At 39.8% G+C, this 72,089-nt stretch overlaps 2 protein-coding genes, 1 long non-coding RNA gene and 1 other non-coding gene across 16 annotated transcripts in view; 2 read left to right on the plus strand and 2 right to left on the minus strand.

Annotated features, from left to right (window-relative positions):
• LOC136218219 (uncharacterized) overlaps positions 1 to 10,357 on the plus strand; it is a 13,345-nt gene extending 2,988 nt beyond the window's left edge. For 2 of the 12 annotated variants that reach the window (XM_066004984.1, XM_066004985.1), the window contains 6 exons: positions 1 to 7,813; positions 8,056 to 8,131; positions 8,853 to 8,924; positions 9,532 to 9,602; positions 9,698 to 9,729; positions 9,824 to 10,094. The exon at positions 1 to 7,813 is cut by the window's left edge and continues 955 nt beyond it. In XM_066004984.1, the coding sequence (XP_065861056.1) occupies positions 61 to 1,860 (1,800 nt within the window). In that variant the 5' untranslated portion in view covers positions 1 to 60 and the 3' untranslated portion in view covers positions 1,861 to 7,813; positions 8,056 to 8,131; positions 8,853 to 8,924; ... (1 more) ...; positions 9,698 to 9,729; positions 9,824 to 10,094. Of the gene's footprint in view, positions 7,834 to 8,055; positions 8,132 to 8,852; positions 8,925 to 8,991; positions 9,115 to 9,531; positions 9,603 to 9,697; positions 10,095 to 10,309 lie in introns of those variants that run through there. The other 10 variants (XM_066004987.1, XM_066004988.1, XM_066004990.1 and 7 more) reach the window with 10 other exon arrangements.
• Positions 10,358 to 15,026: 4,669 nt separating this feature from the next.
• LOC136221074 (small nucleolar RNA R71) lies at positions 15,027 to 15,133 on the plus strand. The gene has a single exon (XR_010684865.1). It is a non-coding gene; the product is annotated as a small nucleolar RNA R71 (small nucleolar RNA).
• Positions 15,134 to 30,806: 15,673 nt separating this feature from the next.
• On the minus strand, positions 30,807 to 45,604 carry LOC136218221 (uncharacterized). Of its 2 annotated transcripts, XR_010683685.1 has the most exons (6): positions 45,431 to 45,604; positions 36,103 to 36,228; positions 35,800 to 35,890; positions 35,597 to 35,654; positions 35,222 to 35,332; positions 30,807 to 30,970 (listed from the first exon to the last, which is right to left on the minus strand). It is a non-coding gene; the product is annotated as an uncharacterized lncRNA (long non-coding RNA). The 2 variants fall into 2 exon arrangements; XR_010683686.1 differs by lacking the exon at positions 30,807 to 30,970 and having other exon boundaries at positions 35,012 to 35,332.
• A 10,124-nt stretch (positions 45,605 to 55,728) lies between these two features.
• LOC136216985 (ammonium transporter 2 member 5-like) lies at positions 55,729 to 57,412 on the minus strand. The gene is made up of 3 exons (XM_066003540.1): positions 56,816 to 57,412; positions 56,457 to 56,742; positions 55,729 to 56,383 (listed from the first exon to the last, which is right to left on the minus strand). Exons 1-3 carry the CDS (start codon positions 57,410 to 57,412, stop codon positions 55,839 to 55,841), a joined length of 1,428 nt encoding a protein of 475 aa, XP_065859612.1. The 3' UTR covers positions 55,729 to 55,838.
• Positions 57,413 to 72,089: the final 14,677 nt, after the last annotated feature.

Consider the following 72,089-nt stretch of genomic DNA (forward strand, 5'->3'; position numbering starts at 1 on the left):
AAATACTATGGGGATCCAAATTCTGACCCTGAGGTGCATGTCAGGAACTATAGAGAGTTAATGGATGTTGCAGGAGCAAGCGAGAGCATAATTTGTCGATTGTTCTCGACCACTTTGGGTGGAGCAGCATCCGACTGGTTCCGATCTCTACCCACCGAATCCATTCACAACTGGGCTCAGTACAGTCGTGATTTCTATGCAAAGTTTGTAGGTTGTAAAGCAGCGGACGTGACGGACAGACAGCTAAAAGAGATCAAACAGAGAAATTACACGTCGCTGAGGGAATTTGTCGTGGCATTTAATGATATCCTGGTGCGGTTGCAGAATCCAGATATCGTGAGCATTCGCAACATAATGGCAGATGGAACCACAGACTGGAGCATGCGGGAGGAAATCATTCGCAATAAGCCACGTACGGTGGCCGAACTAATGAAAATAGCAAAGGAATTCATGGAGGTGGATGATGTTAACAGGGAGCATAGAGCTCAAACCAGGCGAGAGAGAGATGCGGCTAGATCCACTTCAGACAATCGGCGCCATCAAAATCAAACCCAATCCAAGGGTAATTTTGTCCGAAAAAGTGATCGCTCCTTTCAAGGAGGGGGATATCAAACACCATTGAACACGACTCGCCATGAGGTGTTACTTTGGATTGAAAAGAACCCCTTAAAGAAAGATGTGCAGTTTCCCAAGGCGAAAGGTCGAACCAGTTTGGGGCGGTATCCTAATAAATACTGCAGGTTCCACAGATTGAATGGTCATGATATGAATGATTGCTACGAATTGAAAAGGGAAATCGAAAAGCTGATCGAGAGAGGCAAGCTAAGTCAATTTGTTAGAAAAGAAGCGACTAATGACAAAACAATAGTCCCACATGAAACAGAAGCAAGACCAGAAAAGAAGCAGAAAAAGGGAGTGATTAACGTAATAGCTGGCGGAATCTATGAGCCCTCAACAAAAAGATCTCGCCGTGAACAGCGAAAAAGCAACACAAATAGGGGGGATGCCCTCAATTATCCATTTGCGCGAATCATGGAGCCGCATGCGGATGCGTTGGTGATCACGGTGGCCATTGAAGGATGGGACATCAAGCGGGTCCTTGTAGATACAGGCAGTTCTTGCAACGTTGTTACTCGAACTGCATTCAACCAGTTGGGGATTCATGATGAGCGAGTAGAACATACTTTCATGGATGTAATTGGTTTTGGAGGTCAATCATCTCAAACCAGTGGACAGGTTGTGCTAGAGACAGAAATGGGCGATAAGAACCTAAAGTGGAGAGGGGATCTGGAATTTGCAATTGTGGATCTTCCGTTGGCCTATAATATAATTCTGGGGCGTCCGTTTCTATCAGAAACGGAGTCGCTCATTTCGATGAAGCATTTGACATTGCACCTGCCAACGCATCAAGGGCGAGTGGTTGTTGAGGGTGATCAGCTTACATCTCAACAAGCTTATACAATATCGCTTGAAAAAAAGCCCGATGAAGAAGATAAAGTTGACGAGAAGTTGCCAGCCGAGGCGTTGGGAGAAACAGAGTTATTCGCCATTTCAGATGACAAGAAAGTAAGGATAGCAGCAGAACTATCAGAAGAAATGAAGAAGGCCATTACCGACGTGTTGATCCAATGCGAGTCGGCATTCGCCGCACTAGATGAAGTGTTGAAGGGGATAAGCCCAGAAATAGCAACACATCGACTGAATGTGGATAAAAGTGCAACCTCGGTGCGGCAGAAAAAGAGGGGGCATGCGCCAGAACGACAGAAGGCGATTGAAAAAGCAGTAGCAGATTTGCTAAAATCAGATGCAATCCCGAGAGGTCACCTATCCAGAATGGCTAGCCAATGTAGTATTGGTTAAAAAGCCAAATGGAACATACAGAATGTGTGTAGACTTCAAAGATTTGAATAAAGCCTGTCCGAAGGATATGTACCCGCTACCTAACATTGATATATTGGTAGATGGGACTGCGGGATTTGAAGCTTTGTCATTCACTGATGTGAAATCCAGTTACCACCAAATACCAATGGAGAAAGCGGATGAGATCAAGACGTCATTCATAACTCATCAGGCGACTTATTACTTCAAGGTGATGCCCTTTGGACTGAAAAATGCGGGAGCAACATATCAGCGGATGATGAACAAGATATTTTCAGACAAATCAGGTGAGAACTTCTCGATTTATGTAGATGACATGATCATTAAAAGCAAAAAAATGCAAGATCATCCGCAGGATATTAAAGAAATTCTGGAAGTACTGATCAAATATGGCCTCAAATTAAACCCGGAGAAATGCACGTTTGGAGCGAGAGCAGGAAAATTCCTGGGTTTTATTGTTAGTGGCAAGGGAGTTGAGGCGAATCCTGAGAAGGTTAAGGCGGTGATGGAGATGAAGACTCCAAGGAGCATAAGAGAAGTACAACGACTCAATGGGCGGTTGGTGGCATTAGGGCGATTCATATCATGCTCTGCTAGAAGATGTCTACCTTTCTACAATGCCATAAAAAAATCTAAGTCCTTCGAGTGGACTCCGGATTGTCAAGAAGCATTCGAGGGGATAAAGCGATTACTATGTTATCCGCCCTTGATGAGCAGGCCAGTGGATGGAGAAGATTTATTTATTTATGTATCCGTTACCAGCACGGCGATATGCACCGTAATGGTGCGAGAAGAAGAAGGGCAACAGTATCCGGTGTACTATGTGAGTAAAGTCTTAAAGGATGCAGAACTTCGATATTCGAGGTTAGATAAAATGGCTCTCGCAGTGATAACCACGACGGCTAGGTTAAAGCCATACTTCCAGGCGCATACTATTATTGTGAGAACTGACATTCCAATGCGAAAGGTATTGCAGAAACCTGACGCATCCGGAAGATTAATGGAATGGTCAATTCGCTTGGGAGAATTCGACATTCGTTATGAAGGAAGACCAGCTTTAAAAAGTCAAGTACCTGCCGATTTCGTGAATGAGTTCACGTGGGATGAAAACGAATGTCCAAAAGTACAAAAAGAAGAGTGGAGTATGTTCACAGATGGAGCATTATTCGTAAATGGGGCTGGACTGGGAGTTGTTATCAAAGGTCCGGACGTTATTCGCCTGTACTATGCAGCAAAGTTAAGATTCAAAACTACTAACAATGCTGCAGAATATGAGGCAATGATATGCGGATTGAAATTGATTAACGAGCTTATGCCAGAAAGAGTGGTAATCTACAGCGACTCTAAGCTTATGATAAATCAGATCACAAAGAATTATCTGGTGAAGCAGGAAGATCTGGTTAAATATCATCAGGTTGTTAGTAGATTGACACTGGAGTTAACACATAAAGGAATCGTCTAGGAGATGGTGCATGTTCCAAGGGGCCAGAATAAGAAGGCTGACGAGTTGGCAAAAGCGGCAGCAAGTAGGGACCCATGGAGCCAAAAAGCATGTAATTTGGAAATAAGGTCGTCACCAGCATTCGAAGCCGACCAGATTATGGTTATCGAAGAGCTAGAAGATGATGAAGATTGGCGGATGCCCATTCGCCAATATCTGGAAAATGGAGATTTGCCGGTTGATAAAAGTTTGGCCAGAAAGCTAATTGGGCAATCAGCGAGATACTCAATTCGAGATGGGACTTTGTACCGGAAATCGTATACATGCCCATGGCTGAAATGTATTAGCCACAACGAATGAGATTACGTGCTGAGAGAACTCCATATAGGAATTTGTGGTGCACATGAGGCATCCGCAGCATTGGCAAGAAAAGTCAAGTTGATGGGATATTATTGGCCAAAGGTGGTGGAGGATTCCCAGAAAATGGTAGCGGAATGTCGCAGCTGTCAAATCCATGCGAATGAAAAGCATGTCCCTGGAGCCGAACAAGTCACTATAATGACGGCGTGGCCATTCGCGACGTGGGGGATCGATATAGTAGGCCCATTCCCAGAAGCAACAAGGAAAAGGAAGTACTTGGTAGTCGCGGTGGACCACTTCAGCAAATGGGTAGAAGCAAAGGCAGTAACCGCTCAAACGCCTGAGCGAATGATCGAGTTCTTACGAGAGAACATTATCATGCGGTTTGGAATCCCGCAAATGCTCATAACCGATAATGGTACCCAGTTCAACTATGTCAAATTCAAAGCATATTGCGAAAGCATGGGGATCAAGAATCATTTTTCCTCCATAAATCATCCCCAATCGAATGGTATGACAGAGGTTACCAACAGAGCCATGATTCAGGGCATCAAGAAGCGACTCGGTGATAAGAAAACGGGTTGGGTGGATGAGATACCGCATATGTTATGGGCATACAGAACTTCGGTGAAAGCAGCGACAGGCGAAACACCCTTCTCGCTGGTTTATGGGGCCGAAGCAGTTCTTCCTGTTGAAGTCAAGTCACCTACAGACAGGGTGATTTATTACTGCGCCACCCAAAATCCTATCAATGTTAAGGATGCATTGGATTCTGTTGAGGAGCGAAGAGAAAAATCTTACATGCGAATGGCAGTATACCGCAATAGAATCAAAAAGTATCATGACAGAAGGGTGCGAAAGGTGATAATCAACGAGAAAGACTTGGTCTTGAAAAAGGCGGACAAAATACAATCCAGAGAAGGCAAAGGAAAATTGGGTGTCAATTGGGTTGGGCCTTACAGGGTATCCAAGAAATTGGGACCGCCAACCTTTGAAATAGAAGAAATGAGCGGGAAAAAGCTCCCGCGCACCTGGAATCTAGAGAACTTGCGCCAATACAAACAGGATGAGTAGTTAAGGGAAATGACGAGTACTCTTTTTCCTTTTATGAGTTTTTTCCCACTTGGTTTTCTGATAAAAGGTTTTAATGAGGATTTGATCCCACACAGTTTATGTATCCATGTAACGTGAAGTTTTTTTATTTTTAGCAAAATAAAGATATTCAACGGTTACAATTATTTAATATGCAACAGCTGAATGCATGTCCTTCTCAGCTGATAATAGAAACACATAAATGTGTTGCCTACAAAAAGAAAGGCAGATGCATGATTACGCATGCATGATTACGCATCATTGGAAAGACATTGGAACTCTGCCAGTCAAGGAGAAGTACCTCATCCATGTCAGCATCTTCCGCCTCCAACTTGTCCCATTTTTCAGCTAAATCCTTTTCAGGAATGGAAACTTTGGGGCGAATGAGTACGCGCTCTGGATGCTCATGTTCATAGGTCGCATGGATCCGCTCTCCATACCAGTAGATGCGGGAGCTATCTTCAGCTACGATCTCCTTCGCCTTCCTTTTTTGCATCTCCAAAGCTTCGTTGGCCGAATTCAGATTATCAACGGCCTTCTGAAGCTCATTGGACTTAGCCTGGAGTAATTTAAGAGCTTCCTCCCTCTCGCTGACAGCTTTCTGACAGGCATCCTCGAGAAACTTTACCTTGCCTTGGACATCATCAAGGAGCGACTTCTGAGTTGCCAATTCAGTACCAAGGTTTTCCAGCTCTCTCGCCCTTTCAGCATCCCTACAGAGGGCACCCTCCGCAAAATTGATAATCTGCACATGGGGCGACACATGAATGGAAGAGCAAAAGGAGGCGTATAGTTGAAAGATAGAACGTGAGTCAAAAGCAGTATACCTCTATAGCACGCTTCTCAATTCCTTCCATAGCAGTTGGAAGCGGCACCTTTTCGCGGATGCGAGAGGCAGATGGGAGTCGTCCAAGGACATTGCCTATAGAAGAAACAATGTCCTTACAGGAAAAGCTCACAGCCTTACCGAAGGTTCTAGTCCACTATCCGCTCATATCGGGGATCGACTGCGAATGCGTAAGGAAAAGAGTCAGGAGAATACGATGTGGCGGAAAATAAAGAAACCGAGAAACGTGAAAATAAAGAAAACGAGAAAAGAAGGCAAATTATAATACCTCATGGAAGGAAGCGTGGTACTTTTCCTTTGATGGCGAGGATACGGGCGTACCACCAACAGGCAAGACCGCAGAAGTGTTTTTCTTCTTAGGGCGGGAAGACTCTACATCCGCATTGTTCTTCCGTTTCCGATTTAATGTAAGGTCCTCAGAAACGGGGTCCGGCGGCACGGAAACAAGGGAAGTACAAGTCGCCTCGACAGAAGGAGACGCCCCCACAAATGGATTCGCCCCTGCGGAAGAGGTTGCTTCCGCCAGCCGTTTCTTCCTCCTCGCCAAAGCTTTCGCCTTTCGATCTGCAGCGAGTTGGGATAAAGGGTCACCCCTGCAAAGGGTTAAAAGAATTCATCAAAAGGGAAATAAACTAACAATACCTTGTACGAAAACGCGATAAGGGATATAGACAACATGATCTCCCTCGCGATAGGCAATCGCCACTCGGCTCCTTAACATATGGAATGCCTGATCATACGTCCGTATGAAAGGGGGAGTGTTCTTCAAGAATTTTATAATGGCGGATTCTTCCTTGCTCGGATAACCAAAGTTCAAACTCTTTACATTAGGTCGACCTCAGTGGCGAAGAAAATTTGGATTCTCTTCATTAAACTTGATGAAGAAATAAGACTTATCCCACTCGCGGATTTTGTTCGACTTCTCATCAAAGCCGTAGTAACCGCTCTGTCGGATGAAGGTAAAATACTCCCCCGAACTTTTGAAGTGGTGAAGCTTGGAGAAGATCTTGAGCGAGAAGGAGACCTCCAGACAATCCGCCAAAAATTTATCCAGGGTCAAGTCGGCCCATCCATTGGGATGCAGTTGTCCAGGTGCGATTCCATAACCATCAAGGATGGAAGCAATCTCATCCGCCAGCGGATACGTGAAACCGCAGATAATTTGGGCGACAAAAATGGTAAAATACCCCTTTGAGAAGTCGCCGGGACCTCTATTTTCCCCGGGAATGCTTGTTTCCAGGCCTTGAAGCCAGGGGTACTGCTCCCGCAAGTCGTCAATCGTCTCGCGGCAAACTAAGCTTCCCGACCTATCCTTCTTCGGTAATAAGCGGGGAGTTGGGATAGGTGGTGGAATCAACTTCCTAGGGTCGAAACCTAGGCCCTCATCAGTCGTATTCGCCAGATGGAGAAACTCGACGGGATGAGAATCAGACCTAGGAGAGCTAGTTGAAACTTCATCGATCATCTCATCAACCTCATGGGGCACCTCGCGATTGTAATTTTCGTCGAAGGGTGTGAAATCAAGTTCAGGGTTCGACATATCGGTAAGGGAAACGAACAGAAATAAAATGGTTGAAGGAGTTACAGGAAGAGAAACTTACATGTGAGAAAAAGCGCAGGGAAGAACGAAGACAAGAGGGTTGATGCTGGAGAAGAAATGACAGAAAACAAAAGAGCTACTGGTTAAAACCCCCAAATTTCAAATACCCAGACGAATGTGAAGAGTTGCTTGGACATATGAAAAGACCCTAAAAGGGCTCTTACCAAACCAGGGGGGAGGCATGTGATGATTCGCGAAGCCAACTGGGCCGAATCCAAAACACGGGCCCAACCCACGATAACTTAAGCCCATGGTTCGAGTTGAATGAGCTCCTAATAAAGGAAAGCCCGGAATCCTAATAAATACACTAAAACCACCCATTCAGAGAAACGGTTATAAGGGACCACGTACCTAACTACGTGGGGGACGTGGCACAGGAGGAGTAACCGCCGAAGGCGGTTACCTAAAGGTGCTTATAAAAGAAATAAGGAAGCTAGGAGAGAGGTAGTTTTTTCACATCTTTTCCTATATACACGACTATCGATTTACTAAATTCCATATAAAACTGACTTGATCGTCAGAGAGTTTTTCCGGAGATCATGTCTCCGGTTTTGTTTTGCAGGTTATTACTACGAGAATCATCCAATCAAATTCGGCAAGTTATCAAACTTATATGTAATTTTTCCTATTTTATATATAAAAAAGTCACAAATGATTTTAAAATTTATAAATATAAATTGTATTTTTTAATTTTTGCAAGTTTTCTCCATGTTTTCTTACAAATATGGTTTGTCTATTTTCGTTTCCATGCGACATAACTAGCAGGTAATTTTTGATATGGATATCCAAATTTTATCACATCCATAGTTGATGAGTACGTTATATTTTTTTATGTAGCTCTCTGTCACTATTGGGATCATGATTGCTTATCTGCTTGGACTTTTTGTTCAATGGAGAATACTAGCAGTTTTAGGTAATAATTTGGAAATCTCTCTTATGGCCCCCACTGTTTTTTTTAATTGTCTAGTTTCTTTTCTTTTCTGGTGTATGTTTTTCTTTTGATTGCCAGAATTGTATTAACAAATGAGCTTGTGCACTCAACCTTAGGTGGTCAGAGATGAAAACTAGAATTGCTATATGATGATAAATCTTTTGCTTTGCTAAGTTTAAATCTTTTGCTTTGCTTAGATTGGTTTACCTTTTATTGGTCATTTCTGCTAATTGCTTTGTCTGATTCCATTTTCATGTTAATAAGATTTATTTTAGGAAATTTAATGATGCAGAGGAAACATTGACGAAGGCATTGAATAAAGCAGAGCAACTTTTTGGTGGGTTACAGAAATCATAACTTTTGAAAGATGAAATTGGAACAAAGGTCAAATTCAGATGATTGTGCCTGAGTGCACCTACTAGACTTAAATTCAGAAGCTGCACATTGTTTTTAGGATTCTAAAATGAAAATAGGATGTTTTAATCTCAACGCCTCGTTGCTCTGTTTTGAAGAATTTAGAAATATCACATATGGAGGAGACTTTAGTTTATCAGAATATAAGTTCATTAACTTAGGATTTGGTTTTACTTTAGTCTTTAGATTTAGAATTGTTATTATGAATTATGTTATGATTATAGAAGAGTTAGTAGTTAATTTGAAATTTTCATGCATTTTATGGTAATGATTATGGATAATTGGACAGGTTGAAGCTTACAAACCAAATGATTCAGCCTGCCATGGTAGATTTGGGATTACTCCAATAACAGCTCCAGTTGTAAGATACTTTTATGGTTGATTTTATGATCATATAGATGGGTCTAATTTTGATCATGTGTTTATAGTTTGGAGCATGAGGCATGCCTATGTTTATCTTTGTTATGGTCTGCATACAATGCTGAATGTTGTTGCAGACAAGGTGGGAGTTGGGGCTGCTATTTTGATTCGATCTTGTGCTCCCATTACTGGTATATTTAAGTATCATTCATTAACAACTGCTTGCCATTGTGTTTGTGTTTGTGATTTGGCTGTAAAAGTTTTGCCTTCCATAGAGTGATGAATGTCGTTAGCCTTCATCCTTGTCTCGAAGGAAAAGAACACCCTGCCTTTCAGTGAATTTTATATATTATGGAGTCAACAATTAATTCATTACTTTGACATGTAATAATTTAAGCATGCATCCGGATATGGAAATATTGGATGAAATTGGGAGTGCAAATCATAAGTCAAATAAACTTACTAGTAGAGTAGGACATGGCATGATATTACCCAAAAGCCACACTATCTGGTCAAATAAACTTGTTGAAGATAAAGTATCAGCTGCTAAGCTGGAGTTGTGGTGGTCATTAATTTGATATCTCAATCTCATCTTAGCTTAATTACAGGGTTAAATACCATTCAGCAACGAAGAGGTTAGAAAACTGAGAAGCCTGTTCTTCTTGCTGGTCCTGGAAAGGTCAGTCAGTATGCAATTAAAGTCTATGTGCTATAATAAGTTCATTTACTTACATGTAATGTATTAATTTCAGATTATCCTCTTTGATTGATCAGGTTGGACATGCATTGGGGATTTCAAAAGAATGGTCTAATCATCCTCTTTATTCTTCTAGTAAATTTTTCATCTGGTATTAAGAAAATGTTTAATTGGTTGGTGGTGTTGATAAACTATATGGTCAGGTGGTTTAGAGATGTTGGATGGACCAAACCCAGAAAATATAATAGTTGGGCCACATGTTGGCATCGAATACGCTTTACCGGAAGAGTAAACTTGCTAAGCAACCATGGAGCAAAATCTCACTTTCTCTTCACCAATTACTTTTCAAACATAAGCTTTTAGTATGCAACAAAATATGCCTATCCTTATTCAGCTATTTGCAACAAGGCCTCAAATACTGTTACATCCAATATATTTTTGTATGCTTACTTCGATAAAAGGGTTATCTTTAAAGACTCTATGCATTTGGTTCCAAATATCACTCGTACTTTTAGCAATCACTCATAATTTCTGTGCATTTGGTTCCAAATATTAGCTCTCTGCAATCACTCATAATCACTAATTATTTCTCTTTATCGCTGTTTGGTAGATTATGATTTTTGTACATATCTCTGTATCAGTCTATCAGTCTCTTGTATTTAGTTGTAACTTTTTATTTTGTGCTTCAGACTCTTTGAGCACGCTTCCACCAAAGTCTTGTACAATTAACAAAACCATTTGCATTTCAACCTTGGATGAATTCAGAGGAAAACATTGGCAATCTTCTGATGGTATGTCCCTGGTTAATCTCTAGTTACTTCATGTGCTTGTCTGCTTATTTGATTTTCGATGAAGAGTTTTTATTTGACTATGTCCTTGAAAAAAAAAGATCATTACATTGTGCACTGCTATTAATTTATTAGTTGGTTCAACATTCATTACAGTTTCCCTATTTCAACGAAAAACATTTTGCCTACAATTACGTCAGATTATTGTGGTAATATTTATGCTTGATTATAGTTCAATATTAGAGCTCCATTCAATCCAAAAAATATATATATATTTTTAAAAAATATCAATATTTTGCGTCGCGCATCAGGAAGGAGCGATACAAAGTGTACCAGATTAATCAGGGAGCTTGTGTCGCGCACCCTTGGAGCGCGTCACAAGAATTATCATATGTTGTGTCGTGCACTCTAGAAGCGCGTCACAAGAGTTATCGATCTATTGTATCGCGCGCTTGATAAGTGCGACGCAACAGATGAGTAGCTTGTGTCGCTCTCAAGAGCGATGCAAAGTTCTTGTGTCGCACCCCTGTTGTGTCGCACAAAAGTGCGACACAACAACATGAAAAAGTGCGACACAGTAAGCATTTCTGTACTAGTGGTACGGCGTTGATACGCGGTGGCGTACTCCATATTTTTTCATAAGTGTTTCAAAACTCTTGTTTATAAAATGAGTACCGCCATCACTAACGATAACTCTTGGATAACCAAATCTACAAAATATATCGTCAAGAAAATTAACGACAACTTTAGAATCGTTTGTCGGGGTTGCAATTGCTTCAACCCACTTTGAAACATAATCAACGACAACTAATATGTAAGTTTTACCATTGGAAGGGGGAAAAGGTCCCATGAAATCTATTCCCCACATATCGAAGACTTCAACTTCTAATATGGTCGTGAGGGGCATCTCATCTTTCCTTCCTAGATTTCCTGTTCTTTGGCACTTATCACAACGAGTAATAAATGAACGGACGTCTTTAAACATCGTAGGCCAAAAAAAACCGCTTTCAAATATTCTAGCTGTTGTCTTGTTAACTCCATTATGTCCTCCATAAGAGCTAGAATGGCATTCCGATATTATGGATTTGTATTCATTTTCACCAACGCATCTCCTAATTATCCCGTCACCACAAGTTTTGAACAAAAAAGGATCTTCCCAAAAATATTGTTTAATATCGAAGAAAAATTTCTTCTTTTGTTGGAAATCTAATCCTTCCGGAACAATATTGGCTGCAAGATAATTAGCAATATCTGCATACCAAGGTGACATGGCACTTTTTATTTGATAGAGGTGTTCATCAGGGAAATCATCTCGTATACCGATAGTTTCACCTATAGGACCGTTTTCATCTTCAAGTCTCGATAGATGATCGGAGACAAGATTTTCTACTCCCTTTTTGTCTTTTATTTCTATATCAAATTCTTGTAACAATAAAACCCATCTAATTAGACGTGGTTTTGTATCCTTTTTAGCAAATAAATATCTTAATGCTGCATGATCAGTATAAATAATAACTTTTGAACTTAATAAATATGACCTAAACTTGTCACATGCAAAAACTACGACTAACATTTCTTTTTCTGTTGTGGTGTAGTTTAATTGTGCACCAGATAGTGTGTGACTTGCATAATAAATGACATGAAGTTTCTTATCTTTCCTTTGACCTAGAACACATCCGACAGCTAAATCACTTGCATCACACATAATTTCAAATGGTAAATCCCAATCGGGTTTAGCAATAACAGGTGCACTGACTAAAGCTGTTTTCAATGTTTCGAAAGCTTTAACGCATTCTTTATTGAAATCAAAGGTTGAATCTTTCATGAGTAAATTAGTAAGTGGTTTGGAAATTACAGAAAAATTCTTAATAAATCTTCTGTAAAAACCAGCATGTCCTAAAAATGATCTCACTCCCTTAACAGTAGTTGGAGGGGGTAATTTCTCTATTACTGAGGTTTTTGCTCTATCTACTTCTAATCCTTTATAGATATTTTGTGACCTAAAACAATTCCTTCGTCAACCATGAAATGACATTTTTCCCAATTTAATACCAAATTTGTTTCTTCACACCTAGACAAAACTTTATCCAAATTTTCTAGGCACGAATCAAAAGAATCTCCATAAACTGAAAAATCGTCCATAAAAACTTCCATGATATCTTCAATGAAATCATTAAAAATCGTAGTCATACAACGTTGAAATGTTGCAGGTGCGTTACATAGACCAAAGGGCATTCTCCTATATGCAAATGTTTCGTAAGGACATGTGAAGGTTGTTTTATCTTGGTCATCCGGGTAAATGTATATTTGAAAGAATCCGGAGTAACCATCAAGAAAATAGTAGAAAGCATGACCAGTTATCCTTTCGATCATTTGATCAATGAAAGGAAGAGGAAAATGATCTTTCCGAGTTGCTTTATTTAAATTTCTATAATCTATACAAACCCTCCAACCAGTGGTGGTTCGCGTAGGTATTAATTCACCTTCTTCATTCCTTACAACAGTTATGCCTCCCTTTTTAGGTACACAATGGATTGGACTAACCCATTCACTATCCGAGATAGGGTAGATAATTCCATTGTCCAGAAGTTTAGTAATCTCATTTTTTACTATTTCTTTCATATTCGGATTTAGGCGTCTTTGCATATCCGCTTTAGGTGGCTTATCTTCTTCTAAGTGAATTCTGTGCATTACAATGCTCGGATTAATACCTTTTAAGTCTGAAATTTGCCAACCCATACTTCCTATCCTATTTCTAACAACTTCTTTCAATTTCTCTTCTTGGACTTGTGTTAATTTGTTAGAGATAATAATAGGTAGAGAATCGCCTTCGCCTAAGAAAGCGTACCTCAAATGACTTGGTAATTCTTTAAGTTCTAATTTAGGTGGAACTATAGTTGAAGGCGGAACTGGTCCATCTTCTCGAATCAAAGGTTCTGGGTCCTTATCTTCTAGTTCCTCACTCATTATAGGTTCTATTATTTCTTCTTTTTGAATAATGTCATTTACACATTCTTCAATTAAATCAAGTTTCATACAAGCGAAATCCTCCATAGGATATTTCATCGCTTGGTTCATATCAAACTCAATCTTATCATCTCCTATTCGTAAAACTACTTTCCCTTCTGACACATCAACTAGAGCACGTCCCGTGTTCATGAACGGTCTACCAAAGATTAACGGACAATTTACATCATAAGCAAAATCTAAAATAACGAAATCGGTAGGAAAAATAAATTTGTCAACTTTAACTAAAACATCCTCAATTATACCGTATGGCCTTTTAGTGGTTTGGTCTGCTAATTGCAAAACCATATTGGTACGTTTGATGTCTTCTTCTAAGCCTAACTTATTAAAAATAGATAATGGCATCAAGTTAATGCTTGCTCCTAAATCACAGAGACAACTGGGAAATTCAATATCTTCCAATTTACACGGAATGGTAAAACATCCGGGATCTTTGAGTTTTGTGGGCAAATTGCTTGATACAATCGAACTACAATCTTCAGTTAGCGAAATGGATGAAATTCCTTCCCAACTGATTTTCTTTGAAATTAAATCTTTGAGGAATTTACCATAATTGGGAATTTGCGTAATCGCATCCATAAACGTTAAATTAATATGCAAATTCTTAAGTTTGTCTAAAAATGTTAAAAGTTGTTTATCATAGTCTTTATTGCGGACTTTGTGTGGAAAAGGTGGTTTGGGTACAAAAGTTTTTGTACTAGAGTCAATCGGTGCATATTTTTGTTTTAATGTATCTTCTTTGGGCTTCGGTAAATCAGTTCCAGGTAAGGTCGAATTTCCGGGCATTTCAGGGCCTAAGTAATTTTTTCCTGAACGAAGAGTGATAGCCTTAACATGCTCTTTCGGATTTTCTTCCGTATGGCTTGGAAGACTTCCCTCTTTGCGGGATGGAATTGATTTAGCGAGTTGTCCAATTTGAATCTCCAAATTATGGATGCTGGATGATTGGTTTTTAATAAGCTGATCGAATTTATTCTCGATCTGTTTAAAACCATCGTCGTGATTACTTATTTTTCCGCTCATAGCATTAATAAATTTGTCGATTTTAGAAGATAAAGTGCTAATCATATCTCTTGATTGATTTTGATAATTAGTAGTACGATTTTGATTAGCATTAGCATTATTATTATCTCTCCAGTTAAAGTTAGGATGATTTCTCCATCCAGGATTATATGTATTGGAATAAGGGTTATTATTTTGGTTTTGCCTTTGGACAAAATTTACCTGTTCAATTTCACTCATACCTTCGTAATCCACATCTGTTTGGATTGGTTGACCATTAGGATCACACGGTGCCATAAACCTATCAATTTTGTGCGATAAGGCAGAAAATTGGGTTTGCAACATCGCTACTGGATCAAGATTCATTATACCTTTAACTGATGAAGTAGTTGAGGATGATGGTTTCGCTGATGGTACGTGTCCACGTTCCGCGGGCCACATACTGCTGTTGATTGCCATTTCCTCCAAAAGTTCTCTTGCTTGGGCAGATGTTTTCTTCATGAATAATCCTCCAGACATAGCGTCCAATGAACCTCTAGTTGTAGGATTTAGTCCATTATAAAATGTTTGCATTAAAAGTTCAGCGGGCAATTGGTGGTGTGGGCATAAACGTTGAAGTTCTTTAAAACGTTCCCAAGCCTCATAAAGAGTTTCATTATCATTTTGAGAAAAAGATGTTAACTCTTTAATGACTCTTACGGTTTTTGCTAAAGGAAAATTTTTTTGATAAAAATGCTTGGGCTAATTGCTCCCAAGTCTCAATTGATGCGGCTGGCATAGAAGTTAACCATTCTTTGGCTCGATCCTTCAAAGTAAAAGGAAAAGGTGAAGATTGATTGCTTCTGCAGTCACATTTGGTATTTTAAAAGTGTCACAAATTTCTAAGAAATTTGTCAAATGGGTATTAGGATTTTCGTTAGGTAACCCGTAAAATGTTACGTTATTTTGCAACATATTAAGCAACGCAGGCTTAATTTCAAATTGGTTTGCATTAATTTGGGGTCTAACTATACTGTTTGTTACACCGGCCACTCCTGGCCTAGCGTAATCCATAAGTGTGGCCATAACTTCTGGCTCGGTAATTTTAGTTTTTATTGGGGTTTTGTTTTTGTTTTTCTTTTCTTTCTTGTTCTTTTTAAGAGTTCTTTCCATTTCTGGGTCAATAGGATCTGGTGACGTGCCTGAACTTCGAGAACTGCGCATGAACTTGAAATTTCGCACGAACCGAAACTACCTACAAAACAGAACTTGAAAAATAAATATGTTAGTAATTGAAAATAAATAAAATGTAAAAGTTTGAATAAGTATGAATAAACCTAGATTCGTAATAAAACACGAAAAATTTAAAATTTTGTCAAAATTTTTGGCATTCCCCGGCAACGGCGCCAAAAACTTGTTGAGCGATTTCCGCAAGTGCACGGTATACGCTTGTAGTAATAAAAGATATTGATCCCACAGGGAATGTTTTTTAACAAAACTTATTTTGAATCGGTTAAATTTACTTTTAGGTTTATAATATGGGAAAATCGTTTAATCGGTTTTGGTTTTGAAATTGCTAGAATAAGAATTAGATTAGAATATGAAGATGTTAGAAAGTATCTGATTAAAAATGAATTTGCAAAACATGAACGTTTTAGTACTTTAGAAAAGTAAACAAGTATATTTGTTTGCATTAAGCAAAGAAAACAACTTTAAACTTTGTACGAATTATAAAAATGAAATAAATGACGGAACCTCTAATTAATTGGCTTTGAACGCGACAAAACCCTTTCGGGATAGTTGCCCTTAATCAAATTAAAACTCTTTCGAGATAATAATTTGCCTAAGTGTTCAACAAAGTTTCCTTGTAAATATTTTGGATTAAATACGTTTTAATGAAAACACCAGCAATCACTTTAGTGGATTGGTTACCATAAGTGCTGCATAAAAATCTATCGAATAGAACGGACTTTATTAGATGAAATATAAATTGATACAAGTTTACAGAGAACATGGAGCATTGAATTCTTCGACGGCGTGCAAGTGAACGGGTTGTCAATCCTTTCCTTGGGTTTCGTTAGAGTTTGTCAGGCTCAGGGGCGAATCCTCTACTCAATCTTCTCGTTGAATCTTCGTAATAGAGACTGGGTCGGTCTACTACCAGAATGAAAACTAAACTGGAACAATGTCTAAACGTTACTGAGTTTGTTATTATTTAGTAAACAATGTGTGTACATCATATTGCTTTTGAACAGAATCTAAATCTAACTTCTGAATCACTTGACTCGGAATTTCTGCATAAATTCTACACTAATCTCTTTCTTCTACACATAACATTATGTTTCAACTCTCCATCAACTCTTTATTTATAGATGTTGAAGAGTCTTGATTGAAGTGTCGTGTCCGTTGTGAAGGATCGTGTCTGCTGCGAAAGGACGTCTTTATCCACCCGAACGAACGTATTTCGTCAAAAACGAAAGTGTGTAACTATGCTTCTAAAATCTCATGCTCGTACCGAGAATATTAAATTCTCTACCGAGAATGGGGGAGCAACAATTTGTACTTCGGATGAAGGGAAGGAGGGGCTGAGGGACGCGTGTCACGACCGTGAATATTGGGGCCGCGGTCGCGGCACGGAGCATTTTTCACCTCTTCGGCTCTCGTTCGTGTCCTCGACTTGGCGTTATTAATTTTCGTCGTCTTTGACTCCTTTTGTAGGGCTTTTCTTCTATTTTTGAGCTCTTTTTACTCCTATTTGGATTTTACCAAATATTTATGTACCTTGTAAGAAAGAAACATATTCGAGAGTAAAAAGCTTCCTAAACAGTTATAAATAGTATAAATTCGTAGCAATATTGATGTATTTAACGATGATATTTTAGGTATATTTTGGGCTTAACGGGGAGCATTTGCTGTGTGCTCAGTTTCTTCTTCGTCAACCAACGCAGTGTTGATTGGTTCAAGGTGCTCATCATCAGCTGTTTCTTTAGTGTCATCCTGACCACTTTCTTCTTTTTCAGACTCATCATCCAGTTCTTCTTCCTCAAACTGTTCCTCCAGTTCTTCCTCGACAAACTGACCACCCAGTTGGTCTTGTTCTTCCTGATCATCTAACTGTTGCTCAGCGTCAACGTCTTGACTTTGTACATAGTGTGAGTTAGGAGGAACGACGACATCAGTTGGTAGTGCATCGATAGGTCTTAACTCAAAATTGAGCTTCTTCTTCTTCCTTAATGGTTGCTCATCATCCTCTCTTTCTTCTATCTCAGGCTCAGCCTGCCTAGGTCTTTTCTCAGCTGACCTAGATCCACCCTGTCCTTGTTGAATCTGAGGCTTAGTTCCTCCACATACAAATTTAACCTTCTTTGGGGCAGAAGCAGCAGCTTTAGAGGTGCTCTGGACAGCCTTCCTCTTTCTTTTAGTTCTTCCCTTTCGAGTCACCGCCCCCTCAGCGTTCTGGACAGCTTCCCCTTTTCCTTTCTTCGGCATAATAGGTTGATCATATGCCAAACCGAATAGGGCACCAGCTGTAATCTCGGTTCCCCAAGTGTGGATTTCTGCAACCATGTCCACATTGTGATCCTTGAGGATTCGGGTGATGAAGGAGCCTAACCTAAGGGTTCCTGTACTTCGTAGAAACCCACCGATTATGAAGACATGCATGTTTATCGGTGTGTAAGTCAGCATGTGCCATATAAAACACTGCTCAAAATTGGTTGCTGAGTTGGTGCAGTTGATTTTAGGGAAAAGGAAATTGGTTAGTATGTAATGGGCCATCTTTTGATGCTGACCCATGGAGGTACTTGAGATCTCACCTACATGACCAGCAGGTTTACAGAAGGTGTGAACGTAGTCAGTTTTATCTTGGTCACCTGATTTACGAAGTATAGCTCCTTCGTTTTTCAGTTTGAACAGTGAGGCAAGATATGCAGGGTTGATGAAGATGTCCTTCCCTCGAACATGAGAGGCCAGGTAGTTCCGGTCATCATCGGCGATCTTTAGGTTGGCATAGAATTCTCTTACCAACTCAGGGTAAGTAGCATCACGAACTGAGAACAGCTCGGTCCAACCAATATTCTTGATCCACTCACAAAAGGGTTGCTCGGCGTCCACGAATCCCCTTGAAAACCATCGTGAGTGATCAATCTTCCAACCCTTCACACTCTCGAAAACCTGAGAGTAGGTGCGTTCCACAACTTTCTTGCCCTTGTCCTTTTGCTGTTGTTTTCCCTTCGAAGAGGTGGCTTGGACAGCTTGAGCTTTCTTGCTCGGTGTTGTGACCTTGGCGTGGTCACGCTGGGTAGGAGATTTGGGGTTTGCATCGGAGCGATTATTGGGTAAACCAGCACCGGAGATATTTAGAGAACCATTCGTCATATTCTCAGAGAAGTTTTGGGAAGTTTGGGAATTTTTAGAGAGAGAGTATGAATGCCAAAGATTTCTAAGCGTAAAGAAATAAAAGTGAGAATTCATCCACTATTTATAGAGATGTTGAGTTAATCCAAGGTGTTGGGTTGTCCGTTTTACCTCGAGATTCTCAATCGACAAAGATTCTGGCATTTATGACACCTACGGCGCGTGTATTTTCTAATTTAAGCGCATACATCATCCTAGGTGGCTATTTAATTCGCGTGCTTTGCATTAAAGTTTGCAATGGATTTTTACTCAGTGTTAAGGATCTCAAACATTTAAGATTCTGAGTAGACAATTGTTACGCAAAGGAATAATTCTTATGCTTAGTTGCTCAGCTTAAGATAAACACTCACTATGTAAATCTACTCAGCATGTGATAGTAATTGATTTAGCATAAATCATTCAGCATTGTAATTCACTCAGCATGCATACTATACTTGGAATTTATTGAAGAGGATTAAACATACCAATGGCTTCTCTAAGTATGTTGAATTGCTCACGAGCCAGTGGCTTTGTGAAGATATCAGCAAGCTGCTCATCCGTTGGGACATAGGTCAGCTTGATCTCTCCTTTGAGTACGTGATCTCTAATGAAGTGATGTCTTATACTGACATGCTTCATCCTGCTGTGTTGGATTGGGTTCTTTGATAAGTCAATGGCACTTTTGTTGTCACATTTGACTTCAATTGTTTTAGTCCGAACGCCAAAATCTTCAAGCTGTTGCTTAATCCATAGGACTTGAGCAACACAGCTTCCAACAGCAACGTACCCAGCTTCAGTGGTTGACAGGGCTACTAACGCCTGCTTCTTGCTGAACCAGGACACAAGACAGCTCCCAAGGAAGTGGCATCCTCCTGAGGTGCTTTTTCATTCAAGCTTGTCTCGTCCGTAGTCAACGTCAGTGTATCCAATGAGTGTGAAGTCATGAGTATTGGGATACCACAAACCTGCATTCACTGAGCCTTGCAAATATCTAAGGATTCTTTTTACAGCTATGTAATGAGATTCCTTAGGGTTAGATTGATATCTAGCGCAATAACATACCGAGAACTGAATGTCCGGCCTACTAGCAGTTAAGTAAAGTAGAGAACCAATCATACCTCGGTACAATCTGCTGTCTACTGACTTACCATTCTCATCAGCGCAGAGGACAGTGTGAGTGCCCATTGGGGTAGATATTGACTTACAATTCTCAAGTTCATACTTTTTCAATATCTCCTTAGCATACTTAGTTTGACTGATGAAGATGCCATTTTTCCCTTGTTTGATTTGAAGTCCAAGGAAGAAATTGAGTTCTCCCATCATTGACATTTCAAACTCAGTCTGCATCTGCTTACTAAATTCCTTGCACATTGACTCGTTAGTGGCACCAAAAATAATGTCATCAACATATATTTGAGCCAGCAGGGTATCTTTACCCTTCCTCTTAATGAATAAGGTTGTATCAGCTTTACCTCTGACATAATTTCTAGTCAGCAGGAAACTGGTCAGCCTCTCATACTAAGCACGTGGTGCTTGCTTGAGGCCATACAGAGCCTTTTTGAGCTTATAAACGTGGTTTGGGAATTTAGGATCCTCAAACCCTGGAGGCTGATTAACATAAACTTCCTCGTTTATAACTCCATTAAGGAATGCACTCTTAACATCCATTTGAAACAGTTTAAAGTTCATATAGCTTGCATATGCACATAAAATTCTAATAGCCTCTAGCATTTCCACTGGGGCAAAGGTCTCACCGTAGTCAATACCTTCTTGCTGACTGTAGCCATGAGCTACAAGTCTTGCTTTGTTTCTGACCACGCTCCCTTATTCATCCAGCTTGTTGCGGAAGACCCATCTTGTTCTTATAGTCTTCTGGCTTCTTGGTTTTGGCACTAGATCCCATACTTCATTTCATCTGAACTGATCAAGTTCTTCGTGCATTGCATTCATCCAGAATTCATCATACTCAGCTTCAGCGAAATTCTTTGGCTCCTGGATAGAGACGAATGCTACGTTGCTGAGGTATCTCCTGAGTTGATTCCTCGTCATCAGGGTATTCTCAGTGGCATCAAGAATGGCACTCTCTGAGTGACCTCTTGGTATCTTAATCTCCTTTGGTAGATTGATGTCTTGCGCTGGTTGTGTTTCAACAATCTCTGCAGGTGTAGATTGGTCAGTGAAAGTAATTTGAGTTTCACTTTTACCTTTGGTCAGCCCTTGAGGAAATGACTCAGCGGCAGTTTCTTGGTCAGCGGGTGCTGAGTGTGGATCATCCTCGGTCAGCGGCTGGTATCTTCCTGCAGGGTTAGTTTCATCGAACTCAACATGTACTGACTCTTCTAAGACTTGAGTTCGTTTATTGAAAACTCTGTATGCTTTGCTGTTTGTTGAGTAGCCTAAAAAGATAGCCTCATCAGCTTTTGAGTCAAACTTAGCTAGGCTGTCTTTAGTATTCAAGATAAAGCATTTACAACCAAAGGCACGAAAGTATCCAATGTTGGGCTTTTGTCCTTTCCAAAGTTCGTAGGGGGTTTTCTTTAGTATAGGTCTAACTAGAGCCCTATTAAGAATATAGCACGTTGTGTTGACAACTTCTCCCTAAAAGTACTTTGGAAGCCTATGCTCACTCAGCATTGTCCTGGCTATTTCAACCAAGGTTCTGTTTTTCCTTTCAACAACCCCATTTTGTTGAGGCGTTCTAGGAGCAGAGAAATTATGGTCAATGCCGTTGGTTTCACAGAATTCAACAAACTGTTGGTTCTTGAATTCTCCACCATTATCACTTCGGATGTGAGCTAACTTAAGGTCTTTATCATTTTCAAGTTTTCTTACTAAATTTGAAAACGTCTCAAAGGTTTCATCCTTGCTACTCAGCAAGATGATCCAAGTGTATCGAGAAAAGTCATCTACAATGACCAAGGAAAATCTTCTTCCACCCAAGCTCAGCGGCTGGACCGGACCGGGCCGAAGAGATCCAAGTGTAGTAACTCTAATGGACGCTTAGTTGAGACAATGTTTTTACTATGAAAAGATTATTTGGTTTGTTTTCCAGCGTGGCAAGCGTGGCATAATTGATCTTTTTCAAATTTAAGTTCTGGCAGTCCCTCAACCAATTTCTTTCTTGCTAATTTGGCCAGGAGGTCCATGCTTACATGACCAAGTCTCATGTGCCATAGCCAGGAATTTTCTTCCTTTGACACTAAGCATACAGTTTTTGAAAACTTCTTTTCTAAGTTCAGCATAAAGACATTATCAATACGAGGGGCAGTTAAAATTAACTCATTTGTTTTACCCTCGAATATTTTACATCTAGTGTCATCAAATATAACTTTTCTCCCATTGTCACATAGCTGAGCTACGCTGAGTAAGTTATATTTGAGTCCGCTGACTAGGGAGACTGACTCAATAGTAGGATTACCACCAATGGTTCCTGACCCTACTATCTTACCCTTCTTATTGTCTCCAAAACTTACACTTCCTCCTCGTTTACGCACAAACGTGATGAACTGAGTTTCATCACCAGTCATATGCCTCGAGCATGCGCTGTCAATGTACCACATCTTTAACTTCTCAGCACACCTCAGGCTTACCTGTAATATAGCTAGTTGCTTTTAGGTACCCAATTCTTTTTGGGTCCTTGCTTGCTAGGTTCAACAGGTAAAGCATCATATTTCATTTTATGACGACATACTTGGACAGTGTGTCCATTATTTCCACAGAAGTCACAGCTGACCTTCCGTTCAGGATGTCTTACTGACTGGTCAGCACCCCAGTGCTGAGCATGCCAGCACACCTTTGTGGTGTGTCCTTTCTTCCCACAGAAGTCACACTGGACATTCCGTTGAGGATTCCATTTCTGCTGACTAGTACTTCGGTACTCAGTGTTCAGAGGAATATTTCTTTTATTCGGAACCTTAAGTTGGTTCTGAATTGATGTGACATCCTTTCTCAGTTTCTTAGAATCTGATTGGACCTCAGAGACAAACTTTTGCATAATTTCTACATTACTATGCAAAATTGAAGTGTCCTAGAGAATATATCGAAGGTCACTCAGTTTGACCTCCTCAACCTCGTCACATCGCCTGCTGAGTGCTCTAACCTTTTTATTACACTTTTTGACAAGTGTGTAGAGGTCACTCAGGGCATTAACCATTTCATTTCTCAGCAAGGGTAATGACATTACCTCAGTTGAGTGTTCCTCATCGTCAGATGGAATGAAGGGGTCACCATGCTCAGAAACACATGGCTCAGCAAGTTCGTCAGCCATGAAACAAATCTTTGCTGACTCAGTGGCATCAGCTTCTGATGATGAAGACTCATCACTGTCGCTCCAAGTTGCCACCATTGCCTTCTTGCTGTTCTTTCTTTCTTTCCTCAGCGTGGGACAGCTTGACTTGATATGGCTAGTTTGATGACATTCAAAGCATGTAATGGGCTTTGAGCTGTCCTTCTTGTACTTGCTGTCGCTGGACTCAACTTTGTACTTATCAAACTTCTTGTAAGGCTTCTTAGAATATTTGTCATTCTTTCTGAACAACCTCTTCATCTTTCTAGTGAACATAGCCATTTCTTCATCGTCTGTTGAGCTCCCATCAGTGGAGTCAGCTTTCATGACAAGAGACTTTTGCTTCTTATCTTCAGACTTCTCCTTCACCTCGAAGTTCTTCATTGATATCTCGTGGGTCAGCAGCGAGCCAATGAGTTCATCATACTTGTAGGTGGTTAAGTCTTGAGCTTCCTCAACAGCAGTTTTCTTTGCTTGCCAGCTTTTAGGAAGACTCCTAAGAATCTTCTTGACTTGCTCTTCCTCAGTGAAGATCTTTCCAAGTCTCTTGAGCTCGTTGATGATGTTTGTGAACCTTGCGTTCATGTCAGAGATTCCTTCATCATCATTCATTTCAAAAAGCTCGTACAACCTCATGTGCTGGTTGACCTTCGATTCCTTCACCTTGTTGGTTCCTTCATAAGTGACCTCCAGCTTCTTCCAGATCTCCTGCGCTAACTCACAACCTGAAATCTTATTGTATTCTGTAGCATCTAAAGCACAGTGAAGCATGTTTATAGCCGAAGCATGATTTTGTAGCTTCTTGAGATCATCCTCTGTCCATCTAGTCTCAGCTTTGACAACCGTTTGGCCATCAATAGTTTCAACAGGAACAAATGGGCCTTGGACTATAGATAGCCATACACTCATATTTGTTGCCTGAATGAAATTTTTCATTCTATTCTTCCAAAAGTTATAGTTAGACCTGAAGAATAGAGGAGGCCGAGTTATGGACAGACCCTCAGGCAAAATCCGAGTTGTCAGATTTCCTGGGAGAAACCGAGTGCTGTTCTCAGCCATAGTGGGGATCAGCTCATGGTAGTTAAACCTTGCACAGTGAGCTTTTAAGCTCTGATACCACTTGTTGGTCCCTTATAACGTGACAAGTTAGTTCCAAGGGGGGGATAGGAACTATTTAAAAAAAAAATTCGTTGAGGCTGACTTCTTTTCTTATGAAAAGGTTTACACAGCGTCACTAAGTAGATTCAAGACACAAGCTTAGTGAACTTGTGACTAAGTCTGCTTCTCTACTTGAGTCATGAAATAGCACTTAGAGTCTATTCCTGAACTCAGCTTCTTAGTAAACTTAACTCAGCGTGAGTTCTTTACTTAGTCAGTTTTATAGCAAGCAATATATATTAAAGGAGTTTAAGGGTTAGAAATATGTTACTCAGCAGACTTATCCTGGTTCGGCCTCTCCGCCTACGTCCAGTCCCCGGAACTCGTTCCGAGCTTTTTGAATTCTCTACTGAGCTCTTTAAAGGTAGAGCACGAAACCTTTTACAGATAGAAGCTGAGTATAACAAGAGTACCTTCCTTTATACCTCTACTCACTCCTATATCTACGCTGAGTACTATAACCGAGTACTCAGCCTCTCATTTCTATTCTTCTAGAAATGATAAAGTGTTTGTCCTAAACAACGATTGCTAAGACACTTTAGATGATTGGAAATCACTCTAGACTTTTACACAAAGATTAAGAATTGGTGTAAGGTATTTGCTTTGCTTTTCTCACAGAAACTTCAAGTATGAATTTGGTCAGCGATTCGACTAATTGAAGATCTGCATCGATTAAAGCAAATGGATGGCCTTTATATAGTGACACTTGAGGCACCTGGTCATTTCGAATTTCGAAATAACCGTTGGAGGGAAACGGCTTCCTGTCGTTATCACTCTGGGTGTGCTCAGCGTCGTTGGCCAATAGGATTCACGCATCTTCTGTCTTCGTCCGTCCATGGCAGAATGTTTCGACATTTAAGGAAAAGTCCACGAGACAACTTCCTACGCCTTCTGAACTTTTCCCAAAGTAGAAATACTTTGTCTAGAAGTTGAACATTGTCTGCCGCTGTCCAGACTGCATTGTCGTCCAACTCAGCAGCTTCCACTTGAAGCTCTTGCTACGAAGGCTTCTCGATCCTTCTTCTACTGAGTCGTCGTTTTGCTTGATACGGCTTCGTTTTGAACTCTTGGGCCGAATGGTCTTAATGTGTTGATTTGGGCTTGAATTCCACTTTAAGGGCCTTTGGGCTTTTTAATCTTAATGTCTTGTAAACAATTTAGACTCAACATTGAACAAACACATTAGTGTAATAAATCAAAGCATTTAAATTTAATGTGTTAGAATATTTTTATCATTACTTAAATAATTTTGTCAAATCAAAATCATGTGGAAAGGTGTTTCAACACTTCTGAATTCGATTCGTTGTCTGAGCTTCGTGTTCTCGCCATGTCCACTCGAAGTAACAGAGATTCGCCGGATGAAATGTACAGAATCGGGCAATGAATCGCCGGAAAGTTAGAGAGAGGAATAGAGGGGTGTTAGGTTAGAGAGATGGAAGTTCGAATGTTGAAGAGCGGGAGCGGAGTGTTAGAGATGAGGGCAAGGTTGGAATTTTGTTAATGAAATGTGTTAGTTTTGGTGAGTTTCTCAAAAGGAGTTAGAAAAGAAAACTAGCCCCTTAAAAGGTGCTAGTTTTGTAATTGTCCCTTTATTTATTGAAACTTTTTACATGTAATACATTCTCTTAATAAAAAGAGATGCACATCACTTTATTGGGACTATCCATGTTAAAAATAAAAGTAAACAAATGTAGCAATTCATTAGTTGAGTATATTAATTGAAATTATAGTAAAATTTCTCCATTTTTCTTTTCTTTGTGATGATTAAATTTTTTATTATTAGTGATAACGTGTGAAGGTTATCTTCCGAACTTTCGTAAAAAGTCTTAGTCGAATTCTTTGAAAGCACTCAACATGGAATTTAGATGAAGCCTGACAAGCAACTGTGGGAATGCCCTAGGAATTTATATTAGGGATCCAGACAGTAACTTATACATGCCTACCTGAATGACCCAAGAACGCAAGTCAAAAAGTGGTGATCACGAGGCGTGCGCCTATGGGGGGGTCCAGCTCGGAGAGAATCATAGATAGGTAGTGCACGTGAAAGCTTCCTATTGGGGCAATGATCCTCCAATAGGAAGTTGTAATATAAAATCTTAATAGAACTATGAGAACCTATAAATGGAGGATTAAGAGAATCCTCCAAGTATGATATAACTCTAGCCACCATTAATTTCTCCATTCCTGAGAGATATACTCACTTTGGGAAACGTCATGCAGCCGGAACCTCCTCAATCTTGCAAGAATGAATTCAAACGATAAGGAGATTTGGAGATTCTTACATCAAAGAAAAAGTATCATTGATGCAATGAGCGTGGAACCAAGATTTCCTTACAACTCTAGCAATCAGTCGTTGATGGCGATTTCTGGAAAGAGAGGAAAAAGGTGGTCATAGAATACATTATAAACGAGGATGACTCCAATATCTCCCCATAAGCCACCCCATCCATGAAAGCCATTGACAGATTCCTTAAGGGGTCCAATTGATCACGAGTCCAAAATATGCAAACACTTTCCCTACGGTGTTGGCCAAGATAGCTATCCAAGTTGGAAAGGCATCATAAATCCCTCGTGTATCCAACATTTTCATGGTTGGAGTGTAAGTAAGAAAGATGATTCATGGCCAACTGGGATTTGAATCATCTTTCTTTCTTTTTTTTCGTTTTTATTGAAAAAAGGATGATTCAAATCCTAGTTGGCCATGGTACACTAGGAGTAGGGTTACACCCTAAAATGCTATTCACCGATACAAATTGGGGTGTAGAGGGAAGTTCAGGCGCAGAACACACGGTTGCCATAAGTGTAAGGCTAGTGATTCATCGCATTGGTTTAGTGATAGAAGGTCAATTGAACACCTCAATATGTGTAAAATTTGAAATGATTATTATGACCATCGGACCAATGTTCCACCATTCCATAGGAGATACATCGTAGATGGGAAGTTAGCTCCAAGCATTTCCACTTATGTATCGTACATATACCATCCATTCGGTGGATTTCCACATGTATAACTTCCATGCCAAGATTGTAAAAAATGCTATGCACTAGTCGGACGGACAGGGCCCTCGAGGATTAATCAGAGATTAGTCAGGAATTAATCGGATTTGTATTTTATATTTTTTATTTATTAGTCAATAAATTATTATATAAATTCAATTAAAATATGTATTGTACTATCGAAAAACAATAGTATAAAATTATTTAATATAGAAAAACACGTATATTTGGAACATATATCTTTAAAAATATGCAAATATCAATATTTTAACAACAATATCATTGAAATAACTTAAAAGTGAATTATAATAAATAAAAAAATAAATTCACAAATATAAAATGATTTTCTTCATCGTTGATTAGGCGGCATCGAGGCGACCTAGGCGGAGCCCAAGCGGCTAAAAAATGCCTAGGAACCAAAAAACGCCTAGAGGGACTCATCAGAGAAAATCAGGACGTATTCTCGATTTCAAGCGCCTAGGTGGTCGAGGCGGCCTTCGTTTTGAATAGTGTTCCCTGTCGGATATTGTCCCCCATATTCTTCATGTTATATGTCTATAGGATTTGGATATGGGAAGGCAAGTATCTACCACTTTCCAAAGGGTCGGTTTATCCCCCACCACAGGCACGTCCACGACAGTTGGTATATCCCAAAGCAAAACAGGCCTAACCATTCTGAACTAAATCCCAATACTTATATAGAATGGTGGGACAAAGTCATTGTTACTGTTGTGCGGAATTTAATGAAAGATAAATAAAAGAACAAATAAGCAATCGAAACACAGATTTATGTAGTTCACCAACGTTGTGTTGGCTAATCCACGGGCAGAAGGAGAATAGTATTTTATTAGGAGGCAGAAGAACTGAATTCAAATTAGGTTTACATAATAGAGTATTTAGAGTACTCAAAATAACCTTTGAATGTTATGACTACTTAATAATGTATTAAAGAGTCTTTGAATGCTCAAGTGAGAGTTACGCTACTTAATGCCTTCTTAATACCCTCTAAAATTGTGTTAAAGTTAAGAAGTTACTAAGAAGACTTTCATCATCGATTAATCTTCTCTTTAATTGCATTAAAGCGAAACTCCCGTGTGTTATACATATTCAAGGCATTATGACAGTTACTACCTTAAAGAGGTATGAAGTGGCCATGAACCAGCCTTTGTTGACAAGCCAATATTTTCCATTCGCTGTCCATATCCTTAATTGGCCAAGGGACCCGAAGTTCAAGCCACCTAGTTTGCCAAATAATAAATGGGATACAGATCCTACAGTCTATATCAGAAATTACAAAGAATTGATGGATGTATGTAGAACTAATGAAGTGTCCATGTTCTAGATCTTTTCAACCACGTTGATCGAAGATGCATCATACTGCTTCGAGGTTTGGATGCAGGATCCTTCCATAGTTTGTAACAACTAAAGAATGAGTTGTGTACCAAGTTTATATTCCTCCATCCCATCATCAACTACTTGCCGAACATGGTATAACCTCTTCTAGAATCTTGGAGAATCTTTAAGAGATTACATGGATTATACGGAAGGTTGATTTTGTGATTTCCCTGAAGTGTATGAATCAAAGCATGACCTATGATTGAGTTATAGAAGAGTCATTCCTAAGAAAGCCTATAGATCAGACCTCCCAATTGGAAAGAGCACAGACATTCATTGATACGATGAGATTGGGGCAAAGGATAGACGTCTAAAGAAGAATGATAAATAGGGGTGATTTGTAGTTAACACTGAAAAAGATCCACCAAAAAGTCAGATAAGGAGCGATATTCACCATGGAAACTGCTCAACACATTAAATAAATAGGCGTTGATGCGGATTTAGAAGAGTTTGGGAAAGTGGGACATTAAGTATTCCATTTAGAAGGTTAGTGAACACTATGAAAAGCATACAAAGGCTTATTTTCGCTTCTATAGGGTAAACGACTATGATACTAAGCATTGAATGGAGTTGGGAAAGGAGATTGAAAGGCCACCACTATTTTTTGAGTTGGCGTGGACACGCCAGTTATCCATTTCATGCTTAGTTAGACAGCGAGACCAAATCAAAGAAAGAATCAAACAGAGGCACCTCCACATCAGTATATGCTTTGTTTAAAGGAAAAAACTAAAATCAAACTCAATTTGATCCAAGTCGAGGGAAAGGATTGGGGTTGATCGAAATCCATTTCACATACAACATGAGATAAAAAACAAAGGAATAATTAGCTTAGATAAGTAACACATACATCACAAAAACCCTACACAAAGGTCTATAGTTTCGGTTGGCCTCTAATGATGGGATACCGTCACTTTAATAGACTAAGTCCACTAGATCTCTTGGGGTCAATCCTCTCCAACCCTAGAGATAGGCTGTTTGCCAATTTGAGTAGATGAACCACCCATTTTCCAGAAAAGCTTTGGATCATTTCCTTGATTTCTTAGTTAGGAGTTGCATGTTAGGTCTAAAGTTAATACATCACATTTCCACCTCATTGGGAGTCAATTCACAAGGAACTAGCTAGTTATGGGGATAGGTTGGTTTCTAGTTCAAAATCATTAGGAAGGGAAAATCAAGATCGGTAGCGTACACCTTGAGATGCTGATGTCTCCACGCTGGAGGTTTTCCAAACACCCCCTCCAACACTTTAAACTTAGGATGGGCCCAGTGCATATGCTTCGACTTATGTTTATTGCATAGTGTGTAGAACTAATGAAACACCAGCCCAATCAAATGAATAGCAGCATCTCAGAACAACGAGTACACCCCCACCGTTACTCACCATATATTCCCTATTATATTTGTTTGGGCCAAATTGAACTCCTTCAACACTTCCATGGAAAAAGGTAACAACGGCAGCCGCATCACCGCATCTAATTCATAAACGATCATCTCATTAAGTTGCATGGGGTCATTTTCCTTCGTTGTGAAAGGAAGCACTACAACAAATCATCACTTGCGCCATGGTTAGAATCGTGGCCCAAGTGTAATATTTCCGTGGCTATGATATTTAGCCACAAAAATTCAAAGTGGGCACTCCCGTGGCGCAAGTGAGTGTGGCTAGGTATTTGCCACGGGAAAATAAAGGTCGTGGCATAAATTGGTTTTTATGCCACGGAAAAATCTGTGGCTAATTATATCCCTTTGCCACAAGTAAAATCGTGGCAAGAGTAAAATACTCGTAGCAACATATAGTGGCCCATGGCAACCAATCCCACTTAACCACGGGCATAACCGTGGCAAAAAAAATAAAACACTCGTGGCTAGATTCCTTATTTAGCTACGAGTATAATCGTGACAAATTTGATCAATTTTTGATAATTTATTTTTAATTAGCTTTTACTTTTTTATTATTATATTATTATTAATTATTATTATGATTATTATATGAACTTTTGATTGAAAGGAACTACATTAAAATCTATGAGAATAAAAGAATAAAAAATAAACAAAGTATAAAATTTTAACTATTCTTAACAAAGAATAAATAATTATTAAATAGATATCAATCATTTTATCCTCCAATAAAAAAACTACTGGAAACACACAAAAATTGCCAATTACAATATATATATTAATAAAACTCCAAGTTTAAAGCTGAGATACACAAAGATTATATTCCTCGTTAGTCTACCACTTATACAAATAATAGTGACAGAAAACATAAAATTGAATATAATCCGCTTTTCAAAATTACACCTCATCTACCAGCTCCTTGATGATTTCTGCAAGTCTCAAACAATCATATATTAAGAGAAAAAAGTTATAATCAGAAAAATTGCATGTAAAAATAGGAATATAGCACTATATATATATGAGTAGCTTAAAGCATTTTAGAGTCTCAAGGCTATATACTTCTTGCAAATCACGAGTTCAAAATAAACTATAGCATTCTCTCAAAAATATATTTTCACAGAAACAACTAGCTTAGCGTAAAAAAAATAAGAGTTAAAAGAATGACAATGCAACAAAATATGTCAATTCAATTAATCAATTTGTGCCCTGTTTTGTTGAACTCCGCCTGTGAGGGTCACTTGGTGGCCTTTACAGCCGGTCCCAAGCCCGGACAAAGGAGGAGGGTTGCGGTAGGTTTGTGGCGGCCAGCGTAAAACTTAGCCACATCTTATGACATGAACCATAATATAAATACCGTTGGGGCGTTCCCTACTCAGCGACGCGCTGCACTTCCTAGACCCGGGTGTAGTGATAAATGTGCAAAGGTTGCTAGGTCGTCGCCCCGAAGCGGCGCGCCACCCCAGGACCCGGGGGTGGTGTCAAATATGCAAGGGTTGCGGGTAAATAAGCTAGTCCACGGTAATGGTAGGGGTAGGGGTAAGGGTAGTAGGTTACGCTTTGGGACATGGAACATAGGTTCTTTGACAGGAAGATTAGCTGAAATTGTAGATGTTATGAAGAGGAGGAGAATAAATATATTATGCCTACAAGAAACCAAGTGGGTTGGAGCCAAGGCTAGAGAGATAGCTCCTTGGGGTTATAAGCTTTGGTACTCAGGAAAGGATAAGGGTAGAAATGGAGTAGGTATTCTTATTGATAGGGAGTATATTGATGAGGTAGTAGCGGTGTCTAGGAAGAGCGATAGAATTATGAGTGTTAAGCTAGTGATATGGGATGAGGTTGTGAATGTCATTAGTGCATATGCGCCACAAATAGGATTAGATGTGTCTATAAGACAAGCTTTTTGGGATGACTTAGAGGAAGTGGTGCAACAGGTTCCTAGGGATGAAAAAATGGTACTAGGGGGTGATCTCAATGGACACGTGGGTTCTAGGCGAGATGGGTTTGAGAGTGTTCATGGAGGGTATGGTTTTGGAGATAAGAATGAAGCAGGAAATGATATTTTGGAATTCGCATCAGCCTATGACTTGAGTATCATGAACACATGGTTTATGAAGAGAACATCCCACTTAGTGACTTATCGGAGTGGCGGTAATGCGAGCCAAATTGACTTCTTCTTAGTAAGGAGTGCTTGGAGAAAGAGTTATATTGATTGTAAGGTGATCCCTGGTGAGAGTACGACAACCCAACATAGAGTAGTGGTGCTAGATTTTCGAAGTAGAAAATGTATAAGAAAACAAACACCTCAAGTAGAGACTAAGATTAAGTGGTGGAAATTGCAAGGGGAGAATCAACAAAAATTTGTGGATGAGATGACCAAAAAAGATATTTGGACTTGCAATATGGATTCAGATATAGATTCGATATGGAATAAGATGGAGCATAGTATAAGGGAAGTAGCGAAGGAAGTTCTAGGGGAATCTAAAGGTAGCATGCCACCGGGTAAGGACACATCTTGGTGGACAGAAGAAGTACGACAAGCAGTAAAGAGTAAGAGAGAATCCTATAAACTATTGGGGAAATGTAGGAGTGACGAGAACTATGAAAAATACAAAGAGGCTAAAAGGGAAGTAAAGAAGGTCATACGAGATGCTAGAGCAAAGGTGAATCGGGATCTGTATACAAGATTGGATACGAAAGAAGGGGAAAGAGACGTATATAGAATTGCTCGGATGAGAGATAGGAAGACGCGAGATCTCGGAAAAGTTAAATGTGTGAAGGATGTGGACCAGAAAGTCCTAGTTGGAGATAAGGATATCAAGGAACGATGGAGGTCCTATTTTGATGACTTATTTAATGGAGATCGCCAACAAGATGTTGGAGATATAAGTATCCATCACGATATGATAAATCATGAATGCCTGCGGAGAATTCAAAAGGGTGAAGTCAAAATGGCATTAAGTAAGATGAAGTTGAAGAAAGCAGTAGGACCTGATGGCATCCCTATTGAGATTTGGAGATGTTTGGGAGAAAGAGGAATCGAATGGTTGACGACGTTCTTCAACAAAATTTGGAGAAACAATAAGATGCCATCAGAATGGAGGAAAAGTACCTTAATCCCTTTGTATAAGAACAAAGGCGATGTCCAAGATTGTGCCAACTATCGGGGAATCAAATTAATGAGTCACACTATGAAACTTTGGGAGCGAGTGATTGAACAAAGGCTAAGGAGGACGGTGAAGATCTCGGAAAACCAGTTTGGCTTTATGCCGGGAAGATCAACTATGGAAGCCATCCATCTAATGAGACAATTAATGGAGCACTATCGAAATAAGAAGAAAGACTTGCATATGGTTTTCATTGACTTGGAGAAAGCATATGATAAGGTACCAAGGGAAGTACTTTGGTGGGCCTTGATAAGGAAAGGCATTTCGCGGAAATATATTGACATCATAAAGGACATGTATGAGGGAGTATGCACGAGTGTACGTACTAGTGTTGGGAAAACTGAAGAGTTTCCTATTACGATTGGAGTGCATCAAGGTTCCGCACTAAGCCCATTTCTTTTTGCCATCGTTATGGATGAACTAACAAGTTCACTTCAAGATGGTATACCATGGTGCATGCTGTTTGCAGATGATATTGTGTTGGTTGATGAGACGAAAGAAGGAGTGGAGATGAAGTTGGAACTATGGAGGCAAACTCTAGAATCTAGAGGCTTTAAGTTGAGTCGAAGTAAGACAGAATATTTGGAGTGTAAGTTTAGCGGCCGTAGGAGTAGGGAGGCAGGGACAATCACCCTAGATGGGAGAGTTGTTCAGGCCTCGGATTGCTTCCGGTATTTAGGATCTATTATCCAAACGGATGGAGAAGTAGATGGAGATGTTGCCCATAGGATTAAAGCTGGTTGGTCGAAGTGGAAGAGTGCTACGGGTTTCCTTTGTTATCCCGGCATGCCTAATAGATTGAAGGGAAAATTCTACCGGACGGCAATTAGACCAGCATTGTTATATGGTACGGAGTGTTGGGCAGTGAAACACTGCCACATCCATAAGATGTCGGTGGCGGAGATGCGTATGTTGAGATGGATGTGTGGTCACACGAGAAAGGACCGGGTGCGTAATGAAATAATTAGGACAAAAGTAGGAGTCACATCTATTGAGAATAAAATGAGAGAAAACCGACTAAGGTGGTTTGGCCATGTGAGACGTAGAGCGCTTGATGCGCCGGTTAGGAGAACCGAAGAGTGGCAAAGGGATGTAGTGGTGAGGGGTAGGGGAAGACCTAAGCAAACTTGGAGGAGGGTGATCGAGAGTGATATGAGTTTATTGGGAATTGAGGAAAATATGGTAGTGGATAGGACGGAGTGGAGGGAGCGAATCTGTGTCGCTGACACGACTTGATTTTCACGGTTTTATATGATGGTTCATGTTAGCCGACCCCGAATCATTTCGGGACTAAGGCTTTGTTGTTGTTGTTGTTGCCCTGTTTTGTTGAATAATTAGTAGGAGTTTTGCAAAATCAGTGCCAACAATGTCATTATTTGCATTAGGGATAAGGTACCAAAATAGGCCTATTATTTTTGGGAACGTATCAATTTAGGCTCCGCATACAAAATAGCACAAATATAGACTTAACGTTTAAAAAAGGTATCAATTTATGCCTCGATAACGGAATGAGACACGTCATTGATATTACCCCATTAAGTTCTGTTAATTGTACGTGGAGGGAGAAATCGGAACTTAACGGAATAATAGGAATGACGTGTCCAATCCGTTATTGAGGCCTAAATTGATACCTTTTTTTAAACGTTAAGCCTATATTGGTGTTATTTTGTACGTGAAGCCTAAATTGATACTTCTCCAAAAACTACAGACCTATTTTGGTACCTTATCCTTTAGCATTATAAAGATTGTAGTAAAACCTCTGAGCATTACTACCATACCTAAATACAACAACAACCGTGTTCATGATTAATAAACAACAACCATGATTTAACTTAAGCAACACTGTTAGCAACAAAAATACAAGACAAGAGATGCTTGCAATCTGCAGAAAGTCGTACATAGTTTGATATGGAGTAGTAAACACTCATTATTCTCTAAAACAGTTTCAAGTATGAATTTGAGTTCGGTACCATAAGAGAGAATAATATTTATAGTGATCGTTGAGAAACTCGCCTCGATAGTTTTGCAGAAGTTTCTAGGATCTTCATGATCTTCAAAAGGGTATGCTCCCACCAACATTACATATAGTGTCACTATCACCCCACGTCACCAAACATCTGCAATCTAAAACCGATGAACCATTACATAACCAAGCTAAGATATGAGGAGGATTTGATTTCTTGAAAGGAAATCATTATTGTATTTTCCAATACTTGTTCATGTTGTCTGATGATTTAAGTGCATTCTTAGTTCAAGCAAACAATTTGCATACCAACTAAATAATACAAGTGAAAAGTTACACTGAGCAAAATTTATTAAAGTGATGTTAACTCTGTCTTATTACACGATGCAATAAAAAAAGCTAGGAGTGGCCTTTAAACTAAGTACCTTTCCATCACATTCCTTCCACATAGAACTTCAGGAGCAATATCTGCAGGCGATCCCACTGTTGATTTAGATTGTGAGTGCAACAGAGAGACTGAACTTGTAAGAGAAAAAAGCATAACAAATCTGAAATTGAATTGCAATTATCTTTCGAGGTTGAATAAGGAAGAAAGCTCACGCTAGATAAAAAATAAAATAAAACAAACCTTGGAGTATCCAAAATCACATATTTAAGTCGTGGTGTAAGGCTTCCATCTAAAAGTGTGTTTTAAATTTGAGATCTATGTGACAATTTTCCTACAACAAAAGCAAGGGATGTTGTAAGTCAAAGCAATTGTATATTAATGTAAGACTAAGACATCGCACATGCTGCAACATGCCATGGTATGGCAATAGCTGACTCCTGATATCAGTTGTTGGAAGAAAAACCTCACATGTAACGAAACAAAATGAAGCTTATATAGAAATCATCAGGGCATAAAGAAATCCAGGCCTGAGAAAATATATACCTTTGAGTTGCATCTTCTTCCAATTTATTGCATTACTCCAATAGACAAGTGAGATGTTCAATTTCACGGCTTCAGTTTGAAGTTCTCTGCTATTGGATGAGACAGGATTCTGAGAAGTGCCAACCTCTACAAAATATTTCAATCAACAATTAAACCATTTTCTACGCATAATTTGAAAGCACTAATAACATGTACTTTATTTTCAATTAATGTCATCCGCAAAACTCTCCTCTCTACAATGAATATAATAGCACCACTAAATAAGAACAAATTAACACAGCTAGCTCAAATTTTCCTTATGACCAAATAATCAAAGACTTGAAATGAAGCAGCATATAGTTATCTAGCTTGGAAGTTGAACCATCCTCAAATCATGCAGATAAATGTTAGGCTTCATACTTATGCATCAACAAATTGGTCATCACTGCAATGGCATTAGTCCCAAAAGCATGTTTACAATTTCAATTCAGTAACCAAAAGCTTACTACATGCAAGCCCAGAGACTAAGACACCAATTTCGCACCTTTTTGCCTCACTAGAGCAGCAGAGCCCTTAATATATCAAAGGCAACTCTTATGTCAGGTCTTGAGGTTGTTTTCAGACCATCATCTACTGCCTCCCCCACCAAATGGTCATGTGCCAACCTCTCTCCCTCTCTCCCTCAATGACTCTTCAACTTTCCTCTTTTTGTCACTATCTTTTTTCTTGGGAGGTACAAGATTCGTTTAAATATTTTTCTAGACTACTAGTGATATCATCACTTTAAAAATGTAAAAGAATAATACATATCTAACATTTAAACTTTTTCAACTCTGATTGTATTCATGATTGGTACGTGTTCAATAAAATTCTGCAAATTAGGTATCAGTATCAAACTCTAAAACTGCAGAAATTGGCTCCACCATTACGCAGGCAAGCACTTTATGTCTTTTTCTTGTCATGCAGTGTACATATCACACTGACAACATTTAACCCAACATATTTGTTCTGTTTATGCATTGAAACATTGTCAAATAAGAGGTAATTATTTTTAAAGTCGGTATAAGCTGGTATTAAAGGACTTCACATAAGGATTAGCAAGGTGCTCTAAAATATATGTAAAGTAATAAGTTCACAAAAAAAAATAATATTAGAAATTTGATAACACGGGAGAAATTTCCAATCAGATCACGTCCGTGTGAGGCGCCGTTGGGATCGGCCGGGGACACTCTGATGCCAAAGTCAGTAATGAATATGGTGAATAAACTGAATGGACAAAGAAAAGTAAGTAAGAGTGAATGTACCTTGATAGCCTAGACGTAGGCTATTTATAGTAGGTAGATTTGTAACTTCTAGGTAACTAGAGAGTCTCCATTTAATGCTCATTTAATGGCGGTTACAAGTTACTCTTAACCTGGCGGGTTAAGACTATTAATGATTCATTTAATGATCATTATGGCTGAGTTGTCAGTTAGCCGTTACTTAAGTAAATGGAGAGATTCGCCTTGGAGATCCGCCAGCGGATCTCTTAGAGCTAACCCAGGGGGATCCGCCGGGCGGCTTCCTATGCCACGTGGCATACTTGAGGCGATTATCTCCTTTGGTCCTTGCGATAATATCCCGATGTTATCAGAAGCCCCCTCAAAAGGCTTATAAAGTCCTTCAGGGCTTTTGGACTTCTGCGCGCCGTTCCATGCTTCCGTGAGCCATTTGTTCGATGTTCTTTTATGGCCGACATGTATAGTGACATCATAGTTGTGACAGATGATTTGATTTCCTCTGTTCGTTAGATTTTGTCTCTTAGATGGTATCTTTACTTGTGGCGAATCTATGAATGTGGAGGGGGACCCTCAAGTAGTGAGGGCGAAGAGGAAAGGGGATAACCCTATTTTTCCTGTTTTTACTTAAAGATTGGAGTAGGTGGCCAGCCATACTCCATTATATGAACCTTTGTGAAGGTTTGAAGCTGTTCTATTCCTCCTTAGAGGAAGTAAAGCTGCCCAGGGGTTCGTTTTGCCGCCTATCTTTGAGGTGAAACGATCCGCCCGCAGAACTTATAAATCCTTCTCTGGGAAGGATATGAGAGTGTAGAGACCTTGCGTCCAAGGATCGTTTTAACTCTATCGGTGACCATGATCCGCCTAGTGGCAGATCTATTGTGAATGTAGAGGGCTCGGGATGTTCTCCTTGTAACATACCGAAATTGCAACAGTAAAGGATATAAAGTTGATCAACCATGTCTATTAATGGAAAAGTCACCTTATTACAGCGAATAGGTCTTTTACAAAGGAGCTTCATTTGATAACCGTTTAACAAGAAAACCCACATGGGGAAAAAAAGCTTGCTAAAGGAAAAAAGAGTACTCAAGACCGTGAGCGTGCTTTATTTTCTGACAAAGTATTTGCGAAGGTTTTGGAGATTCCACGTGCGTGGTAGCGTATTGCCCTCCATATCTTGTATTTTGAATGTGGCTGGTCCAACCTTCTCCACTATCTGGTATGGACCTACCCAATTGATCCCTAACTTGCCTTTGCCTTCTCGAGATTGGATTTTATCAGCTTTACAAAGCACCAGATCCCCCATCTTCAAATCCACAAGCTTGACATTTTTGTCATGATAAGAGGCAATCCGCTGCTTATACGCTGCCATGCGCACATAGGATTGGTTTCTACGGTCTTCAACCCGATCTAGGCGGTCCCTTAATCGTTTATCATTGTCCTCTTCGCAGTAAAAGGCCACTCGATCACTGGGGACTTGTATTTCAACTGGGATTACGGCCTCCACTCCATGAGAAAGGGCGAATGGCGTTTCTCCTGTAGCAGTTCTAGGAGTTGTACGATAAGCCCACAAAACACTCGTAAGCTGATCCGCCCATTTTTTGTCGTGTTCTCCTAGCCTCTTTTTTATCCCTTTTACAATCGTTCGGTTGGTTACCTCAGTCATTCCGTTGGACTGAGGATAATAAACGGAAGCGAATCTGTTCAGGATGCCCAATCCCTCACAAAAAGCCTTGAATTTGCCACAGTTAAATTGTGTCCCGTTGTCGGTGATAATAGTATGTGGAATGCCGTATCTTCCCACGATGTTGTCCCTAACAAACTCCACTATCCGTTCCGCTGTAATGGAGGAGACAGCCTCGGCTTCCACCCATTTGGTGAAATGGTCCACCGCCACTATTACATACCTCTTTTACCGGCGAGTTGGAGGAAATGGGCCAACAATGTCTATTCCCCAGAGGGCGAACGGACGACCCTCAATAATTGGTCTTTGGATGTGCTTGGTGGTGTGTGACTCATTTGCATGAATCTGGCAACTGTGATAAGATTCTACCAAACTTTGGGCGTCTAACTCGGCCGTGGGCCAGTAGAAACCTGCTAACCTGGATTTTTTCAAAATCGTGGCGGATGCCTCGTGTGATCCACAAGATCCCTCATGTAGCTCCTTAAGGATTTGCTATCCTTCCTCAGGTAGAATGCACTTCAACCAAGGATGGCTAAAGGATTTTCTATAAAGACCATCGTTGATCAAGGAGAAATAAGCTGCCCTTCTGATTATCCTTCGCGACTCTTCTTTATCTTCAGGTAATGTTCCATTTAGCAAGTATTGGCGGATAACCGTCCTCCAATCATCTTCCACTGTTGTGAGTAGGGTTACCTCCGCAGATACAAATGCCGGGGCCATTTTTACCTCGAAGGGATAGTCCGGATCCGTCCAGTTTGCCTCACAAGAAGCCATTTTGGCCAATTGATCCGCCTCTGTGTTGGATTCTCTTGGTATGTGAACCAATTCCCATCTGGCTTCTTTAGCTTCAAGGTTATCTAACAATTTCTTGACTTCTGCTACATATTTGGCCAGGATCTCGTCTTTTACCTCGTAATTCTTGATGACTTAGTTGACCATTAGTTTCGAATCGCTGTAGATCACGATCCGCTCCGGGGTGATCTCTTGAAGTATACGTAGACCCAATATCAGGGCCTCGTACTCAGCAGCATTATTAGTGGCATGGAAATTTAATTTTGCTGCGTACCGCAATTTTATGTAATGGGGACCCTTGATCACAACTCCCACCCCTGCTCCCTCCGCCGATGAAGCCCCGTCGGTATACATCGACCATTCTTCTAACGGAGGTTTGGGATGAGATATCCCCTCATCAGTGAATTCATTCACGAAGTCCGCCAGGAATTGACTTTTCAATGATGACCTGCTTTCATATCTTACATCAAATTCGCCCAGGCGGATCGCCCATTCGATCAACCTTCCCGAAGTGTCCGGTTTCTGCAATACTTTTCTCATTGGTATATTGGTACGAACTATTACTGTATGCGCCTGAAAATATGGCCTAAGGCGTATTGTCGTGGTTACAACAGCCAGTGCCATTTTATCTAGTCTTGAATATCTGGTTTCAGCATCTTTCAAAACCTTGCTCACGTAATAAATTGGGAACTGTTGGCCATCCTCCTCCCGTATCATGACCGTGCATACGGCTTTATCCGTGACCGATACATACATGTATAAATCTTCTCCCTTCAAAGGTCGACTCATCATAGGTGGTTCTGTGAGGAACCGCTTGATTCCTTCAAAGGCATTCTGACAATCTTCATTCCACTCGAATGCTTTTTGCTGTTTGATAACTTCGAAAAAAGGCTGACATCTACGGGCTGAGCAAGAAATAAACCTGCCCAAGGCTATGATACGCCCGTTAAGGCGTTGTACCTCCTTGATGTTCCGGGGCGCTTGCATCTCAAGAACTGCTTTGACTTTGTCAGGGTTTGGGCTAACTCCTTTTTCACTGATCATGAATCCTAAAAATTTTCCATATGTAGCTCCAAAAGTGCATTTCTCGGGATTTAACTTGATGTTGTGGTGTCGCAGTACGCCCAGTACTTCCTTTATATCTTCTGCATGTCTTTCTGCCGTCGTGCTTTTAATGATCATGTCATCTACGTAGACGGAATAATTACCACTTTTATTGTCCGCGAATATCTTGTTCATCATCCTCTGATAGGTAGCTCCCGCATTCTTGAGCCCGAAGGGCATAACCTTGAAACAGTAAGTGGCCTGATGTGTTACGAACGAGGTTTTGATTCTATCTGAGGGCTCCATAGGGATTTGATGATAACTAGACTTTACATCAGTAAAGGAATACATTGCGTGACCAGCAGTTCCATCTACAAGCATGTCTATGCACGGTAGAGGATAATTATCTTTGGGACAAGCTTTATTAAGATCTGTGAAATCGATGCACATACGATAAGACCCGCCAGCTTTCTTGACTAGTACGACGTTCGCCAACCACTGGGTATAAAGCACCTCCTCGATGGCATCCGCCTTTTGGAGCTTGGCAATTTCATCCTCAATCACTTTTTGCCTTTCCGGACCATGGTTTCTCCTCTTCTGAGCCACAGGAACCGCGCTTTTGTCAATGTTGAGTTTATGGGTGATCATGTCTGGACTAATCCCGGGGAGCACTTCATCCTTCCATGCGAAAACATCTTCAGTTTCGCCAAGTACTTTGGTGATTGCGTCTCTGATCTCTCCTTGTAGACTTTTAGCTATCCGTACCTGCTTCCCATCCGCCACAGAGTACATTTCGGTTTCCCCCAAAGCCATTGTGACGCGTTCCTCCTCATCCTCCTCCTTAGATTGAGGGCGAATCATTAAGGATGCAGAATATGTCTCTTGGGCCACCTTTTGACAACCTTTGACCATCATGCATCCCTTGGCCGTGGGAATGTAGAGTGTTAAATGGCGAATGGAGATAAGAGCTGCAACTTCGGAGATAAAAGGTCGTCCAAGGATAATATTGTAAGCTAATTGTCCATCTAAGATCGAAAACTCCAAATCTTCTCTCCAAACTTGATCATCCCCACTAAGCTCACAATCCAAGGTAACCTGACCTTTCGTCTGAATGGTATGACCAGTTACTCCCAAAATATCAACCACAGTTGATTCTACCCGGATAGGATCAATTTTGAGTTTGGCGAATGCTCCTCGCGTAATGATGTTACATGAACTTCCCGTATCAACCATTACTCGCCTTATTTCCCAACCTTCAACCCTCATGGTGACAACCAGTGCGTCCGCATGGGGTGCAATCTTCTGACCTGTATCTGAAAAAGGGCGATTTAATGACATTCTCTCAAGGGTGGTCATCCTTGCTTTCTTTGCCGTTGGCTGATAACCAGGTCCGCCAGCTATGACGTTAATTATGTTTTTTCTCTTCCTTTTCGCCGAGTCCTCCTTGAGTCTAGCATCTCCTCTTCCTTCTATTTGGGTAAATTGATCCAATTTGCCTTGTCCACCAAGTCGTTTGGTTTTTCGAGCCAACTCCCAGCGAGCATCCGCGTAGCCATTTTCCTTGTGATATTTATAACAATTCTCAGGAGTGGTCGTATCTGTGCGACCAGCACTTGGCAGTGTAATTATCAGTGATTTAATCTCAGAGGAGGAATTTCGTCTTTCCTCCGTCATGATGTTTCAGTGTGAACAAAAAATCCTTTATTTGACCAAGGATTCCACGTTCACTGCACCAATTGATAACACGGGAGAAATTTCCAACCAGATCACGTCCCTGTGAGGCGCCGTTGGGATCGGCCGGGGACACTCCGATGCCAAAGTCAGTAATGAATATGGTGAATAAACTGAATGGACAAAGAAAAGTAAGTAAGAGTGCATGTACCTTGATAGCCTAGACGTAGGCTATTTATAGTAGGTAGATTTGTAACTTCTAGGTAACTAGAGAGTCTCCATTTAATGCTCATTTAATGGCGGTTACAAGTTACTCTTAACCTGGCGGGTTAAGACTATTAATGATTCATTTAATGATCATTATGGCTGAGTTGTCAGTTAGCCGTTACTTAAGTAAATGGAGAGATTCGCCTTGGAGATCCGCCAGCGGATCTCTTAGAGCTCACCCAGGGGGATCCGCCGGGCGGCTTCCTATGCCACGTGGCATACTTGAGGCGATTATCTCCTTTGGTCCTTGCGATAATATCCCGATGTTATCAAAATTATAAGCATTATGCCCATATCTATACTATAAATTCCCGTATCTATTGCATCATACAACCTTCTCTAAATCTATCATTCCCTTCAAAATTTAATTACCTTTGCCATTAATTTCCCATTGACATCTCTTTTTAATGTTCTGATACAGATCGGGTAACGGGCGATAGTTTTCAATCGTAAACTACCAAAGATATTCTCAAGCTAAACTTGAAGGAGCCGTGAAACCCCCAGATTTACAAGCTAAACTTGAAGGAATTAGAAATCCCCATTGTTAAGAGGGATGAACCCTAAAAACACTCTCAAAGAGAAGATATAATTTGATTGATAAAAAGTTGCATATCCTTACAAAGATGGGGTTTAAATACCTCCCCTAAAGAAAACTAAAGACATAATTACCCCTATTAGGGTTACAACTAAAGAAAGAAAATAAAGGATAAAATAGGTAAGTGTATATTCTTCCTTGTGAAGGAAAGAAAACTTAAATAGGCAGAATGTATATCCTTCCTTGTTTAATTAAGGAAAGCTTGCAACTATCCTTCCTTAAACTAGGAAGGAAAGTTCACTCCTTGTAAAGGAAGTAATCTCTAGGACCCGCCTCAGTTATTCATCCGGTATACGCCATTAGGTGCACATGTTTTTCGTATTGCCCACATCTGAATATGATCTGCCAGGGTTCAATGTAGAGTGAGATCCGCCAATCTGGGTCGAAGTAGATACAATAGGTAGATCCGTCGAAGTAGATATACATCGACAGAAATACCATGAATAGATAGGCCAAGGTAGATCCACTCAGGTAGATACTGGAAGTAGATACGTCGATGAGTAGATATGCTAATGTAGATATGTCGAAGTAGGTCCGCTCAGCTAGATACCTGAAAGAGATACATCAACGTAGACACATCGAAGTAGATCCGCCCAAGTAGACACCTGAAGGAGATACATCAACGTAGACACATCGAAGTAGATCCGTCCAAGTAGATACCAGAAGGAGATACATCAACGTAGACACTTCGAAGTAGATCAGCCCAGGTAGATGCTTAAAGGAGATACGTCGAAGTAGATACACTGAAGTAGATACATTGAGTAGATCCATCGAAGAGATCCGTCGAGTTGATCTGTCGAAGAGATCCATCGAAGAGATCCTTCAAAGGAGATCCGCCGACGAGATCCATCAAAGGAGATCTGTCAAAGGAGATCCATCGGAGAGATCCATCAAAGGAGATCCGTCGAAGAGATCCGTCGAAGAGATCCATCGAAGAGATCCTTCGAAGGAGATTCGTCGAAGAGATCCGTGGATGAGATCCGTCGAGGGAGATCCGTCAAAAGAGATCCGTCGAAGAGATCCATCAAAGGGATCCGTCGAAGGAGATCCGTCTAAGGAGATTAGTCTAAGAGATCCGCCCAGGTAGAGACACTTAAAAGGAAAAGATATACTGGAACTTTAAGTGTGTCTTCCTCCTCTTCTGAATCACTTTCCCCACATACCTGACGAAATTTGTTACCTTGCTACTTCCCTAACCTGGACTTCGAATTTGTTGAAAAGATGTCCGCATCATGTTCCTTGCTACTTCTGTTTATACTAACATCCATCTGTTTCTTTTGTATTGCAAAATAAAAAATAGCATAATAGAGGGTAATTAAAAAAAAATCAAACACAAGTTAAGAAAGAAAGAAAAAAGCTTATGTAGGTGAATTTACAATGCATTTATGATTTAGGAAATGTAAAATATATCACTACAGCAATTGAATTACTATATTACACAACAACTATTATCTTCATCTTTTGCATTACCTTTCAACAAAAGACTCTATTATGCATGTAAATTTCCCATTCCTCATCTTATCTTCAGGATATGTAAATTTCATCCATTTCAATACAATCCCGTTGAAAGTATCAAACAGCCCCAAAATTATAAAATGGTCAATAGCACAATGAATTTAATTTAATTTAATCATATAATACATTAGCAGATAGAGGGTAAGAAAGAGGGGTATCCATCATTATAAATTTAATTAGTAGGTCCAGGGTGAGAAAGAGGGTTTTCCATCATTTTAAAATTTAATCATCCCGTAATTGCAAAGATTGAGTTGTGCACAACCCAAAATTACAATCATCAGCAGAAATTCAATTCAACAGAAATTACAATCATCAGTAACACAATACATCAGAAGCATCTTCTAAAGGAACCCCTAACCAATTAGACTAAGAACGGAAAAAGAATAGTATAAATATGGACGAACAGAAATCATAAACTCAGAAATCACGATAGAAGTTACAAAATCATAAAATCATAACAGAAGCTACAGAACTATAGATAAATTAGTGGAGAGAGAGACTAACACACGGACGATGGCTGGTGACGAGCCTCGGACGGACGGATGGAAGTTACTCGAACTCGCAGGTTTCGCCTTGACAAGGCGCTAACTATAATCCCAAGGAAGGAGCCGTAAATAAGTCAGGAGATTGAACTCGGCACAGTGAGCTAGGGTTCCTAAGAGAGAAATGTAATGGGTTTATGAGTAAGGGTATCTGAGTTTAATGAAACGATGGGATTAACGGGGCGTTTGGTATTCTATTGGGAAAGGAATAAGGATAAAGGTTGGGATATGGACAAGGATAAATAGTTAGGATAAGGTTAAAAATATAATTCGAGAATTATTATTCAATGTTTGGTACGTAGGATAGAGATAGGGATAAAATAATACATTTTACTATTTTAACCTTATTTAAACTACATAACATTAATTTGAGGGATAAAATGGACTTTTCCATCCTATTAAAATCGCAGGAGCTTATCCCACCTCCTTATATCACCCCCTCCTAGTATAGGATTTGAGGGATAAGAGACTTATCCCTCATCTGTCTCACTCTTCGATCTCACAAACAAACGCGGGATAACTTATCTCGTGTTTTTTATCCCCATCTCATCTCATATATCCCTCCTAACAAACACCCCGTAAGGGTTGTTGTTCATTTTAGTTTAATTGATGGGATTGAGAGTGTTTATAATGTTAAAATTTTGGTTTTTGGGGGCAAACCCAATTTTTTAGAGGGAATATATATTAGCTAATGTAAAAATAACTAATGAGCGATTTTTTTTAGGGGTTAAAATTAGTGAGTGGAATTTTAGTAAAATTTAAGAAAAAAAATTATTTTAATAAATAATAATGGAATTTCATAGTAATTTTTCTCATGGTATAAATAGATTTAGCCACGGGAAAAAAATTACTGTGGCAAAATTCGTGGCATAAGTATATGTTTGCCACGACATAAAATTATCTGTGGCATAAATGTAGAAGGAGATCCTAAGTTTGCAGTGGGATCTATTTTTCCTGTGGCTAAATAAAAACACTCCACGAATTTTCAATTCCTGTGGCATGATTCGTGGCACAAGTGATGATTTGTTGTAGTGAAGGTATTCCATATGCAAAGGCTTCTAATCCGATATACCGTTGAAATCACATACAAATCCTTACCGGTTATAATGTTATAGGCCACTTCTAGGCCCTTGTCCTTTGGATTTGATGGCCTCTTGAACGAATGGAACCTCTTCCACTAAGATATCTTTTGTCTACCTTGCCCCCGAGGCCACATCTTTTTAGTTAACTCCTTGTATATTCCATTAAAATTGCAGTTGGCCCTCAAGTTTTGGCTCTAGCTTATTTTTCTTATTTGTTTTCTTATTTTCCTCTGGCTGAGAAGATGACGACGCTTCTGCCTCCGGCTACAAGGTTAGTGAGGCATTCAGATTTCTTTTCTTCTTTGGTTTGGACTTTGTTCTCTCTTTTTTACTTTGAAGTTCTACACCATATGGTTTTTTGATCGAAGTATCCTTAGATGATGACATAATTCTTGTGGACTCTCTAGACATAATCACTTAAAATCTCTAGGAAAATGAAATGGGGAGGAAGAACGTCTAAATACTCACACACCTAGTAGAATTTAAAAAAAAAATCTTAAAAACGAAGGCAATGTCCAGTGGACTGACATCTCTAAGTCAAACAACAATATCTCAGTCTTCCTACTTTTTCCGATCCAAAAAGTAAAAGATAGATTTCGTACTCCTCTCTGAAAGTGAAGTTTTCATACTCCTCTCTGAAAGTGAAGCTCTTGCAAAGCCAAGAGTGAAGCACAATTTTCTCTCTGAAGATTTTTTAAACAAAATGTTCTTTATTTAAATTAGGGCTATATTTATAATAGTTAGTGGAGAAGTCCAAACGACACCCTTATAATATCCCATGGGCAGAGGCGGAGGCAGCCCAGCGCCCGGGGAGGCTCCAGCCCCCACGGCGCCGGCGCTGCCATGGAGTAATTTAGGGGTGCTAAAAATTAGCACCCCCAGTCCAGCCGGCCGCCGCCCTCTCCTAGGGCGAAGAACAAACATCTCCTTCTCTATGGAGAAGGAGATGTTTGAGAAGATACAGCCCAGCCCAAACGGGCTGGGCTGTTTAATTTTTTTTTTAAGTTGGCCCGCCCAAAACGACGCCGTTTTGGGTTGGGGCCAACTTAAAAAAAACAAAAGAGATCGAGAGGTCCCCGATGTCTTTTATTTTTTTAAATTGGCCCCAACCCAATTTGGGGCCAACTATAAAGCCACTTTGCGATTTTCAACAGCAAATATCACATTTAACCCATTTCTATTGATTTTCCTCCACTTCCTTCTTCTAATTACTCCGGCCAGCATCTCCATCATCCGTCATTGATCATAGGTATGTAATTTCTTCCGTAAAATTAGATTTATTTTAATTTAGGGCTTTTAATTTATAATTTGTTGAATTAATTTAATGATGTAAGCTTGTTACTTAAGATTACTTTACATTAACTTAAGGGTTTTGATTTAGGAATTTTAGTTTAGGGTTTTTTTTTTTTTTTTGAGGGAAAACTAAACTTTATTAATCAAATCGGGCCATATCCTGTAGTAGAATATTGCCAATGAATACAGGAGCTATACTATGAACAAAAGAATTAGCATAGGAACGGGCATTACGTGCTAATGCATGCGCTGCTCCATTCGCTAACCTTGAAACATAAACCACCGACCAATTCGGATAGTTTTGAAAAAATAATCTAGCATAATCAACCTCTGACCCATATTCAGTGATATCTCTTTTTCCTTTCCGAATGTTATCCACGACCTCTTTAGCATCAGTTTCAAATTCCACATGAGTATGCCCAAGTGCCAAGACCCAGTCAATGCTCATTCTGAGTGCTAGAATTTCCGCCATCTTAACAGACACCCTTCCATACCTAACCATACTTCTCGCTCCTTTATACTCCCCCGGACTCATCCCTTAAAATCGCCCCTGCTCAAAATTTCCCTTCCTCAAAAAATTGAGTTGCATCAATGTTGCATTTCAAATAACCCTCTCTTGGCCTAACCCATTTAATTCTTTGAATATTTCCCTCAAGCCCAATCTTATTCCTCAAACCCAAAGACCCATCCCATATCTCCCTCCCTCTACTCAAAAGCTGCACTTCCCTTCCCCTGCTTTCCCTAACACCGCCATCCCCATCATCTCCCTCCTCTCTCCTAAGATTTGACCCACCCTGCTCCCCCTCCACTAATTCTTCCATTCTGCCTATTCCTAACCTTTCCCCATTTCTATCCCTTTCCACTTCTCTGCTTCCTCCACTTCTTAAATCACCACGCGCCCTCCTCTCACTTTCCACTAGATTAGAGCTTATCCCATTTTCCCTCTCACCATTAACATTAATTACCCCGCCCCTTTGTCCCTTCCCATAGTCCGATTCTTCTATCCCGCCCCCATTTCCACTCTCTCCAATTAAATCATATAACCCACCGCTTGACCCCCTCCCTCTAACCATTTCTTCAATTCCGCCCCCTTGCCCCTTTTCTCCATTAATTCCACCTTCAGCCCCTCTTCTCTCCCCTACACCTCTTTGCTCGACCTGTTCGTTTCTATCCCCTAACTTGAGTCCTCTCCTCTTCGTGAATTCCATTCGGGCAGCTTCCCATTCCCCAATCATTTTTTGTGCGGTACAGACTACTTCCCTTACCTCTCTACTTTTGTTATTCCAGCATTTATCATTCCGGTCTTGCCAAATTGCCCAAAGTATTGCAGCATTTATCCTGATCACTTCCACTCTTGCTATACTGCACATGTGGATTACCCAATCCTCAATCCACTCCCATTCTTCTCCCGGTGGTTCCAGACCCGCAACGGACCAACATTGCCTCGCATACTGACATCCAGCAAATAGGTGCCACCCATGCTCGACATCATTTGGGCACATCAGACACGTTATAGGGGTATTCACTCTTCTGACTGACAGCTTCATCCTATACGGTAAGACACCCACCGTTAGCCTCCAAAGGAACATTTTAAGCTTCGGAGGTAAGTGCTGCTCCCATAATCTTTTCCAACCCCCATTCTCTTCTCCATCATCTAAATTCTGTGTTACAAGTCTATATCCAGATTTTGAAGAATAAATGCCATCCTTCGTATAGTGCCAAATTAGTCTATCTTCCCTCCTCCCATTCGATACTACCATTTTATTAATTTCTTCAGCGACATGTGCACTAAACCAGGATTGGATCTTCTCTTGGTTCCATAATTTAGTGCCTGGTATAAATAACTCATCTACCCGTGCCTCCCTGTTGCTCTCGTTTCCGGGTAACCCAGCCTTGAAATTCTCAATACCCCAAATCCACGGATCCTTCCACACCTCGCTCTGGTCTCCTTTCCCGATATTCCATCTAATTCCTTTCTTCAAGCAATCAATTGAACTCCACACGCTCCTCCAAACAAAACTAGGATTAGTGCCTAATTTGGAGGATAGGAAAGACTCCCTAGCATAATATTTTGCTTTGAACATTCTGCCAACCAAACTGTGTGGTTCATCAATCAGCTTCCATCCTTGCTTTCCCAATAAAGCCATATTGAAACTATGTAAGTCCCTGAATCCTAGCCCGCCTTCACCTTTCTGCTTACATAGTTTCCTCCATTCGAACCAGTGAATTCGCTTACTACCATCATCCTTCATACCCCACCAGAACGAGTTCATCATCTTTTGAAGTTCATCACAGATAGTCTTAGGTAGCAGGAATGTGCTCATACAGAATGTAGGGAGAGCTTGTGCCACAGATTTGAGTAGAACCTCCTTTCCTGCAGTAGATAGGAACCGGAAGGTCCAATTGCTGAATCTTTTAGTCAGTTTCTCCTTTAGGAACCCAAAAATTGCTCTTTTAGACCTGCCTATAAGCGATGGTAATCCTAGATACCGCCCAGTATCAAGAGGCGCCTGAACATGTAGGATTCCCTTCAACGTTTCTCTCAAATCATCCTTTATATTAGAGCTAAAGAATATCCCTGATTGATTCAAATTAACGGCTTGCCTTGAAGCCTGTTCATAATCTGCAAGCAGCTCTTTAACCTTTCTGCATTTAGTTTCTGAAGCCCTAAAAAATAGAAAACTATCATCAGCAAAAAATAGATGGGACACCCGTGGTGCCCCATTACAAATTCGGTTGCCTGTGATATCTCCCACCTCTTCTGCTTTCGATAACAGTTGTGATAAGACCTTCGCACAGATTATAAATAGATAGGGTGACAGCGGGTCACCCTGTCTTAACCCTCGCCTAGGATATATAGGCCCCACCAGCCTATCATTCACTGTAATAGAATACTTCACAGAGTTGACGCACAGCATTATCCAATTTACCCATTTTTCGCAAAAACCCAATCTAATCATTGTTTGCTTCAAGAAACCCCAATCCACCCTATCATAGGCCTTACTAATATCAATCTTCAATGCGACATTTCCTTCTTTGCCTCTATTCTTTCTTTTCATGTAGTGAATTGTTTCAAAGGCAATTTGCACACTATCAATAAGTGACCTTCCAGGGACAAAAGCTGTTTGACTCTCAGATATAATATTTGGTAAGATCACTTTTAACCTATTTGCAAGGACCTTTGCAGTTATTTTATACAAAACATTACATAAGGATATAGGTCTCAAATCAGTCATTTTCCTAGGGTTATCACACTTAGGGATCAGTGTTACAATTGTATCATTCAAATTGGGTGGGAACTCACATTTATTTAAGCAACTCAGACAAGCAGAAAAAATATCCCTTCCAATTAAGGGCCAGAAATGTTGGAAAAAACCTGGATTCAATCCATCAGGACCTGGGGATTTCTCTGGGTGCATTTGGAAAATTGCCTCAGTAAATTCCTCGAATGTGAATTCAGTCACCAGTTGATTATTCATGTCTGTTGTGACCTTCTCTCTCAGCCCATCTACGTTTCTTAGTCCCGCTGCACTTCCTTCATTAAACAGCTTCTTAAAATAGTTTTTGACTATCTCTTCCATACCTGCTGCATTAGTTATTTCCTCGTCTCTCTCATTTATCAAGCTTTCGATTTTGTTACTCTGTCTTCTGGCATTTACAAAAATTTCGAGTTTGTATCTCCAGCAGCTAACCAAAAGATCTTCGCTCTTTGCCTCCAGTATGTCTCCTCTTGTTCCAGTAACATGTTTAGTCTCCTCTTTGCTTGTAAATACATTTCAATAGAAACTCTGTCAACTTTATCTCGCAGGCCTTCCAATTGTCTTTTACATGCCTCAATTATTCCCCTGAACCTTCTTCGAAATTGACGACCCCATTCATCCATCTATAGACTACAAGCCGCCATCCTTCCCAACACTGTCACTCCTCTATTCCTGTCCCAACAGCCCCGAACAAGCTCGTCAAAACCACCTTCCTGTATTCAGGCTTCCTCAAATCTGAACCTCTTCCTGACCTTACTTTGTTCCCTCTCCTGAAGAGTAATCAGCAATGGGGAGTGATCCGAGTATGTTGCCACTACATTCGTTACTTTGTATCCCGAGAACTTGCTACACCAGTCGCTGGACCTAAAAGCTCTATCCAGTTTCTCTCTGACCCAATGCTGAGTCCCTTTCCCCCTTTCCCAAGTGAACTGGCTACCACCCATTCTTAATTCGAATATATTACTGTCCCGAATTGCCTCAGCGAACTGATTTATCAATTGTGTCGGATATTATGGCCCACCAGCCTTTTCATTCTGGTTTAGAATGCAGTTAAAGTCCCCACTTACCAAACATGGTAGAGAACTACAAGCCGCCAGATTTCGTAATAGATCCTAGGATTCCTTATGTCTATTTCGATCAGCATACCCATAAAATCCCACAAACCTCCAAGCATCAGTGCACCCCTCTCTAACAGTAGCCTCAATATGGTGATCCGAGAAGGATTTTATGTCCACCATATCTTTGACTTTCCACAGCAACACAAGACCCCCACTGTGTCCCCTCGCATCCACTACAAAACAGCCTTCAAAATGAAGTTTCTTACTCAATCCTTCAACTCTTTTTTTTTATCTACAAGTGTCTCCATAAGAAACACCATTGATGGGATGTGAGCCTTTAATAACTCACTCAAATATCGAACTGCCCGGGGGTTTCCTAGACCCCGACAGTTCCAGCTTAGACAACTCATGACTCTCGGCGGACCTGCTCCTCAGGTCTCGCCGCTTCAATATTAGGAGAAAAAGATTTATCCTGAGTAATTCTGGAAGAATCAATTTCTGTTTGCAACCTACCAAATGTTGCTGTTTCAGCTTGTTTATTTTTGTCTCCTGTCTCCGCTCTCCTACGCTTTCTAGCCTCTGTTAGTGCTAATTCTGACTCCTCTTCCATGATCATATCCTCTTTTTGTGCAATCAGCCCTCCAGCTCCAGCTGAAGCCGTTCCCCTATCCCTAAATCTGCTTTTCTCATTTAATTTCTCCCATTTCTCCTCACTGCTACTACTTCCACTAGGTGTGTGGAGCCATTTTGATGCACCCTGCTCTCCTCCCCTACGCATGGATGCACGGAGCCAGTCGCCCCATTCTCGTGTAATTTCCTTTTCCGGTAGCCGAAAGAGAATTTCACAATACTTGTCAGTATGCCCTATATGTCCGCAAATGTAACAAAAATTGCATAAGCGTTCATATTTAAATCTAATAAAGGACCACTCAGTTGCAGATTTCTTAATCTTTTTACACCTTTTCAAAGGTTTTCCCACATCCATTGACACTCTGATTCTCATATATTGCCTCCTTATGCCAATATTATTATTTTGATCATATTCCTTAAAAGTTCCTATGAAATCACCAATTTGTCTGCCAATAGCTTCTGACATACAACCTACTGGTAAATCATGAACCTGAACCCATATATCCACAAAGTCTAGATTAACCTGCTCCGGAATCACTCCTAATTTCCACTCCACCAGTACAAGCATATTATTATCAAAGGACCAGGGGCCTCCAGCAAGGACCCTATCTCTATCCACAATATGAAAAAACTCAAAAATAAATAGATTTGAGGTAACTTCAGATATCGCTACTCCTCTCCCTGGCCTCCATAAATCTGCGAGCTTAGTTTTCATGGCTAGAAAAATGACAGGTCGTTCCGTAAGGAATTTCCCTATTAATGAAAGTCCACAACCAGCACTAGTATTTGATTCTGCTGCTGCCAGAAAATCAAAGTGATCATCTTCATCCCTGGACAATTTTAACCTAGCAAAATCTCCTTCAACACTTCCTTCTTTCCGTTTATCCATCCAGTTTTCTTTCCAACACCAGTTTTTCTATTTTTTTTGGTATCTCTGAACAGCAAAACCTGATTTCAGACCCAAGCCTTACCCTACGATTTCTTCACAGTAACTGATATATCGCACAAACAAAATGGCAGCAACACACGACACACTCAAAGCAAATTGTCGGCGCCGGTGACGAAAAGATCGACCCTCTTACTCGGTTGAGAAGAGACACTCTCACGTTAGGACTCTAGGGCAAAACGGAGAGACAAACGCGGCTATTGTCAGATGTTTAAAAAATGAAAGAAGTCGGTGTATTATATTATTTTGGTTTGGAAAATTGTAGTGAAAGTTAGTTTAGGGTTTTTAGTTTATGGAATTAATTTAGGTTCATTAATTTTAGGGGTTTTGATTTTAGGTTTACAATTTAGGTTACTTTACTTTAATTTAGGGGTTTTGATTTTGGATTATTGATTTAGTGTTTTTAATTTATAGAATTAATTTAGATTCTTTAATTTAGTGATTTTGATTTGAGGATTTAATTTAGTGATTTTGATTTGTGCCATATATTTCAGCACTTAATATTGTTAAGATGGATTTACGCAACCGGATGGGAGATAAACTTCTCACAAATTGCTTGTTGTGCTACATTGAGAATATTTCTTTTAACAGTGTTGAAAATGAAGCCATTTTACAATATTTTCAAAATTCGGGGTTTCGAAGAATAGATTTGCCACATATCGAGAGCGTGTCCGTTGTCAAAAAAATAGGTACATTTTCCGGTAATATAGTATATGTAACAAGTACTTTTTAGTATTTATTTATCAATACAATTAAAATTTTGTATACTTTGATTTTACTCTTTTATATATGCAAGATTTTTTTTTTTTTAATCTTGGGCTAAAATTAGCCCCCCTATTCGGAAATCCTGGATCCGCCACTGCCCATGGGCCAGCCGCCACCTTTATCCCAATCATGACGTTTGAAAATCCAAGGAGCACACTTAAGTCAGATTAGTGCAACTTTTTCATATTGACACTTAATACCATGGTGCATGCTGTTTGCAGATGATATCGTGTTGGTTGATGAGACGAAAGAAGGAGTGGAGAGGAAGTTGGAACTATGGAGGCAAACTCTAGAATCTAGAGGCTTTAAGTTGAGTCGAAGTAAGACAGAATATTTGGAGTGTAAGTTTAGCGGCCGTAGGAGTAGGGAGGAAGGGACAATCACCCTAGATGGGAGAGTTGTTCAGGCTTCGGATTGCTTCCGGTATTTAGGATCTATTATCCAAACGGATGGAGAAGTAGATGGAGATGTTGCTCATAGGATTAAAGCTGGTTGGTCGAAGTGGAAGAGTGCTACGGGTTTCCTTTGTGATCCCGGCATGCCTAATAGATTGAAGGGAAAATTCTACCGGACGGCAATTAGACCAGCATTGTTAGATGGATGTGTGGTCATACGAGAAAGGACCGGGTGCGTAATGAAATAATTAGGACAAAAGTAGGGGTCACATCTATTGAGAATAAAATGAGAGAAAACCGACTAAGGTGGTTTGGCCATGTGAGACGTAGAGCGCTTGATGCGCCGGTTAGGAGAACCGAAGAGTGGCAAAGGGATGTAGTGGTGAGGGGTATGGGAAGACCTAAGCAAACTTGGAGGAAGGTGATCGAGAGTGATATGAGTTTACTGGGAATTGAGGAAAATATGGTAGTGGATAGGACGGATTGGAGGGAGCGAATCTGTGTCACTGACACGACTTGACTTTCACGGTTTTATATGATGGTTCATATTAGCCGACCCCGAATCATTTCGGGACTAAGGCTTTGTTGTTGTTGTTTCTTGTAAAAAAAAAATTAATTCCCTTCTTTATCTTTATATTTTCTGTTTATCTGCTGGTTTTCCAATTAATGAATCCCAAAACGTGCATATATATATATATATATATATATATATATATATATATATATATATATATAAATAATCATCACTATAGAAAAATCCGAGATGGATGTTTAGTCTTATTACAATAGATGACGATGATGAGTACATTATTACAGTCATATTATCCGAATAAAAAATCTACACTTTTCTGGTAAACAAAGAAAGCAAAACAATACAAGAAAATTAAATTAAAGATGAGAAAGAAATCAAACCATAAGTGATTCGACTTCAGATGATTATTTCAAGCCATTTCAACCTGACCTTTAGGAAGAACCTGAGGAAACTCATCATAGACAGAATTATTATGCCTTGATTCATATTTCTCCCCATCTCCCCATAATGCATACGCTTCTTCTCCATGAATAGCATCATCTCCTGTTTGTAGTTCTTCGTCCGAAAGTCTTAGAGGAACAACAAACTTTATTACGAAACATATAACGCTGGTGGTGAAAACGTTTACACATATAACAAATATAATTCCTAGAAGTTGAATTCCCATTTGCCTAAAACCGGCACCAGCCTTGCCGTTTTTAAGTCCATACGCAAGTCCAATGTAATGTTCCCAGGAATCTACTAAGTAGAAGATCCTGTTAAGCTTAGGCTCAGCAAAGAATCCAGCTAGAATTCCACCTAAACTACCAGCTACAGCATGAGTATGGAAAACAGCCATAGTGTCATCTACTTGCTTCAATAGCCATATTTTCTTGTGAAGAACCATCATTGTGTACCATGGTATGCTTCCTGATAATAGCCCCATTATGATTGCTGCCCATCCTTGCACAACTCCTGTAATTCAATTCATACAAGTTAAGTTACCAGAAGCAAACACTTGTGAGAATGGGTGAATAAGTTAAGTTACCAGCAGCAGGAGTGATGCAAACAAGGCCAGTGATCATGCCTTGAGTAGCTCCAATGACAGATGGTTTTCCAAAGAAAATTATATCCAGAAGCAGCCATGTGAGCAAGCTAGTAGCAGTGCACACATGAGTGTTAAGAACGGCTAAAGATGCATCAACACTCACACTGTAAGGATCTCCACCGTTGAATCCAGTCCAACCCATCCAAAGCAACCCAGCTCCTGCTAACATAAGCAGAATATTATTGGGTGGAAACCTTTCTCTGTCCTTGTTTGCTCTTGGCCCAACCTGCATTTTACCCTAATTAGCTTCTTCATTTTACAACACTCACTCACATAATGAAAAATATAAACATAAATACCCAATAAGCAGCAGTGAAACCAGCAACTCCAGAAGACAAATGAATGACATAACCACCAGAATAATCAATAATTCCTCTAGTAGACAACCACCCATTAGTAGACCAAATACTATAAGCAACAATTGTGTAAGAAAAGGTCAGCCAAAGAGGTACAAATATCATCCAAGCATGAAAATTCATCCTCCCAAGCAATGCTCCAGCTACCAAAATCAATGTTATAGCAGCAAACACAAACTGGAAATAAATCATAGTAGCATTAGGAAATTTCCCCAAAAAAGCCTGAGTGAATAGATACTTCTGATCCAAAGAAACATCTGGCCTCCCCAAAAATGGTGCAAGCTTATCACCGAAAGACATCCGGTACCCCCATCCCACCCAGCAAACAAGAACCGCAGCAAATGCATATAAGGCCATAAACGCTGAGTTCACTGCCCATTTTTTCTTCACAATGCTGCCGTAAAGTATCACTAAACCCGGCACGCTCTGGAGGCCTACCATGGTCGCTGCTGTCAGCTGCCATGCGTTATCGGCTTTGCTCATCCAGTCGGGGCTGGCATCGTCCGGCATCAGACCCGCTGGGAGATTCCATTGTGCCATTTCTGATAATTAAGAGGTTAATTGAGATGTTAATTGTGGGAAGTGATTATGTTATATGTATATATATACAATTTGTTTGTTATCATCGTTTTTGTACAATATTTCTGTTTTCAGTTAAGAGAGAATTGGACACAAGATGTCATTTTGCTGAGTAGCGGATGATACGATGATTATATGAAATTGAGCAATGGAACTCACGCCAACGCCAACAACAAGGCTTCTGCACTTGATACTACCTAAGGGTTTTTCTGTATAATATATATGGAATATACACTAATTAAAGCTAGCAAATTTTGGATTTATTATGTTGATATCATATGAATCTTGACAAGCAAATTATGTTTTAACTATATATGGAATATTGATGCTTTCGAGGGAACTATAAGTTAATTCCTGATTCATTTTCTGACATAATTAAAAGTCTTTCAAAGTTTATATTATATTGACGTAAAGTTCAAATTCACAAAAAATCTGTTCAAAAAAATTCATGAAATTTAGATGTAAATAAGTTTAACTATATTATTAACTCTCTTTTCATCAATATCACCATAAATTATGGTAAAATACATATGTTTAAGTCATCTTCACTCATTTTTTAACGAATTTTCTTTGATTTGACTTTAATATTAGTGTAATGCAGATATGTTATATCATCAACTAAAGTTCAGCAATCATATATAGTATTAGTAGCGGTGTAATTCAGATACCAGACATATATAGTTTACCCTGTAATAGTAACATATATACCATTATGTACTGCTAATTAAGGGAAAGCAACCATGACGAAAGGAAATTAGCACTAGTAGAAACAAGGTCATTTGCGTTGCCTTATTTGTGTCGTTTCTTCTGATGCAAATGCCAAAATAAAGTGTTGTTACGCCGCACTTCTATAAAATGTGATGCAGATGAGTGATATTTAAAACTGCGATGCAAATGAGTTATTCAGAAATAAACGCTTCCTCGATATAATTCTCATTATTTTGCGCGTATATTAGAAAAGTCATTTGCATCGGTCCTGCATTCCTCATTAGAGGCCGACGCAAATGAGGTTATTAAAATACATTAAAAGAAAATAAAGTTATTCAATTTCTTCTCCCATGTTTCTCCCTTCCGCCTTTACCGCACAAGAGTGAAAACTCTAGCCACTTGTGTTTCTTCCCTTCTTCCTTTCAAATATTTTCAGGTCGGTTTGGTTAGTGAACTGAATTTTGCAGGCTTTTGCTCTATCGGCATTCCATCATGATATAAAAATATCCACCATCCAGTCGACATTGTACCTTTTTAGGAAAAATCCCGACATGGAACGAAATATATAATTTGGGTAGATAAAATAACAACAAAATAAAAGAGAACAATGAAAAATAAATGATCCAGAGCTTTACGTGGTTCGATAATGTGCGTACTCCAAGAGCGAATGAGGCTTGAAATTATTCCACTAAAGAATTGAAAGGGGTACCACTAAGCCAAAACAGACTTCAAATCACGATTAAAAACCGTCATTCCACAAAGAATAAAACTATCACAAAGCTCGCTTTCGTCTATTGATGCTTCAAATGACGGACAAAATTTATCGTTTGTAATACTTTTACATGACACCGACCAAATTGGTCCCTGTCGTCTAAACACTAATTATATGACGAACTATCTAAGAATAAATATCATCATATTCATGTTCTCATGACACCGTTGTTGGTCCCTTATAACGTGACAAGTTAGTTCCAGGGGGGAGATAGGAACTATTTAAAATTTAATCCGTTAAGGCTGACTTCTTTTCTTATGAAAAGGTTTACACAGCATCACTAAGTAGATTCAAGACACAAGCTTAGTCAACTTGTGACTAAGTCTGCTTCTTTACTTGAGTCAGGAAATAGCACTTAGAGTCTATTCCTGAACTCAGATTCTTAGTAGACTTAACTCAGCGTGAGTTCTTTACTTAGTCAGTTTTATAGCAAGCAATATATATTAACGGAGTTTAAGGGTTAGAAAGATATTACTCAGCAGACTTATCCTGGTTCGGCCTCTCCGCCTACGTCCAGTCCCCGGAACTCGTTCCAAGCTTTTTGAATTCTCTACTGGGCTCTTTAAAGGTAGACCATGAAACCTTTTACAGATAGAAGTTGAGTATAACAAGAGTACCTTTCTCTATACCTCTACTCACTCCTATATCTACCGCTGAGTACTATAACCGAGTACTCAGCCTCTCCTTTCTATTCTTCTAGAAATGATAAAGTGTTTGCCCTAAACAACAATTGCTAAGACACTTTAGATGATTGAAAATCACTCTAGACTTTTACACAATAATATAGAAATTGGTGTAAGGTATTTGCTTTGCTTTTCTCACAGAAACTTCAAGTATGAATTTGGTCAGCGTTTCGACTAATTGAAGATCTGCATCGATTGAAGCAAAAGGATGGCCTTTATATAGTGACACTTGAGGCACCTGGTCATTTCGAATTTCGAAATAACCGTTGGAGGGAAACGACTTCTTGTCGTTGTCACTCTGGGCGTGCTCAGCGCCGTTGGCCAATAGGATTCACGCATCTTTTGTCCACGGCAGCTTTTCGTCCTTGAGACAGAATGTTTCGACATTTAAGGCAAAGTCCACGAGACAGCTTCCTGCGCCTTCTGAACTTTACCCAAAGTAGAATTACTTTGTCTAGAAGTTGATCGTTGTCTGCCGCTGTCCAGACTGCATTGTCGTCCAACTCAGCAGCTTCCACTTGAAGCTTTTGCTTCGAAGGCTTCTCGATCCTTCTTTCGCTGAGTCGTCGTTTTACATGATACGGCTTTGTTTTGGGCCGAATGGTCTTGATGTGTTGACTTGGGCTTGACTTTCACTTTAAGGGCCTTTGGGCTTTTTAATCTTAATGTCTTGTAAACAATTAAACTCAACATTGAACAAACATATTAGTGTAATAAATCAAAGCATTTAAATTTAATGTGTTAGAATATTTTTATCATTACTTAAATAATTTTGTCAAATCAAAATCATGTGGAAAGGTGTTTCAACAAACTCCCCCATTTTGATGTTGGCAAAAATATTCAGTCAAGAACTCAGTGTTGAGCTCCCCCATGATTGTTGACCTTATCTTACTCAGTATACTCCCCCGTAAGGGTTGAGCGGCTGACTTAGATTTACTTTAAACATTTCAAGTAAGTCTAAGGTCAGTTTTTCAGAATTAGGTCACCTCATGGAACATATTCTATTTAACTCAGTTTATGCGGAAGATTTATATATCAGAGAGCGCTGAGTATTTCTTTGTTCAATGTGTTTAAGAAGACATGTAAAAGCGGTCAACATTTTGATCAACACAGCATGCAATCATAAAGCAATGTAAACAAGTAGCACAGTTGATTTAGTGAAGATGCGATTAACTATTCAATACAAAACATAAGTAAGCATCACATAAGATTGGTTAATTTAAAAAGATAGATGCATCAAAGTTTTGTATTCAGGGTCAGCAAAACAAAAATACACAAGGGAAAGACTACAAGTTTTAACAAAATGACATCTAGTCGGTCCTAGTAAAGCTAAAGCAATTTCTTCTTGTAATTGAGTTGTGCTTCATGCTCTTTAGCTTTACCCTTTCCCTTTTTTCTTTGCTAACTACCTGAAGCTTCTTCTGAATTCTGGGTTCCTTGAGCTTGTACTTTCTCCCCCATTTGGCCACCATCAGCAGGAGGAGCAATGAAAGTGTCTTCAATGGCAGCTTTAGTTAGGCGTTTAGAGAATGCCTTCAGCTTGTGTGTGCTTGTATTTATGCCATCAAAGATGGGAACACCATCATCCAAAATAGCGTGAGGAATCCTAACATCAGCAGCACTCAGCATACTTAGAACATATGCTTGAGCCTTTGCAACCTAGTGTATGCTGTCCGTGAGCATTGCAAAAGCTTGATGAAACATCTTCAGCAGGGACGAATCAAAATACTCACGTTGAGCGTTGGTGTGTCGCACGTGGTTGAAAGTAACACGAGAGTACTTCAGTATCTCGTTTGTTTTGAGCTGGTCAGTGTCCATCTCTTGCTTGTTTAAGTTCAGCAGACGCACAGCCTCGCTAATTTGCTCAATGGAGCATTGAGAGGAGGAAGAGAGTTGGTGATTTGTTTTCTATTGCTCAGTATGAAGCTGGCTGAAGAGATGATGTACTTCGGCAGAAGTGGCATATGCTGAGTTCGCAGCTGACAATTGATGAATCTGCCCTTGCAGTGAGTTCATATGGTTTACCATGGTCAGTTGGAGTTCGACCAGCTTTGTTATAGAGTCATGCCTGGGCTGTTGAGATTGCAATGAAGTCATGACACTCAGAAGATCCTTCAGACCTTTGATCTCAGTTAGAAGCTGAGTGACAGACGAAAGTTGAGTTGTCTCAACATTAGTAGACCCAGCGGCATTGGTGTTTGATTGATGGATGTCCTGGATAAGAGCTTGAGCTGAGTCAGCGATTCTTCGACCAGACTCAGATGCATTTAAATAGCTAAAGGATCCATCATTTGTTGGCCCAGATGCCGGAGGAGGAGTAGAACCGAATAGAGGCGGTGTTTGGTTCTGCTCGTCATTAGAAGGCCCAGTATTATCAGCGGCTGGCCTTGAATTAGGATTTCCAGTAGAAACTGACTGGATTGGATTCTGCACTTGGAGTTGTGGAAGAGGAGGATCGGCAGAAAGTGTTGCTTGATCAGGGTCAGGCTGAAGATGACTAGATTGTGGAAGCTGAGTAAGTTTAGTGTTCACCTGAGCAGGTAATTCCTTAGCTTGCTCAACGTGTTGAGGAGCGGAATCTTCGAGCACTTGCTCGGCATCATTTTGGCTGGGGAAAGCAGTTAAGTCGGCATGTTCCTTCGGCTGAGAAATAGAGGCTTCATTTTCCTGTTGCTCTGGTTGAGACTCATGAGGGTTGGAGAAGAACCTAAGATGTACATCTGTAAGGTCAGAGATCTCATCCCTCAGCGGTGAGTCACCCATTAGGTCAATGACGGGTGCACGAAATGCTTCTTCTTCCTCAGTCTCTTTAGCTTTGGAGGAGTAGGTGTTGAAACACCTTTCCACATAATTTTGATTTGACAAAATTGTTTAAGTATAATATATATACATATTCTAAACACACTAAGTTTAAATGCTTTGATTTAATTCTACTAATGTGTTTGTTCAATGATGAGTTAAAATATTATAAGACATAAGAATCGAAAGGCCCAAGCCCATTACGGAAGCCAAGGCCCAAGTCAAACAACTCAGTACACTCGGCTCGCGTATGTCAAGACGTTGCCGTTTTTGTTCAAAACGCAACTCAGCAATCGGAAGGATCTAGAAGACCTTCGGGAACAACTTCAAGATGAAGCTGTTGAGTAGTCTCGACAAAGCGTACAAGACAGCAGCTGGCAAAGGAAAACTTCTAGACAAAGTTCAGACGACACAGTATGCTGTCCAGTTGACTTTACCATAAAAGGAGAGACCATCTGCTGAGCTGACCGAGGACAGAAGATACACGATTGTGATTGGCCGAGAGCTCTGTACAAGTCAGGATGACAACGACACATAGCCGTTTCCCTCCAACGGTTATTTCGAAATTCAAAATGACCGACGACCCAGACGTCTCTATAAATAGTGCCATCACAAGCTTCACAACACACAGAACTTGATCAAGCAGTTACGGTGACCAAATTTCTACACAAGTTCTGCAAGCAAGAAGCAAAGCAAATTCTTACACTACATTTCTCATATCTGTGTAAAAGTCTAGAGTGATTGTAAATCGTCTAAAGTGTCTTAGCACATCTTTGTATTAGGACAAAACACTTATCATTTCTAGGGATAGAAAGGAGAGGCTGAGTACTCGGTTTTAAGTACTCAGCGAGAGATTAGGATTGAGTAGAAGTATAGAGGAAGGTACTCTTGTCATACTCAATTGCTGATATTGTAAAAGGTTTGAGGCTCTACCTTTAAAGAGCTCAGTAGAGTATTTGAAATCTCGGAACGTGTTCCGGGGATAGGACGTAGGCTTAGAAGAAGCCGAACCTGGATAAATCTACTGAGTGAAGTATTTCTTACCTTAACTCCTTATTTATATTGCTTGCTTTAAATAATCAAAACTGACCAAGTAAAGAGGTCAAGTTGAGTTGTGCGCGTTGAACGCCTGAGCACAGGAATAGACTCTAAGTGCTATCTCCTGACTCAAGCTAAGAAACTGACCTAATCACCTATTGACTAAGCCAATATCTTACTGTTTACTCAGCACCGCTGTTCAAACCTTTTTCTTTAGAAAAAGAAGTCTGCCTAAATTGCAAAAAGTTTAAATAGTTCCTAACCCCCCCCCTTGGAACTATACTTGCAATTAAACAATGGACCAACAAGTGGTATCAGAGCTTAAAAGCTCACTTTAAAAGGTCTAACAACCTTGAGCTGATCCCTACCATGGGCGAAAACAGCACTCGGTTTCTCCCTGGAAACCAAACAACTCAAATACTGCCTGAGGGGCTGTCCATTACTAGGCCTCCCCTATTCTTCGGGTCAAACTATACCTTCTGGAAGAATAGGATGAAGAACTTCATTCAGGCTACAAACATGAGTGCCTGGATATCTATAGTCCAAGGCCCGTTTGTACCTATCGAGGTTGTGGCTGGCCAAACAGTTATAAAAGCTGAGGCCAAATGGACAGAGGATGATCTTAAGAAGCTTCAAAACCATGCTTCGGCTATCAATATGCTTCACTGTGCACTCGATGCTGCAGAATATAACAAAATCTCAGGTTGCGAGTCGGCACAAGAGATCTGGAAAAAGCTGGAAGTCACCTACGAAGGAACAAATAAAGTGAAAGAATCCAAGGTGAATCAGCAGATGAGACTGTACGAGCTGTTCGAGATGAACAATGATGAGGGCATTTCAGACATGAACGCAAGGTTCACCAACATCATAAATGAGCTCAAGAGACTTGGGAAAATCTTCACTGAGGAAGAACAAGTCAAAAAGATACTCAGGAGTCTTCCGAAGGACTGGCAAGCAAAGAAGATAGCAGTTGAGGAAGCTCAGGATTTAACCACCTACAAATATGACGAACTCATCGGTTCATTGCTGACTCATGAGATATCCATGAAAAACTTTGAGGTAAAGGAAAAATCTGAAGACAAGAAGCAGAAGTCACTTGTCATGAAAGCTGACTCCACTGACGGGAGTTCAACTGATGATGAGGAGATGGCTATGTTCACAAGGAAGATGAAAAGGCTATTCAAGAAGAGTGACAAATACTCTAAAAAGCCTTACAGAAAGTTTGATAAGTATAAGGCTGACTCAAGTGACAGCAAATACAGAAAGGACAGCTCAAAGCCCATTACATGCTTTGAGTGCCATCAAACTGGCCACATTAAGTCAAACTGCCCCACGCTGAGGAAATACAAGAAAAGTGGGAAGAAAGCAATGGTGGCTACTTGGAGCGACAGCGATGAGTCTTCATCCACAGAAATTGAGGCCACCGAGTCAGTGAAGATATGCTTCATGGCTGACGAACTTGCTGAGCCATGCGTCTCTGAGCATGCTGACCCATCCATCGTATCAGATGATGAGGAACAATCAAATGAGGTAATTTCTCTTCCCCAGCTCAGAAACGATATGGTTAATGCCCTGAGTGATCTCTATACACTTGTCAAGAAGTGTAATAAGAAAGTTAGAGCACTCAGCAGGCGCTGTGACGAAGTGGAAGAGGTCAAACTGAGTGACCTCAGATACCTTCTTCAGGACAATTCGACTCTGCATGATAACATGAAGATCATGCATGAGTATGTCTCTGAAGTCCAGACAGTTTCAAAGAAACTGAGGAAGGAAGTCACAACCATCAAGAACCAACTAAAGGTTCCAAATAAAAATAACATTCCTCTGAGAACTCAGTACCAAGGTACTCGGTAGAGATGGAATCCCCAGCGAAAAGTCCAGTGTGACTTTTGTGGGAAGTTAGGACACGCCACTAAGGTGTGCTGGCATGCTCAGCACTGGAGTGCTGACAAGTCAGTAAAAAATCCTAAACAGAAGGTCAGTTGTGACTTCTGTGGAAAGAATGGCCATATTGTCCATGTATGCCACCATAAAATAAAGTATGATGCTATACATGTTGCACCTAACAAGTCAGGACCCAAAAAGAATTGGGTACCTAAAAGTAACTAGTTACAATGCAGGTAAGCCTGAGATGTGCCGAGAAGTCAAAGATGTGGTATATTGACAGCGCATGCTCAAGGCATATGACGGGTGATGAAACTCAGTTCATCACGTTTGAACGTAAATGAGGAGGGAGCGTAAGTTTTGGAGACAATAAGAAGGGTAAGATAGTAGGCTCAGGAACCATCGGAGGTAATCCTACTATTGAATCTGTCTCCCTAGTCAGCGGACTCAAATATAACTTACTCAGCGTAGCTCAGCTATGTGACAATGGGAGAAAAGTTATATTTGATGCTACTGGATGTAAAATATACGAGGGTGAAACAAATGAGTTAATTTTAACTGCCCCTCGGATAGATAATGTCTTTATGCTAGACTTAGAGAAAAAGTTTTCAAAAACTGTGTGCTTAGTAACAAAGGAAGAAAATTCCTGGCTATGGCACAGGAGACTTGGTCATGTAAGCATGGACCTCCTGGCCAAACTAGCAAGAAAGCAATTGGTTGAGGGACTGCCCGAACTTAAATTTCAAAAAGATCAATTATTCCACGCTTGCCAAGCTGGAAAACAAACCAAACAATCTTTTCACAGTAAAAACATTGTCTCAACTAAACGTCCGTTAGAGTTGCTACACTTGGATCTCTTTGGTCCAGTCCAGCCGCTGAGTCTGGGTGGAAGAAGATTTTCCTTGGTCATTGTAGATGACTTCTCTCGGTATACGTGGGTCATCTTGCTAACCAGCAAGGATGAGACTTTTGAGACATTTTCAAATTTGGTTAGAAAAATTGAAAATGAAAAAGACCTAAAATTAGCTCATATCCGTAGTGATAACGGTGGAGAGTTCAAAAACCAAAAGTTTGTTGAATTCTGTGAAGCCAGCGGCATTGACCATAATTTTTCTGCTCCTAGAACACCTCAGCAAAATGGGGTTGTAGAAAGGAAGAACAGAACTCTGGTTGAAATAGCCAGGACAATGCTGGATGAGCATAGGCTTCCAAAGTATTTTTGGGGAGAGGCTGTTAACACAGCATGCTACATTCTTAATAGGGATCTAGTTAGACATATACTCAAGAAAACCCCCTATGAACTTTGGAAAGGACGAAAGCCCAATATTGGATACTTTCGTGCCTTTGGCTGTAGATGTTTTATTTTAAATACCAAAGATAGCTTAGCAAAGTTTGATTCAAAAGCTGATGAGACTATCTTTTTGGGCTACTCAACAAACAGCAAAGCATACAGAGTTTTTAATAAGCGAACTCAAGTTTCAGAAGAGTCAATACATGTAGAGTTCGATGAAACTGACACTGCAGGTAGATACCAGTCGCTGACCGAAGATGATCCAAACTCAGTAACCATCGCTGACCCAGAACCAGCTACTGAGTCATTCACGAAAAGGCTGACCAAGAGTAAGAGTGAACCTAAGAGTACTTTTACTGACCCATCTACTTCTGCAGAGATTGTTGAAACAGGAACAGCACAAGACATAAATCTACCCAAAGAAATAAGGATTCCAAGAGGGCACTCCGAAAGTGCAATCCTTGATTCTGCTGGGAATACCCTGATGACGAGGAATCAACTCAGGAAGTACCTCAGCAATGTTGCTTTCGTCTCAGTACATGAACCGAAGAATTTCGCTGAAGCTGAGTACGATGAATTCTGGATGAACGCAATGCAAGAGGAGCTCGATCAATTTCGAAGAAATGATGTATGGGAGTTAGTGCCTCATCCAAAGAGTCAAAAGACCATCGGAACAAGATGGGTCTTCAGGAACAAGATGGACGAACAAGGAAACGTAGTCAGGAACAAAGCAAGGCTTGTAGCTCAGGGCTACAGTCAGCAAGAAGGTATAGACTATGGTGAGACCTTTGCCCCAGTAGCAAGGCTAGAGGCAATTAGAATATTATGTGCATATGCATCTTACATGAATTTTAAATTATTCCAAATGGATGTCAAAAGTGCATTTCTTAATGGAGTTATAAACGAGGAGGTTTATGTAAATCAACCTCCAGGTTTTGAGGACCCTAAGTTCCCAAACCATGTTTACAAACTCAAAAAGGCTCTGTACGGCCTCAAGCAAGCACCACGTGCTTGGTATGAGAGGCTGACCAGTTTTCTGCTGACTAGAAATTACGTTAGGGGTAAAGCTGATACAACCTTATTCATTAAGAAAAAGGGTAAAGATACCCTGTTGGCCCAAATTTATGTTGATGATATAATATTTGGTGCAACTAACGAATCAATGTGCAAGGAGTTTAGCAAACAAATGCAGACTGAGTTTGAAATGTCTATGATGGGAGAACTCAACTTCTTCTTTGGTCTTCAAATTAAACAAGGAAAGAATGTCATCTTCATCAGTCAAGCCAAATATGCCAAGGAGATCTTAAAGAAATATGACTTGGAAAATTGCAAGCCAATATCCACTCCTATGGGCACTGACACTGTCCTCTGCGCTGATGAGAATGGTAAGTCAGTAGACAGTAAGTTATATCGAGGTATGATAGGCTCTCTACTTTACTTAACAGCCAGCAGACCGGACATTCAGTTTTCAGTATGCTACTGTGCTAGATATCAATCTAACCCTAAGGAATCTCATTACATTGCTGTAAAAAGAATCCTTAGATATTTGCAAAGCTCAGTGAACATAGGTTTGTGGTATCCAAATATTCATGATTTTACACTCATCGGATACACTGATTGATGTGATATCAAAAGCACAAGAGCATGGAACAAAGGAGCTTGGAGTTAAGGAGCCTAGTAGAAGCATGAGGGATCCATTGGAGCTGTCAATTGGACCTATGACGAAGAATCGTGCAAAGAAAGACCAACAAATGCTTAATGGACTCATCTTGAGCTTCTTTAAACAAGGAATGAATTCTAGCGAAGTCATTAAAGATGGTGTGTTTTTGTGTTGTATCCAAGCCCAAGCCCATAATAGTGATATGTAAAAAGGTTGATCATATTTTAAGAGAAGCTTTGGACTTGCATGTGTTTGGCATGTGCAAAACCCATTGGGACTCATTAAAATTAATGCTATAACCTTATAGGTTTGATTGGGCTTATTTCTAGCTAATTAAAAGGCCCAAATAATGTTAATTAATGGGCTGAAATTGGGCTCTAAAGGACAAAAACGAATTTAATGTTTTTCCTTGTCTAATTAGGATTTCTTTTACCTTGATGCACTAGGATTCAACTTTCTTTTTAGTTTAGGTTTAGGTTTATTTTGTAGCCTATATAAAGGCTTGTATTCTTCATTATTTTCATCAATCAGAAATCAATATTTTTATGAACACAAGTTCTTCTTTTCCTTTGGGAATTATTTTCAATCCGGGATTGAATTCTTTATTGTGAGCTTGAGAGACCGGGTCATCATTCTTGCAATATTATCTTGATCGTGAACAAGTATTTTGGTAAGGTACTTGTGAATCGCCAAACACTCAGGTTTCAATTTAATTATTCGAAGGTGTAAGGTCAGATCTCCTTTCATTGTCTTTAATTCTTTGGGATTGGTTTGTTATCACCAATTTATGTTTGTTATTTGATTCTATTAATTCCTTAAGATAGATCGGGAAAACTTGTTGATTTGGTTATTATCTCTTTTTCATAACCAATATCACATCAATTGGTATCAGAGCTTTGGCTCTTAAGGAATTTGTTGTTTTTGTTTTGTTTGTCGAAATTAAAAAAAAAAAAAAAAAAAATTACCCCAATCTAGAGTCTTTAATTATTGATCGAGTTCCTCATATCTTTGCATCTAGTTATTTAGGTTCTTAGTTGTAGCGAACTGATTATTTTTGGATTCTATTCTTACTAGCCAAACCCATTTATGTGTGTGAATTTCTTCAATTTTTTTTTGCATGCTAAATCATTAGTGCAAGTTTAATTTGTTAATCAATTCCAATCTAGTTTAAAAAAAAAGGGAAAAAAAAAAGAAAAAAAAAGGAAAAAAAAAGGAAAAAAAAAAAGGAAAAAAAAAAAAAAAAATCGGCTCATTGTTTGTACTAAAGTTACAAGTTTTCTAGAATTTGCATGCTAAACACACATTCTTAAAATTTCTTTCAAACATTTGTCTCTTCTTCGAAAATCGTCTTTTATTCTATTCTTAGTGTGCTAAACTTTGGTTATCGTTACAATATTAGTCTTCTTTGCTTCTAGTTTCTGCTCTACTTTATTTTGTCATTCTTTTGCTTCATTGGCATTTATATTACCCGAGATAATCCTTGTGATCTATCAAGATAATATAAAAGAGTGATTGAACCGGTTGTGAGGTACTTCTTTTACTTTCTTTTTCTTCTTTTCTTGCTTTAGACTAGATTTCACTTTTTTTTCATTCTTTATATATTTTGTCATGTCTAACGAACCTAAAAAGGACAACGTTAACGATGTTGATTCTAAAGAATGGCAACAAGCTATTGTAGGTGAGATGAAGAGGTTAGGGGCTATTGTGGCTGATTTGGTTTCAAACCAAAAGAAATCAAGCCAAAAGAAAGGAGGACGCGGGAGATTGAATTTTGATGATGAACTATCCGAGTCTGAAGAGGAGGAGCAGTTTGGATACCGAAAAAGGGGTAACGATCGAAAAGATAGTAATCTTAATGCTATCAAACTTAAAATGCCTACTTTTCGAGGAGCTAGTGACCCAGAGGCGTATCTTGATTGGGTACGAAAGGTTGAAACAATCTTTGACATACATGAGTATTCCGAGGAGAAGAAGGTGAAACTTGTAGTATCCGAACTAACTGAATATGCGGCTGTTTGGTGGGACCAATTAAAGCGCACAAGAAAAAGAGATGGTAATGAACCCATAAGAACATGGGGTGAATTGAAGAAGGTCATGAAAAAGAGATTTGTGCCGGCTCACTATTATAAGGAGTTGTTGAAAGAACTCCAATCCATGTCTCAAGGTAACCAATCTGTTGAAGATTATCACAAACAATTGGAGATGGCACTAATCCGAGCTGATATACAAGAAGATGAGGAAGCTACCATGGTTAGATTTCTCATGGGAATGAAGAGGGAGATTCGCAACCCTCTTGAGCTACAAACTTATTTCCACATGGACGAGATGCTCCATAAAGCGATAAAAATTGAGAGACAACTTCAAGAGGTTGAGAAAGGGAGATCAAAGTTCAAAGGCACTACTTCCACTCCATGGAAGTCAGATCCAAGAGGTAATTTCAAAACTAAATCTGAATTTAGCTCTAAAAGTGACCAAACGCCTCAGGTTGATTCAAAAGCATTTGGGAAGTTGCAAATTGGTGGAACTACTCCAAAATACAAAACTACTGAAAAACCCACAAGAACTCGTGAAATTGTGTGTTTTAAGTGCCAAGGGAGAGGGCACTATGCAAGAGAGTGTTCGAATCAAAAGGCGATGGTTATGAAGCATGGTGAGTTAATATCCGAAAGTGAGTCCGAACATGAATCAGATGATATGCCCACCTTAGAAGATTGTAGTGATATAGAAGAGGTGGATAGTAAAGGAGGACATGGAGTTAACTTAGTCACTCGTAGAACATTGAAGATGGGAGTGAGTGGTGACATTGAGCAACGAGAGCACATCTTTCATGCTCATTGCAACATACTTGGAAAAACATGCTTACTAATTATTGATGGAGGAAGTTGTTGCAACGTGGTAAGCAATGTGTTAGCAAGCCGATTAGGGATATCAACAATTCCACATCCCAATCCTTATCGGTTACAATGGTTGAATGATAGTAACGAACTCAAAGTTACTAAACAGGTGCTTCTGAACTTTTCTATTGGTTCTTTTTCTGATGAGGTATTATGTGATGTAGTACCTATGCAAGCATGTCATGTGTTATTGGGGAGGCCTTGGCAATTCGATCGATCAGCACTACATCATGGTCGAACAAATAAATTTACTATTGCTAAGGATGGGAAGAAGTATATTTTGCCACCTTTATCACCTGCTGAAGTGTTTGAAGATCAGCTCTACATGCAAAGAATGTTACAAGAACAATCTGTGAGAAGGGAAAAGGTTAAGGCGAGAGAAAATAAGAGTGATAAAATCAGTGAGGGTGTGAAGAGAGAAGAGGTGAGTGAAAAGGCATTAGTGAGGTCGAGAAATGAGGGTGAGAGGAGAGAAAAAGAGAGGAGCATTAACAAAAGCCAAAATCTATCTTTATATGCTAAATTGAGGGATGTAAAGCAAGCTGATTTTGAAAACAAAAATTTATTATTATTTTATTGTAAGAGTTTTTGTTTATCTTCTGTAAGTCAGTCTAACCTTCCTTCTAGTATTTCCCCTCTTTTGCAGGAATTCAAGGATTTATTCCCCGAAGAGATGCCTAATAAGTTACCCCCGATTCGAGGAATTGAGCATCAAATTGACTTTGTTCCCGGAGCACAAATTCCAAATCGACCAGCCTATAGAAGTAACCCTGAGGAGACAAAAGAACTACAAAGGCAAGTCGAGGAACTAATGGCAAAAGGGTTGATTCGTGAATCTATGAGTCCGTGTGCTGTACCAGTCATCCTAGTACCAAAGAAAGATGGAACTTGGCGGATGTGCATCGATTG

The sequence above is a fragment of the Euphorbia lathyris genome, chromosome 2, assembly GCF_963576675.1.
Source record: "Euphorbia lathyris chromosome 2, ddEupLath1.1, whole genome shotgun sequence".
Classification (NCBI taxonomy): Eukaryota; Viridiplantae; Streptophyta; class Magnoliopsida; order Malpighiales; family Euphorbiaceae; genus Euphorbia; species Euphorbia lathyris.

Coding starts and splice junctions, on each gene's coding strand:
- LOC136216985 (XM_066003540.1), bottom strand. CDS start 57,412: ATGGCACAATGGAATCTCCCAGCGGGTCTGATGCCGGACGATGCCAGC. Junction 56,743..56,815: donor GTTTCACTGCTGCTTATTGG/GTATTTATGTTT, acceptor GGTAAAATGCAG/GTTGGGCCAAGAGCAAACAA. Junction 56,384..56,456: donor TTGCATCACTCCTGCTGCTG/GTAACTTAACTT, acceptor ATTGAATTACAG/GAGTTGTGCAAGGATGGGCA.